General features: G+C 33.3%; 3 protein-coding genes and 1 long non-coding RNA gene across 8 annotated transcripts in view; 2 read left to right on the plus strand and 2 right to left on the minus strand.

The window, feature by feature from the left end:
• LOC148597907 (uncharacterized) overlaps positions 1–1,325 on the minus strand; it is a 1,762-nt gene extending 437 nt beyond the window's left edge. Inside the window, exons 1-2 of the long non-coding RNA XR_015918758.1 lie at positions 1,167–1,325; positions 456–622 (exon numbers count right to left, since the gene is read on the minus strand). This is a non-coding gene — a long non-coding RNA (uncharacterized LOC148597907). The remainder of the gene's footprint in view (positions 1–455; positions 623–1,166) is intronic.
• Positions 1,326–8,133: 6,808 nt separating this feature from the next.
• Positions 8,134–18,808, minus strand: LOC148597908 (uncharacterized). Its single transcript, XM_088562497.1, has 10 exons — positions 18,589–18,808; positions 16,043–16,646; positions 14,025–14,328; positions 13,430–13,540; positions 12,665–12,841; positions 11,817–12,083; positions 11,170–11,369; positions 10,381–10,511; positions 9,670–9,730; positions 8,134–8,536 (listed from the first exon to the last, which is right to left on the minus strand). The coding sequence occupies exons 2-10, from the start codon at positions 16,607–16,609 to the stop codon at positions 8,423–8,425; spliced, it is 1,932 nt and encodes a 643-aa protein (XP_088418623.1). The 5' UTR covers positions 16,610–16,646; positions 18,589–18,808; the 3' UTR covers positions 8,134–8,422.
• A 2,013-nt stretch (positions 18,809–20,821) lies between these two features.
• On the plus strand, positions 20,822–30,754 carry LOC148597909 (uncharacterized). 4 transcript variants are annotated; one of them, XM_088562500.1, is made up of 9 exons: positions 20,822–21,420; positions 22,796–22,900; positions 23,278–23,385; positions 24,723–24,830; positions 26,688–26,795; positions 27,247–27,354; positions 27,876–27,964; positions 28,519–28,612; positions 30,252–30,754. In XM_088562500.1, the coding sequence occupies exons 1-9, from the start codon at positions 21,126–21,128 to the stop codon at positions 30,458–30,460; spliced, it is 1,224 nt and encodes a 407-aa protein (XP_088418626.1). In that variant the 5' UTR covers positions 20,822–21,125; the 3' UTR covers positions 30,461–30,754. The 4 variants fall into 4 exon arrangements, with proteins under 4 accessions (XP_088418626.1, XP_088418627.1, XP_088418624.1 ...); XM_088562498.1 differs by having other exon boundaries at positions 20,834–21,420; positions 30,240–30,754; XM_088562501.1 differs by lacking the exon at positions 22,796–22,900 and having other exon boundaries at positions 20,828–21,420; positions 30,240–30,754.
• Positions 30,755–33,718: 2,964 nt separating this feature from the next.
• LOC148597910 (PHD finger protein 20-like protein 1) lies at positions 33,719–60,631 on the plus strand. Of its 2 annotated transcripts, none has more exons than XM_088560226.1 (17): positions 33,719–33,840; positions 36,214–36,572; positions 38,022–38,187; positions 38,964–39,048; positions 40,446–40,534; positions 42,232–42,298; positions 42,590–42,795; positions 44,444–44,630; positions 45,975–46,097; positions 47,183–47,398; positions 49,454–49,564; positions 50,407–50,576; positions 51,553–51,652; positions 53,165–53,363; positions 56,467–56,920; positions 57,611–57,740; positions 58,330–60,631. In XM_088560226.1, the coding sequence occupies exons 2-17, from the start codon at positions 36,217–36,219 to the stop codon at positions 58,458–58,460; spliced, it is 2,790 nt and encodes a 929-aa protein (XP_088416352.1). In that variant the 5' UTR covers positions 33,719–33,840; positions 36,214–36,216; the 3' UTR covers positions 58,461–60,631. The 2 variants fall into 2 exon arrangements, with proteins under 2 accessions (XP_088416352.1, XP_088416354.1); XM_088560228.1 differs by having other exon boundaries at positions 42,593–42,795.
• The last annotated feature ends 317 nt before the right edge of the window (positions 60,632–60,948 follow it).

A 60,948-nucleotide genomic window follows, 5' to 3' on the forward strand; every position in this document is an offset into this window, starting at 1 on the left:
TTCAAGTTTGATTTAGCCGTGTTTCATAAGAGAAATTATCATATATAAATATGTTGTGTGATGCTTCACGTGTACGATGTTCGTAAGATTATCATGTTTTTTTTAAAGATTATCATGTTTCACACAAACCATGGATTCGTATTCTATGAAATGTAACATTTCCATAGAAAAATGCTAATCTTTGTGAAATGCACAAAATTTAAATGTAGAAACTAACGAAAGTTTGACAAACCACGAAAATTCATTCATAAAAAACATTGGTAATGTCATAGTCATTTACATAAACAATAATTGAGTATCTACAAATCCTGTTTAAAACATGCAGGTAAACTTTATTCAAATATTTTTTTTTCACATATAATAAGATATGCCATTCCTTACCAGATTTGAGAACGCAACTCAACTAATACTGAAGAAGACAATGAAAATTGATAAATTATGTATTTCTTAAATACCTTGTTTCCTTAAATTTGCCTTAATGCAATGCATTATTGACAATCGGCTACAACCTCTTGGACGTCTACCATCCCGTCTTCCCTGACAACTTGTCTGACCAACAAACAAAGCCATAATAACAAGTATTAGAGTCTTGAAATACATGAACATCTTCATGTGTACTTCCCTTGAAATGTACAATAAAAAAAATGAAAAAAAAATCAATTTGACACAAATATTGTATATAGAACTCATAAGAAAACAAACTTGACTACTGAAATAACATCAACGTGTTTCTGTTTTGCTTTTGTGTAGAACCTCAAAAAAATAATGATATTGTCTTTTTCAGTTATGTTTGCACCTCCCTGAATATAAAGACCAAATTATGTTAAAACTGTTAAAATTAACTTTTATTTCAAGTAAAATAATAAGATGCTATGCTAAACAGATTGCCTAGAGAAACATTACTTTGAAAGGAAAGGTACGGACAGATTTTAAATTAACATGAGAGGGCCATAAAAAAGCATAAATAGTTATCTTCTCTAAACAATATTACAATTTAATGAAGCACAGCATAGCCATGAAAATATGAAATCGAAAATGAAAATGATGATAACAATTATAAAAAAAAAAAAAAACAACAAAAAAACAAAAAAATACGATTTTTACAAAAAGATATGGATGATTAACAATATACACAAATGACATTTTTGTATGTAAGTATAATTTACCTCATCAAAAATGTTTCTCTGATTGAAGTATAGGTTAAAATGAGGTTGCTGGCAAATGATTACTCTTTAAATGTCTGTTTGCTCTCATTACAGGTGGGTCATTGTCATGTCCTACTTTCATTTCGTATCATTTACATATATTATTTCTTGACATCCAATTTCCTTTCAAAAGCGTATGTATGTAATATTGTTATATTTCAAATAAGGGAAAAATATTAGATAAAGTTACAGAAATTAGTGAATGCACAAAGCAAGATTTACAAGTTACTATTCAATGTTAATACACTTTGCTTCTGTGTTTAAAAATCATTTTTCAATTCTTATTACCATTATTATAACTAAGCCAGAAAAATCTATGGAGTTTCATGCACAATTGCATAAATTTGAAATGCACGATATGTTGGGCAACAGTATTAGAATTCAAATGTTTTCTGGCGATGTTTGTCTTCATTTACACTGCTTATACAATATTCAAATGTTAATTGGTGTTAAAACATGTGTTGTATCATACATCTAAACAATTGGAGAATTATTTTTTACTTGCAATATATAAATGTATTTATTATCATTAAAATTACCTTAGCGTTTTACCAATACGCGTGTTGATAGATGATTATTCAATAAAATTATTTTATCTAAATTAAAATTTAGCCAATTCAATCGCAACTCACGCAACTCAATAATTAGCCACGTGGGTTCCATTCACCTTTGTTTAACATTCTTTATCTTTCTTGAACATCGTACATATGTAATTGGCCAGTTGTATTTATGTCCTAATCTTAATTTATTATCTACAATTTTTGTCTTCGTATCCCTTAAATTGTTCTTTCTTAACTTGAAAATTAACTTCTTGAAAAAATTGCTACTGTTGTGACCTGCGCTGTTTGCGGGACCTAGTAACCTATAGTGAATGTCACGTCAAAATCTGAATGATACAAAAATCCTATGTCACTTCGAAGGCTACACGCAACTGGAACATAATAACAAGGGTTAGGTGATACAATTAACAACCTTTTATGTTTGTGCCCTGGTGTGTGAAATGGAGACATACTAAATAACATATGTTAAAATCTGCATCAGATGCAGTATCGCCCACTGGTACTTGACGCAACAAGACAAACAAAAAATGAATAACATAAACAAAACGAACAATAAATATTGGTGTAAAGCATTGTACCAATATTAAGCACTAACGAACTAACAAAGTACTTTTCCAACTATAACAAAACGAACATAAGAAAACAAACAAACATATGAATGCATGGACCCAATAATACGTCTTTATATCTCTTAAATTGTCAATTCTAAACTGTGTGTTATATTAAAATTTACTTTTTGGAAACATGCTACTTTTGACCCCTGTCATGGTGACGTGACATGGTGACTTATAATTAATATCAAATATCTAAATATGTATCGGATAAAAATCATATATCGTTCCACCATCAACTAGAGCAGACCAACACAATAGGTCATGTAACACATTCAACAATCCGGTATGTACTGATATGCTTTCATGTAGTGACATGGAGACGAAAAAATATATATATACTGAAAATCAATGGATAAGATCTGTATCAAGGGCAGTATCACCCACCCCCGCCCCACAATAATTCTACAACCCTCAACTGGTGATTACATAGAAAATGGCTACAGGCAATAAACAATTACTGTTAGGCTAAGCTTAAGAAGGTAGGCACTGTCAGCAGGTAGTAAGAGGCACGCTGTAGAAAACGCGACTATCCACAACTGAATAGATTTTGCATTACTTGAAACAAGAGGTCCATAGCTTTCATGAATAATGATGATAACTTGCGTTACTAATTTCGTCATAGCTCATTTTGTTTACCATCTGTTATGTACAATGTAAACAAGATGAAAGACGTCCTGACCAGCCTGGATAAGCGCATATTTCTTCTAAAAAATGCCTATAACATATCCTTTAATCAATCCTTCATATTTGCAGTTGTTTTAACTAAGAATGCATTATTTCAAATTATCTCTGTTTGATCCTCCGAAAATTATATAACAAGTAAAAAAAATAAATGAATAACATAATATAAAAAAAAAAATTTACTTCCGCACTATGTCATTCCAACAAACAAACCGTTTTTGGCCGTTTATGTATGGTTCTGGACTCGAACTCGTACCGCTGTGATATCTATGGCAACACCGCCTACAAAAAAACTTGCTTAGAAAATTTGCATTGCAAGTTTGACATTTCTTACATTGTTTGGAATTTTTCAGACCCTTCTATGTTTACATTATCTTCTCTGTATCAATTATCAATTTGATCCCATGGAGCAGTGTAGTGAATAGAGTCGTCACATTCTTAGACGTATGTATTATATTGATTTGTTTTGACATGCATCGTTAATTTGATCGTCTATCCTACGTAACAACACTTAGATGAGCGGTCCCATATTACCATACATCGGGTAGTAAGTTACAACCCTAGATTTATCCTATGAGGAGGAATGATCCGGCCAGCGAAAGTGAAGATCTGATTAAACTGGCCATTTCAGTATATTCGATACCAAAAAATATCATATCTCAAGATGTAAATACTTCCATTGAATAGAACTAAATGAATGATTATTTTGTGATTATTGGAAATTTAACTATGTTATCGGGTGCTGTCATGGACTTCAGGGTAGTGAGTTAGCAAAATGTTTATATAGATGACGTGTTATCTTTAAACAATCCTAATTTCGGGGATTTGATACATCGCATCTACCCAAAAGAACTTGAGATAAAAGTCACTGTGAAGTCAGCCTCATATCTTGACCTACACTTACAAATCGATGGTAAAGGAAAACTATTGATCAAACTTTACCTCAAACGTGATGACTTTTCATTCAGAATTGTCAACTTTCCTTTCATCTGTGGCAACATCCCTTCGGCTCCTGCGTATGGAGTGTTCATATCACAACACATACGTTATGCCAGAGCTTGTCGAAACTACGCAGACTTTTTGTATCGCGTTAGAACTCTAACGAATAGGCTTCTGGAACAGGGTTATGTTGCTACAAGATTGAAGTCATCACTACAGAAGTTTTATGGTCGTCATCATGAACTCGTGGATCGTTATGATGTATCCATCAGCACCATGAAAACTGATTTATTCAACGGGTCATAGTTTTCCTTTCCTCGTTTGTCTACCCCGGACTTGACTTTTCATGAGCAACTCGGCAGGTGTTTCTAGAAAATCAGAGGACGCTTACCCTACCGGTGCACCTGGTCCATGCTCCCAGTTTTAGTGGAGTCCGAGTTGCTCATTTACTTTTTGTTACTTTGCATGTATGATTTTAGTTACTTTATGTTCTTTGTTGTGTATGTCTGTTTTCCATGTCTGGTCTTTGTCCCTGGATTACATTCTTTTGATTACCGCTATAACCTTGGTTCCCTTCAATAAATTCATTAAACAAAAATAATAGTTTCTTCTTTTCTCTTCTTTTGTTTGTTTTTATGTTGTGTGTTTGTGTATTTCAAAATAATATATAGTATAAAACAAATGAGTAGGTTACCATCCAGCATAAACATATTTTTTAAAGTTAACAAATAATATGAACTCAAGAGAAACAAAAAAAAATATGTCGGGCGTTTAAAAAACAATGAAAATATAAGAGATTAGACGTACGCCCCCAACGTAATGGAAGGAAGTACGGAACGGAAGGATAGAAGGACAGACCACCCATCTCTATACTTTGCAAGTTGGGATGTAAAAACAATCTATAAACACCTGACCATTTACTGATATTGTTTAACTTCCCTTGGCAGAAATAACGAGCACGACTTTATCAGTCGAACAGACCTACTCTGAACTATGTGACGCTGATGCAGTATTTATTATACTGTGTTTCTATACAGTATTCTTATCATATTACACCTATATTTTATTTCTAAATTTAAGGCGATCCTTTCAGGATTTTGGCACAATATTATAATCAAAGTACTCTTGTACTGAATCAATTTATATCGATCGTTTGAATTTTACACCTCAAATAATCGTCAAAGTGCCAAAATGTTGGATAAAAGCAAAGTACAGGAATCGAATCCAAACTAAACACGAGCCTATGTGGTAAATGGTTAGTATTGAACTCTTTGATATATTTTTAAATTCACAATTCTGATTACGAAGGACATTTAATAAACACACTAGAAAATTCGCAATGCATCGTAGCATAAAGTGCAACAATTTGCGAAATATTCAGGTTTGAAGATGGTTTACATGGAAAACCTAGATGAATTCATACAACACATTCAGCATACTGCACAATTGAACTACAAACTAATGGTTGGCTTTTCCAAGTTTATACGTTTTCAAGTATACGAAATTCAACAAAAAGATCTCTAGCCGAAAAATCATTCAAATTTTGACCACAATCATAAAAATAAAGCATGCCCTTAGATACATGTTTTTCTCAACTAGCTCTCAGATAAATGTACGCGCAAGGAAATGATATCTTAATCACGCTCATCGGCCGACCTACTCTTAGACCGATAAAGTGGAAGAAACGTGATGTCTTGGATAACGGCAATATTACGGGAATCATACTCTTCGGTATATATACAAGAATGCACTACATACAAATCCCAGCGCTCTAATTATTATGCATGTGAACGATACATGTGATGTATACGAATTCTACTAGTTGTTTCAAAGGCTGTGTTCCGCCACCAACATCCGTTGGGTATCTACTTACAGCCAGATATATCAACATAAAACTGGTAAGGGGTGGACGTGAGCCATGAGCGATCCAATAAGTTATTCATGACTAATAGGTTCTTACATTAGTATTTATGAAAGATCTTAGGTCGCTTCCGCGAGATTCAAATATGACATCCTTAATAGCGTTGAGAGAACAACTGTGATTAATTTTCGATTGACATACGCGACTTATAAGGCGTTGCTTTGGGTGTGGCTTGTGTGTTTGTAAATTACTGTCAAAATTAATTATGTAAACACACGTAAAATTCCGATTGTACATGTTATTGCTCTATATTCCTCGAAGTCTTTCATTAAAACGAAGACAGAAAAATGTATAAAAAAAACTTTCGATTTTGATAAAGTACATTTTAGTCACCAAGTTAATGTCAGAGTAGGTGTTTGTTTAATGTCGGTTTTAGATTCGTGCATTATATATTTGACGGAGTTGCTGTTAAAATAATATACCACTTTATAGATAAAAATATGAAGAAAACAAATCTTTGTCAATTCCCCCACTCCCCACCCAACCATCCATATTGTAATTAAAATTGTAGGTTATAAGGAGATGGGATTATTATGGGAATAATTACACTTCATTAAAACAGAACACCATCATCCATGCATTGCACGGAAAATAGTTTGAATTCCGAATGTTCTACATGTACATGCAACGGTGTTCTTTGTAACAGTGTGTTGGTATAAAATAAACTGGTTTCACATTTAATTGCAATTAGACATAAAATGCAGTTCGAACTCAAATATAGACCTAGATTGAGGAATTCTAGGCTGAACCACCTGACTGTTCCTGCAAAAACTTTCCATTTAAATATCGTCCTTCCGGTCATGTCGTAAGGGGAGATTTAACGATCATCGAAAACGAATCTCTGCTTAATATCCTGTCTAGAAGTCCTAAGTATAGTGAACCACGCTCCATAAATTGGAATTATAACTTTAAAATTCTTATGGATGCCATGGAGGACTACGCAAGAAAATGAATAAAACGAGAACATGAAGACATTGATTCTCTGTCATAGTGGTTAAAAGCCGTCCGGTCTTTAATTTTGAAACGAATGAAAGTTTTAAGTACATCAATGAGTGCCAATGCTACATCAATTTCAAAAAACGTTGTCTGCTATACATGACAAATATGTTGTCGTACCAGCAGACAAAGTCCAAAACAACATTGTTTTTGTCTGCAAAACGTTATAAATCCAATGTTTATTATCAGAGGTAGACGTAGAAAATAATAGCAGTGATAAGACCTATACTGCTACCACACTAACTAAAGAAGAGATTGTGGAAAACCATAAATCGGTGCTATCCTCTTTTGGTCTCTCTACCAAGGACGATGATTGTGATTTACCATCTATGTACTGGATTCCTTAACACCACAAGACTCTCTACAAACAACGATTCATAGCTAGATCTGCAAAATGTACCACAAAACTTCTTTCTAAACTTTTAACTTCTATACTCACAACTGTCATAGAGGGTCTGCAGTCCTATCACAACACTTTTTACTCCCGTAGTGGTATTAATTCAATGTGGATCCTACAAAATTCGAAAGATCTTTTGGAAACAATCAGTTCAAGAATATAATCAGAATATAATAGCATCAAAACGTAAGATTTTTCAACACCGTATTCCTCTATTCCCAATTATCAGTTACAATCGTTGTTTTTCAAAAAAAAAGGTACACCTAGATACAAATAAATAGTTTTTGGTAGAGATCCCTCGTACTTTACAAACAAGTAAGTCCAAATCATCTTCCAAATATACAGAAGATGTTTACAAAATGCTGAAATATTTATTCGACATATTTGTCCAGAGTTGTGGACGCATTTTTCAACAAACGGTCGGCCTTCCTATGGGAACAAATTGTGCTCCTATACTTGCTGACCTATTTCGTCACTCTTATGAGGCTGATTTTATACCTGATATGATCCGAAAGAAAGAATATCGTTTAGTCAGATCCTTTAATCTCATTTCCGCTATATAGATGGCGTATTATCTTTAAGCAATCCTGCTTTCGGAGATTTGATACATCGCATCAACCCCAAAGAACTTGAGATACAAAATACTACAGACACTGTGAGGTCAGCCTCAAATCTTGACCTACACTTAGAAATCGACCGCAAAGGAAAATATCGACCAAACTTGATGACTTTTCATTCAGAACTTTCTTTTCATCTGAGACAACATCCCTTCAGCACATGCGTATGGCAAATACAAACATAAAAGTCACCTATCAAATCATTGATGGTTTTATCAGCTTTATTACATGATTAATCATAGTATAACATGATTAATCATGGGAAGTATCCGTTTTATATCACATTATATAACAGTTTATGAATGATGATTTTTATAGCGAGACGACGCAAGGGAAACCACAGTTTAGTTGTTGGTCACACACATTATACTATAGTTGGTTTTCCTTCGAATGACACTAATACTTCTAGTGACTTTCTGTAATATTATGTCCATTTAAAAATACCCTTACATTTTCAAATGTTATCCAAAAATATCAATTATTTGGTGTTATTTACGACGAATGTTTGTTTACTATGTCATGAAGTGCAAATCGTATATTGGCAAGGCTTGCTATATCTTTTATATGCAGTTGTTTCCTAAGTATTCTGTAGAAGTTGTCTGGTGACTACAAATATAACAATAATATGTTAATAGTAGGTACATATCGGTTGAAAAATTACTGCTGCTATTTAAGGCGGTAGACCTAAAGTAAGGGACATTACTCTTCAAATTATGTGATTGATTGGTACTCAACTTCAACAATGCAGGTCAAGCATTTATTGCAACAAAATGAAATAATTCTGAGTTACTTAGATACATAATGCGATGTACGTTTAATGATTTACACAAATGTACCAATGATCAGTAAGAGTTATGTACCTAAATCTAAATCTACCTCCTTAAAATTAATTCTAATGGGTGTAAACAAAAGCCAGTTCACAGTTAAACAAGTACTACTACTTGCATTGTATTCATTTAACCATATATACAACAAAACACTAAACATGCCAATAACTTTGCATCCACAGTAAAAAAATCATTAAGTAATGACATCAAAAACATTTTAATTGTTTGAGATCTATTGCATTTGTGACTGAGATTTCGTTTTTTTAAAATACCTCTGATATTTAAAACTATCTCTTAGGTGTAAACTCAGTTATCCTCGTCAGTTTATTTTTATTTGAATAATCCATTTACCATTTAAAATTGTACCTCATATAATATGTCTATACACGATCAAGTTCAATACTTAATATTATACTTTATATATAAACACACAAATTTCTGTTAAACATAAACATTATTTGTCATTTTGATCTTTTCCTTTCTAACTCCACCCCCTTAAAATATTGATAGTTTCGATATGTCACCACGATACATCATCGTAATATATATCCCTACTGACAGCAAATGCCTTTCCTTTTCTTTTGTCTTTTGCTGTTGTTGATTTATTTAAATGTTACAATATGTGTATATTTCTTTCCAGTTTGACTACACAATATCTGAGGAACTGTAGCAATTATACCAGTGTTTAATTTCACACAAGTTTCTTTAAGGTTATGCACATGTACATAAAAGTGTAATGTATTGGTAGAATATTAAGTAAAATAAAACACATATTGCCTGCAGCAGAGGTTGATACACCGGGTAACACACTCAGATGATATATCTCCCTCGACCACGTCTCGGGTGATTTATCCACATGTGTTTCTGCGGCGTATCACCCACTACTGCAGGTAATATGTGTATAATACATACCTCTTGAAGAAGGAGGCAAAGGAAGGCAACATCTTTTCCGCGTAATATTCCAAACTTTTCCCTGCAAAAGGAAATTGCATCTTCATAAACGTATTGAAGTCTAATGTAAACTTAACACTGTGTTGGGTTGTATTATTCAGTAAAACGCTCTATTACACTTTTTTATTGTCTTTGTAAGAATCGTGCAAATTCTGTAATATGATGTACACCTTAAAAACGATGCATATTTTTATTTTTTTTATTAAGTTGCTTTGTGGGTTTAAATGATGAAATGAATAATTCTTCATTCCAGTCTGTCTGCTTCTAGAAGATATACTACATGAAAAATCCAATAGTTTCTTTTGTATTGTAGTGTTATTTGAAAAGTTATCTTCCTTAATTTTGAATCCTACAGTATATTCTATATGTTTTATCAAAAATTAGAATATGTAGGTTTTCCAACCTAAATCACATTTTGCTTGATTTTTATGGTTTCCAAAAACGTTACTATACATTTTTGTTTTGAATGAAAACAACACTATGAAGTAAAGCGGGGGGAGGGTCGGTTGGAAAGATTTGTGGTCTTCATTCCGTTCAGTAGTATCTTCAGTTAAAATGTGTATTTATACATGTATTTTATGCCAACCTTCGAAAAAGCGTTTGGAGTTAGATGGCAAAAGTAAAAGATATTTATGATATCGTCAACACTTTTCTTGTAAAAAATCTACAAACTTAGAGAGGTCGTGTTTGGTCAACCATTTTTCCACATCGGATTCCTTCCACTTCCGAATTTTTCCAATTCTGTCCAAATGGTGCTTGACTGGTGGACTTGTTGCGGCCACTGTAGAAGACTCGACTACAGGCTGAAATACGAGAACAGTGATAATTATATAAAAAAAATGTTTCATTTATATGTGAAATGATAGAAGGATTGTGTACTGACGATTCGAGGGTATTCGACAAACCATGAGTTTGACCATGAACTATTCATAATATAATATAATATAATATAATATAATATAATATAATATAATATAATATAACCTGCAATTTACCGTAGCACAAAATTTAAAACTACCAAAGCACTGAAGCTTCATTCCTTGCATCAAAGATGGGACTGCAATAAAGTGTTTTCTTTGATATAGTTTTGTTTTGATTGCTTTTGTATACAATCTACCTTTTGAAGTTCAAATAATGCTGGCGAGAGGTTGGCATTTTAATTTAATTCAGTTAAATAAGTTTGCGTTAATGTGATTTTACTATATTAATACAAAAGGCGACTTTAAAGTGTGTGCATCTGAGAAAATCCGCTTTCAGTTTCTTCAAGCAAGTTGTGTACCACTGCAATTTAAAGTCAGTCGCTAATTTCGAGATAATAACAAAAGATAACACATCGCAATAATTACCAAATTTACAGTACAGTCAAGTATTTTGGTCATTTTTGCACATTCATGGTGAAAAATGAACTCTTTATTAATATACAACTTCACGAGAAAGCTGCTAAAACTCAATATGTTTTACCATTTTATCTGAAGACTTTTTCTCTTTATTCGATACTTCTCGAATTAGCTCGGCTATTTTACTTTCGAATTGGTATTTTCCACTAAAGTCGAAGAATAATTTTGCGCCAATGATAAACCCTAACCATCCATCGGCTTTGTAACCTATTTCCATCTTCACGGGAACTATTTTCTTCTTCAATTGAAATGCGTATTCAGCTTCTAAGAAAACAAACAGATGTGTAATCAAAGCTTGTTTTGCTACATCAACAGGTTCTCGAAAAATTTTATTTTTATCTCTGTTTTCGTATTTATCTTTTTTTTGTTTTGTTTTGTTTTGTTTTTTTTTTGTTTTTTTTTTTTTTTTTGTTGTTTTTTTTTTTTTTTTTTTTTTTTTTGTGTATGTCAGTTTTGTATGTTTATTAAGTATTCGTTTTTGTTGTCTTTTGGTTTTTTTTTTTGTTCTTTATTTGTTTATTGTTTTGTCTTTGTTTTTTTTTTTTGTTCTTTATTTGTTTATTGTTTTGTCTTTGTTTTTCTCTTATGTTTTCTTAATGTTTTGTTTTATGTTTTTTTTTCTGAAAACAGACTTGTTACTTCTTTTACTCAGAAACAAAATTATAAAGAAAAAAAATTATATATTAAAATATAAATGACATTAGAGCTTACCAGCCCGACAATTATCACTATTTTTGTATTGATAAGAAAAGCAAATCAAAATAATAAAAGCCTGCTCGACAGCACTCGCCATTGCCTGTATGGTTGAACCATGCATGTTATCAACGTCCATCCAAATTTTATGACCAGCCTTTGTCAGGCGATCACGGATCTGCTTTGCTATACTTTGATGTCCCCAGTTGTAACTTATCATAATATGTTGTTCCGACTCTAGTGGTTTTGTACTTTTTTCATCAATAGACGTTTTGTCTTTAAAGGCTTAAATAGACGGAATATTGATAAAATTAAAGTATAAATATGTATAATAAATAAAATGCATGTGATTCATTTATGGACATTTGTTTATATCGTATCATTACATCATTTATTGATCGTTTTTAAAGTTTATGTTCCAATTTTGTATTTTACATACAATTGAATTCTTAGTCAAAAATAAGCAACTAGAATTAACCAATCGCAAATTAATGGACTGTACTTAATACCACATATGGTAGTGCTTTTGACACCCGCTTTTTTAATTGGCATTTCCTTTATCCTAGTTTGATTTTTTGTATGCAATGTTAGGAAACAAGGTTGATTTTTCATTCACATTAATACAGAAGCGGTGTTTCAACTTTTTTTCAAACAAGTGATCACTTCAATATGTACAGAGGAAAATCTTAACACGATCTGGTCTCGATTTCACAAAAAGTCGTAAGTGTAAAGTTGATCGTAAGTAATGACGTCATAAACTAAAATAGTATTGTGACGTCATGATTTACGATCAATTTCACACTTACGACTTTTTTGTGAAACCGACGTCTGAAATGGTATTGCATTATGAAAATATATAGTATTACATGTTTCTTTTTGGTCGTTGATTGTCCATAAAGCTTTATTGCTTATTCTTCTGACTCTTTGATCTTCTGATTGTGATAGTTTGGACAAAACATCGACAACTTTCCATTCTGTCTTCTGTAGCATCTCTTTTTTATTGTCTTGATCAAATGATAGCCTCCAAATTGCTTTTACAGCCTCTGAACAAAACATTTCATAGTTTTTGAAACATTGTAAAATATAGCCACAACCAGCACTTCATTTATCTACCGATGCGTAATAACAAGTACAAAAGGGGGGGTAATTGTGGTAAACTGACAAGGATAAGTTCACGTTTCATGTGTAAATCGACATTTCTTTCATTTAGTTAAATAAATATGTAAATATTGTAGTTAAGATAATATGTTTTGAAACATACAAGCATATTAAAGCGTATTTTTGGGGGCACAATAAAGTCTCAGAGGGGGTAATGTTGTTACACTGTTTACCATTATCGGTCTCTGAGACCAGATAAAACAAGAATATCGATTTTTGTATTCGATTAATTTAAGCATTTCAAATATAGATGGTTCTCTGTAAAAGTATTAATGTTGCGGCGTACTAATATCCTTGCAATGGTAAAATAAATGAAAAAAATAGTACCTGACAAATGGAATGCTTACATTATGTAACGTTGTTTTCCTTTCTAAAAACCGAAAAATGATACCCTCGAATACGTACTATGTTTAATTGCATTAATCCGCAAAAATAGATAGATTAACAGTATACTTGTATACTTGAATTCTTACCTGCTTGTTCTTCTGTGTTACTGCTTTCACAGATTTGAATAAGTAGTGGAATAGCTCTATGTTTAACTACTGTTCTTTTATTACTGTCATTTCTTGCCACTTGATGAATAACTGTAAGATAAATATACAGTGCGATGAGTCGAAAATCGTGAGTTTTGAAATTCAGTACATATTCATGTATTAAATTTCAAATGCATTTAATTTATTTTGAAATTATTTTTCAATACGACAAGAAATATGCAATTTTAACACTTCGCGCAACTCGGAGGGTGTTTCTAGACAAGCAGAGGGCGCTTACCCTACCGGTACACCTGGTCAATGCTTTTAGTGGAATCGAAATTTCCCATTTCCTTTTGTTGTTTCCTACGTTTTATTTTTGGTCATTCAATTTGTTCTCTGTTCTGTGTGTCTGTTTACTTCGTCCAGTTTTTGTCCCTAGATTACATTATTTTGATTTCCGCTAGAATCTTGGTTTTCTTGCATACTCTTTGATTTAGGATCACGATACTCCGCCTTTACCAACGGAACATTTTGATAAGACAGTTTTACGAATTTGTTTTCTATCAAAAGTTTAGTTCGATCAATAGAGATTTACTTCTTGTGAGTTCCACCAAAGACCATCCATCATGAGATCGACTGTCCATTTCTAAAGCGTTTGAAACTGTCATCATCAGGAACTCCATGACATCTCCTCCGCTCTGTATCATTTTGCTTTCAGATTCATTCACAAGGTCTGCGATTGTTGCTAGACTTAGAAGTCGAATTGTGTCATTGCTAAAGTCTAGGTATGGCTGAACAGCTGCGATGGTGTTAACTGATCTCATACGACTTAAATTGTCATCATACATAGAAACATTGTGTAGTAAAGTAATCAAGCTCTCAAGCCAATAAATATCCATCTGTAATAGCAAACAAGACATACCGTTAGAATAAAACATCTTTAAGACACCATAAGTTTTATTATCCTTAAGTTAAAGTATTTGTAAGAATCAGGCAAAATGAGGAAAATCAGAAACATGTCATGTCAAAACCTTACCGATCTGACAATAAAATATCACTCAAGGATACTTTCTCTATTTGGAATGACAATTATTTAATCACAGCATCACTGGCTTTGCTCAGAAATTTTTCACTAGAATGTTAGAAAAATTAGGTTTTCGACAGAGAAATCTGCCCTTGAAATATTCATTTTCAGTTCATTTCAATGAAATTGTAACTCAAAGGGCCGGCCAGCATGATATGTAAAATATTGTCTGTTTTCCTTGATTCTGATGGCGAAAATAATCAAATTACACTATCAAAATGGTGGGTTTTTCCATACCATGTTTCACCCACCGCTTGATTCTTACAGATACTGACACTTAATGATTGAAATTTGTTGATGAGAAGGGAAAATATTTTAAAGACTTTGTGCATGAGATTATTCCAAATCAAACTTGTGAAGGAGGTATCATAATTTTACCAAAGCCTATCAGGCTTTCATTTGACACAGAATAAAATCATTCCAAGTTGATTTGATGCATACATGTTGGTTGACGTAAAAAATACAAACGTACAAAAGTGATTTGTAAGAGTTGTGTCCTTTTCCTTAAGTATACCTAATTTAATCATGTTAATATCCACTGTCGGGCAACTAGTGATTTTTCAAGGTAAATGTGTACTGAATTTATCTTTATTGTTTTCATTATTTATCAACCGTTTAGTTTTTTGTATTTATTTACACTCCACCTCCCTTTACTTTTATGTGTCAGGCAGCACAGCGTTATCTTTCCTCGTTTCTACTCATAATACTGAGTCCTCTGGTCCTTAATTTACCTCTTTTTAAATTCGTTCTGCAGCAAATTACTTAGGCTTGGTATCAAATTGTTATCATTAAATTTGTTTAGATGTAAAATATCTGAGAAATTGTGTAATGATAACACAAAACTGTTCGTGATGTCAGCCTCTTATCTTGACCTACACTTAGAAATTGATGGTAAGGGAAAACTATTGACTAAACTTTACGATAAACGTGATAACTTTTCATTCAGAGTTGTTATTTTTCCTTTCATCAATGGCAACATCCCTTCACCACATGCGTATGTAGTGTTCATGTCACAACTCATACGTTATGCCAGGGCTCGCCGAAACTACGCAGACTTTTTATATCACGCTAAAATTATAAGAAGTTGGCTTCTGGAACAGGATTATGTTGCTACAAGATTAAAGTTATCACTAAAGAAGTATTATGGTTGTCATCATAAACTCATGGATCGTCATGGTGTATCCATCTACGCCATGAAAACTGATTTATTCAATGTTTCATAGTTTTCCTTTCCTCTTTCGTCTACCATGGACTTGCCTTTTTATTAGCAATTCGGTGGGAGTTTCTTAAAAAGCAGAGGACGCTTACCCTACTGGAGCACCTGGTCCATGCTCCCAGTTTTTAGCGGAGTCGGATCCGAGTTGTTCATTTGTTTTTGTTACCTCGTCTGTATCATTTTAGTTACTTTATGTTCGTTTGTTGTGTGTGTCTGTTTTCCATGTCTGGTCTTTGTCCATGGACTACATTCTTTTTTTACCGCTAGAACCTTGATTCCCTTGATTACTCTTCCACAAATATTTGTTACTTACTTCAATTTTTTTAAATGGAATATTCTTATGCCAATTCTGTAATGTGTCTGTGATTCCTTTGAGAAATTCATATTGTTGTGAAATAGTTTCACTTGCGTCCGAAAATTGGTCAGATAAAGCGATCAGGAAATTTAACATGATGTCTAATGACTTGATATGAGACGCTTCAATTCCTGTGTAAGATTCAGGTTTTACTTTTTTCAATATTAATTCACAACTTTTGCAAAAATACTGTAGAATCTTGTATTTTTTAATATGGCAAAGAAAGTTTTGCATGTTATCACGTCCACTTTTACCCGTCGTCTCGTCCATATCAGCCATTAAAGAATTACAAACTGAGCTTAAACTTGAGGCAGGTGTTCTGAACTCTTTCGAAACAATGTTTTCAATTGTCAACTCAATTCCCTTAATCTTGTTCATCGCCGTTTTTGCTATTCCCACTTTATCATCCTCTGGTTCATCGTTGTCAACTGCTTTTAGAATAGTTGTATCAGGTCCTGAAGAATTCTTTTGTTTTGTGACATCGCCTGACGGTAGGCTCTTTTTGGATCCTGGATTGAAGAACATTGTTGCTATCTTGAACTGAAGTATTGTCTAAACCGTTCTGAAAGTAGATGATTGTCAGACCACATAAAAAACCATGTATTCTATATACAAGGATATTGAAACTAATTACTTTATTATATTACATATGGTGTAATAGTCCTTATGTTCATTGGTTATTATGGTCACGTGATGCAAAAGATATTCCACGTACATGAAGCCTTGTTTCTATTTGAAAATATATCGACGCTATGTTTCTATTCATATGTATTTTGACGCTATACTAAGCCATACAAATTTATTTTACGTTCAATACGTTATATTTGGACCTGTTAGATTATTTTGACCACGGACTTCGTCCATAATTGATAAATATTTTGTTTACTTCAATAGTGTTAACATAGGATTAATATATATATACAAACGTCTCAGAATGTGACGACTCTATTCTCTACACTGCTCCATCGGATCAAATTGATACAGGGAAGATATATAAACGTATAGAAAGGTCTGAAAAATTCCCAACGATGTTTGAACTGTCAAATTTGCGATGCAAATTTTTGGTTGTTCCCTCCGCGGGACTCGAACTCGTACCGCTGTGACATCTATGACAACACCGCCTGCACTAAGTCCAGCGCCATAAACCATCTAACATCGTTGGGAATTTTTCAGACCTTTCTATACGTTTATATATCTTCCCTGTATCAATTTGATCCGATGGAGCAGTGTAGAGAATAGAGTCGTCACATTCTGAGACGTTTGTATAATATTGATTTGTTGTGACATGCATCATTAATTTGATCCTCTATCCTACATAATAACATCTAAAATGAACTGTCCCGTACTACCATGCATCGTGTACTAAGTTACAGCCCTAGATTAATCCTACGAGGAGGAATGACCCGGCCAGCGAAAGCTATATTTTTATATAGCCTAGCTGGCCGAGTGGTCTAGGGCGCTGGACTTAGTGCAGGCGGTGTTGTCATAGATGTCACAGCGGTACGAGTTCGAGTCCCGCGGAGGGAACAACCAAAAATTTGCATCGCAAATTTGACAGTTCTAACATCGTTGGGAATTTTTCAGACCTTTCTATACATATATATGTACCTAGATGAACTGCCCCGTAATACCATACACCGTGTGCTAAGTTTCAGTCCTGGATTAATCCTACGAGGAGGAATGATCCGGCCAGCGAAAGCTATATTTTTATATAGCCTAGCTGGCCGAGTGGTCTAGGGCGCTGGACTTAGTGCAGGCGGTGTTGCCATAGATGTCTCAGTGGTACGAGTTCGAGCCCCGCGGATGGAACGACCAAAAAATTTGCTTCGCAAATTTGACAGTTCTAACATCGTTGGGAATTTTTCAGACCTTTCTATATATATATATATATATTGATATACACCAGAACAGGTTTTGGTACTTTCGGTACTCTATCTTGTGCAGTGCAAGCGTATGCAACATTGAAAATGAAATGACCAGATTTTAATGAAAACTATGACCCTACCTGGTAGATACAATGCCTATGATTTACACAGGCAAATTTTTTGCACGAGAAATTCATATCAATCAAGCTTCTCGTGAAATTTATATTAATCAAGCTTTGCATGAAATTAACGTAATTTTCACATAAAATTCACTTAACACGAACTGCAAGTGAAATTGTTATGCCCGTGCATAACTAAATTCAATAATATTCTTTATTTATTGGCATATCATAGATTTCGGATCTCTTTTCAGACATTCTAAGTAAGGCTGTCTTCTGGCAAAACTCTGAAATGACGGCTTGAATTTAGACAATTGAATTGGTTGTATTGAGGAAACATACAATGAGATTCTTATGCATGGATAAACTTTGTCCTTAGTTCCTTATCATTTCATAATTATACAGCGCATTAAAAAGTGTAGACAAAAGTTACATTTGTCTCTTTGCGAACTCAAAGATTATAATAGATAATATTTTGTTGTTTTGACAACAGTACTACATTACTATTTATATTACTTACAGAGGTGATGATTGTTGTCTTGATAGTCTTACATGCTAATTATTGCAGAATATTGCATCATAATTTGTCACAATGTTGTCTGCGAGAAACATTTTGCTAACGAAAAACAGGTTTGCACTTGAAAATACGTATACCTATTTTCGATTTGTGATCTATGTTTGCATATGAACAGATAATAATAGCTTTTAACACACTCCATTGAAACTAGTCACCCAGAACGTCGACGTCATTTAATTCGCGTACAATCGATCGATTGCTGTAGTATGTTATTGATCTATATGTTTACACAGTTATCCGTTCTATTTAAAAATATTCATTGCAATCACTTTTAACGGACAAAGATCTTCTAAATCAAAATGAGATTATTGAATTTATAGTTTGAGGCACCATCAGTTTTATTATCCTTAGTAAAAGTATTTGTAAGAATCTGTAAGAATCAGGCAAAATGAGGAAAATCAGAAACCTGTCATACAGTGAAACCAGACTAAACCTAACCATGAATAATTTAAGACCCTTTCTAAAACAGACACTTTTAAATGTATTTTGAACCTTGGTAAACCAAACACTGTTCAAACTTCACAAATTTTTATGTCCTGAAGAGGTCAGTTTTAGGCATTTTTGGAAAATTTACCCGTCATTTTTTCGTAGAGTATTTCAACTAAATTGGACCTATCAATATCTAAAAAAGCAACACTTCGATGGTTATTCCTGGAGGTTATCGGGTATAAATACTTTCGCCTGATTCTTAGACGGAGAAGTATTTTTTTTAATAAGTTGAAGAATATATTTTATTTGCTAGTGTATTTTTTTTTTTTTTTTTTTTTTTTTTTTTGCTGTTGTTGTTTTTGGTTGTTTTGTTGAGTACGTGCTATAGTATTTTTGTCACAATCTGTGCATCCTTAAGCATATTTGTATAGGTACTGAAACAATGCATTATTCCAATCATTATTATTATAACTACATGTATTATAGTTATTATATTTGTTTCCGTAAACAATATTAAATCGGTTCAATGTGTCCAAAATTTAAAAGTGAACCAATGTTCAGTTTACATGTAGGACGACAATAAAAGCAAAGTTCAAGAGCACTTTAATCTAGTATGTATTTCACAACGTCACCACTTGACATTTGATATACCACCTTCCGCAATTGACAAACGTGCGTTACATTGCTGCAGACAATTGTTTTTCGAAATCGGTAAACAAATATGAAAATTGAATCCAAAACGTATTGTTGTTGTTGAACGGACTATCACAACAAATGAACAAATCCAAAAAGACAAAAGCAGTACACAATTCAAATGTATAATTGAAAATAAAAACTTTAACCAAGTAAGTTCAGAACCTTTAGACTAGAGTGACTAAATTTACAAACCATGTGTTGTTATGTCGGTATGAACTCTATTTAATAGTAAAAGAGTAATCAGACATAGAAAACAGACATACACAACGAAGAACATATAGTAACTAAAACCATACATACAGAGTAACAAAAGCAAATGAGCAGGTCGGACTCCACTAAAACCTGGGAGCCTCTGTGGTCCCATATAGTGTACTATAAAACAGAAGTTTACATCATGCATAAAATGAATTGGGTTAATACAGTATATATCCATAAAATCCTCGAATTCCCTCTTCTAAATGGTATGGTTAAGAAATGCAAAATATGTTTTAAGTACATGTATGTTCAATATTCAATAGCGGAAGTACGTTTCCTGTAAGTAAATGCTAAATTATCAAGTTTTCAACCAAAGATACTAGTTTTTACCGGCCCAAGTATATATATTTTTATAATTTGATTAATTTTATTATCTTAATTTATTTTTTTTTTTATTCATTGTTTTTATTTTTATTTTATTTTATTTTATTTTTTTTTTTTTTTTGGGGGGGGGGTGTTTTTTTAGAACATTTCTATATTGTTGATATATGGTGTTTTTGTAATTCAGTACGCATGAATGATTAGTATTAATCATGGCGCTTGTTTTGAAATTACTCTGACGTAGTTTCAATGCATCAAAAGGCCTTTGGTATTTGACCAAGTTTCGCAACTAATATTGAGAAATAAGATGTTGAATTAGCTTGACATCATTAAGGACCACCACTTACGTTTGGAGTGTCACCATTGCACAATATCAGACAATTGGCACAGGGATAAGTACCGCTTAAGTAACACTCTTTGTCAGAATCATGCAAATTTCATATTACGTGAAATCTCCCAGAACAGGCTACACATTTTAGTTTGTATTAAGTTGATTTGTGGGTCCAAATGATAAAATGCACACTTATTAATTCCGATATGTCTGGTCTTCGGAGATAATTCACGTCGATAATCCAATAGTGTTAAATAAAGTTCAATGTCCTTAAGACCTAAGATTATATAAACAATTTGACAAAATACCAATATTCCACGCACATTTTGCAAGATTCTTACTTTGAGTGCCACTGAAGATGATGATAAGAGTGGAAGTATAAGTATCACATCCAGAAAAAGACAACGACATTCGTGTTCAGTCCCTTCAAACGGTAAATTGTTTTAAGATGGAAAATTCAAAAATATACTATTCCGATTTCAAACAGCATGACGAACCAAACTTTAGTGGACAATTAGTGATAACAAATGAATGTGAAGATATTCACCAATCAAGTCAAAAAAACAAAACAGATAAACCAGAAGAGGGGTTTGGTTTTAAAGAGACAAAAGAGCTTCGTGACAGTAGGAGGTTATGGATGGTTGTTTCCGGTGTATTGGTGGCGATTTCGGTTTTATTTCTTAGTCTTACATTGTACTTTGCTTTTTCCGGGCAACACAACGTGCAGAAAACCAGTTCCAAAGGTATGCCTTTTATACTATAAAAACACAAGAAGTGCAGCAACTTGCAATTGCTTTGCTTACTTTATGTAAATAGTTCTAAAAATTATACAAAATATACATACCACTTAATATACCGTCATATTTGTCTTGTAGTAGAATGCTTCACCCAGATCTTAGAGTTCGTAATTTTGATCCTCTGCCGAGTCTTACAAAATACTTTAAGATTGTAAGTAAATGCTACTAACAAGAACACGACGTTTACGAGATAGAGTTACAACTAGTTAGCTCGGTGTGATAACAATGTCCTTAAGAAGGTAGACCTAGAGTAAGGGACACAACTCTTACAAATCATTGGAACGTTTGTATTCAGCATTTTACATCAATCTTGTGTAAGCATCAAAGTAACATTGATTGATTTCATTCTGATTCAAATGAAAGCTTGATAGGCTTTGGTGAAATTGAGTATGATACAAACGTATCACTGATTTAGTGCCTTTTACCCTAGGTCTATCTCCTTAAGTGAGGTGACATGCTTTCCTTCTCCTTTCATGAAGTATTATCGTTGCAAGTATTATACTATTTTGTAAGTTATTACAGTAGAGACTAGCACCACTGAACCCTGAATAAACCGAAAACCTGTCGAAACAGGACACTTTTTGAAGTCCATGTATATCAATTGATATGTATTTTATAATTTGGTCAACCGAACACCCGTCTTAATCGGGCATATTTTAAGCCAAAAGAAGTTTGTTTTAGGCAGATTTTATTTTGTTAGTAAATGTTGTAGGTAAACAGAACGCTGCTAATAAGGGTAGATTTGCTTATGTCTTCATAAATAACCCGTATAAGTTATCTGATATTTGGAAAGTTCTAATGAATGATATCAGGTACACAGGCTTATATGAAATTAACGTGAATTAGCATAACATGAAATGCATATGAACTTATCATTTAATTATTGTGATCTTCACGTTGAATTGTCGGAACATCAATTTAATGTCAAAATTAAGGTAACTAATGTCAAGGCACGATTTTTATGAATTCAAAGTGGACTATATCTCAAATTCTAACTGTTCTTGGTGATTACTGTGTGTAAAGTATGCGAAGGTATGCTGCCTTTGTGCAGGTTACGCAACAGATAGCATCAGATCAACGTTATAGAAACAGCGTGAAATATGATTAACAGTAAAACGTGTCTAAACTGAACCTATTTTAGTTCGGTAAACAGTTGTTTAGTTAGCGGAGGTCCCAAATTCGTTTTAATTTATATAAATGGACTTTTTAAGATGCCTGAATAAGACAGAATTTGTTTTATTCCAGCTCCGGTTTAGGCAGGTTTCAATGTATGTCGCTTTATTACCTCATACTTCATAAATCAAAGTGTCTTTATCAACAGATCCATGTGAAAGTAGACCTTGCATAAATGGTGGGACATGTTTCAAAACCGGTTGTAGTTACCATTGTTCATGCCTAGATGGATATTCTGGTCACCAATGTCAAAGTGCGTTTAGTATTTATATATATTTCAATTGCAAAATTATGTAAAAATATAAGTATTTCTTGTCGTTACAAAATCTGATAAACGGGACTGAAAAAAATGAAAAAAAAAACTTAAAGAGAAAAAGAAAGCTGTGATAAATGAAATGCCCTGCCTTGTAAGCCAGAATTCAAAGATATTACTTATTATCATTCATTCTTACATATACTGCTTATAAACCGATGGTGGATAATGTTGAAAGTAAAAAGTAAAAATTAATGTATCAATAAATTTCTTCAAAATTATGCAACGGTAGGTGTTACCACTAAAATAGAATTGTGGGAATTAAATGTTAAATGTTGCTCGATGTTTTATTTCATTATTGTTATTTACTTTTTAAGCCACACCTTGCTCTGTATCACCGTGTATGAACGGAGGTCGATGTCAAATACAAAACAGTTCATACAATTGTCAATGTGCTGAGGGGTATAGAGGCAAGGAATGTCAAGGTAACGGCAATGTTTTTCAATCTCTTCATAAGTTACAGTCAATATAAAATTCAGACACTGCCTATGGTAGAAGTGATTCATTTTGTAGGAAACCAAGCTTAATAAATGATGTTTTTTTCGGTCTACATTTGCTTTATTTTAGGGTAGTCCTTCCTGTATTCAATTTTTATTTTGTTTTAGAACACCTTACCTGTAGCAACTATACCACACTTAATCAACTGCATCAAACGAAATCAAGAACAGTAACTCTGCAAAGTGTCCATACACAATCTACATACTGTTTATCTCGAAAGTGAAACAACCAAATGAAAAACTATGACTGTTAATGTGATATGTTACTGTTTCAGAAAAAGAAATAGAGGTAAATTACAAGGGGTTTTGACGTGCATGAATCACGTCTTGTCGGAATTTATAAAGACTGCTAATCAAATCAAAATTTTATATATCACGTGGTTTTTAATCACTCTATAATTTCAACATTACGACATCGTTGGCATAGTAGTTTTTTTTTCAAAAGGGTCTATGTAAATGGTATAAACTTTTTGATGTGAAGAAAAAAATGAGGAATAAATCACACCACTAGCTTCCACCAGTGGTGATTTCCTACCGCCACAAACCTTAACAGCGTTAGCTAAAGTTCGTTAAAACCTTTCCCTTATCTTTTAAGAGCATGTCATTAATGGTGGAGAAGGATATTTACTGATTTAAAGTTGTTTTTTTTTAAGGAAGATTTATATTTATTCGGCATTATTGCAATTATGATATCTCGTTGGTTATCAAAAAAAAAAAACAGATTTATGTATCGCTTGACCTGGTACTGATTTAAACAGTCTAGTGAAAATGATATTGGACATTTGCATATTTGTCCTATAAAATATGCTTTCAGCTTCTTTCAGTAATTTTCCTTTAAATATATGTATATATATGTGTGTAGTTCGACCGTGCCTAAATTTCAAACTCTTACAAAATAGCTGTGACCAATACAAATTAATTTTTTTGTTCGATTACATCTAGAAGGGTCCAGTCAGGGAATGACATGTGGCTGGTACTGTAAATGTAAGAGTTTTATTTTCGGGGTGTACTAATTTTCGCTATTTTCGGGGTGTACTAATTTTCGCTATTTTCGTAGTGAACTGAAGCACGCGAAAGTTCTACACGCGAAATAATTTTTAACACAATGCAAAATTAATTATTATTTAAACCGCACAGATTGAGATTCGCATACATGTTCGCTTGACATAATTCTCAAAAATTGATATGTTAAGCGTTCTCTTAGTAATCAATAGAAAAATTATTATTTTGTGTTTGGTAATTATTTGATATTTCTAATATTTCAGTGACACCCTGCAGTGGCAACCCATGTTTATATAACGGGACATGTGACATTGTTGGAAGTTCTTACAGATGTTTCTGTATGTCTGGTTACAATGGAACAAGATGTGAATGTAAGATTTACCTCCCTTAGCCTCCTTTGTGTCTTTACTGTGCCAGTTTATGTAGTATTTAATATTTCTCTCATATTTGGGCTTATGAATAAGGTAATTTTGTTATTTCCCTATTTATTGCAGGAATTTCCGTCCTACCGTCCATTATGCAAAGGGATATCCATCTCTTATCTGTTTTTTTTTCTGCATATCCTGCTAAACAGAATTTAATTACACTTTCAAGGAATCGTTATTGCATATTCCAATTATGTACATCCTATTTTGGATGTTGATCCAGGTTAATTAGTGGGTTTCACACTGTACATCGTGGGCTTTGGCACATATGAATTTTTTGACACAAGGATACCTATCTTTAAATCCGTTACTACTGATACACCATTGAATGGAATTTAATGAAACTTTCAAGAATGTTTTTACATAATGTCATTGTGTACCATTTTTTCTATATATTTATCCCAAATCCATGAGGAGGTAAATAGGTGTATGTTAGCAATGGGGAGTGGGCATATCATTTTAGTGAATATTATTTACAGTTTTTTTTCAAGTTTTACATCCGGAAGGAGGATTATACACACAAAATATATCACCTTGCTTTTGTTTTGAGTTCGATATAGTGTAGAACACAGATTTTTTTTATTCTTGCAGTTTTCATTGATAAACCTGTTTTCAATTTAATAGGAAAGCCATAAGTTGAGTTTATTTTTAGTACGATATGTTTTGATTTGGTTATTTATCTTTTCCTTTTGTTTTCTCTTTACATGTACTAAATCCTTTGACTTAGATGCTTGTTCCTCAATAGTTAACCTGTGACCCCTATACGTCAGTAAATGTGTTATGTCTTGATTATTACGTAAACAGACAAATTACGGTTACACTCTATGACATGTTTCAAAAAAGAGACAGCATATTCACTACCTAAGGGTTACGATGCTGTCGCCCTCGTTGAGACAGGGGGGGACAGGACCGTCACCCATTGATATCGAATAGGAATAGATAAACGCTTGACAGACACCTGTTCATACTTTTAAAGCATTAGTCTATTTTCCGTTAGTATTGATTTAAGATATTAACAAATTAAACTTGTTTCTAACTACTAACATTTCTTTTTTGTATTCCCAAGTCCTGATAGATATTTTTCTAGATCGAAATATGGGGTTCACTAATATATTATATATTCGACAATTTGGAGTATACCGAGCATTTTTATTGTAATTATTTGAACCGTTCACTGGAATGTTTTTATAAAGTTCAATTCAACTTTAAGAACTTTATTCTAAAATATAATCAGTCTCAAAAATGCATTATCAAAGCTTTCTTTGTTTTGCTACTTTATTTGTTTTGTTTTGTTTTTTGTTTTGTTTTGTATTTTTTGTTTGTTTGTTTTGTTTTGTTTTGTTTTGTTGCTTTTGTTGTTGTTGTTGTATTGGTTTTGCTTTTTTATTATTATTGTTATTATTATTTTTGTTTTGTTAGTCCGTTTGTGAAATTCTCAAAAAGCAATTATTTTGAAGTTTTAATAAGATAACATGTGTTTGTATGTACATGGAAGAAATCGTTCTCCTTCATTCTATTATTAACTTAAACTGTTTCTTCACTCTCATTGTTAAATAAAAAGTCACAACTGAACAAGTTCACTAAAGCTCACAACAACAAAATCAGTATAAATGTGGACCCGTAGTCATCATTGTATTTTGTCTATATATACTTCTCTTTGTTTATCTCTTAGTGATTTTGTTCCCGAAAGATGGGTTTCGTAGAGAGAGAAACCGGTGTTTGTCAAGCCAGATATTTTGACATTAGATTCATGATAATACTGTTTTACAAATAAATAATGTACCTTTGTTCCCAATATTTCAGATACACCATGTGATAGTGTTACCTGTCTGAATCATGGGTCGTGCACACCTGTTGGCGAGACATACGAGTGTTCATGTACGGCTGGGTTTTCTGGTAGGAAGTGTGAAAGTAAGTTAGACATGTACGGCTGGGTTTTCTGGTAGGAAGTGTGGAAGTAAGTTAGACATGTAGGGCTGGGTTTTCTGGTAGGAAGTGTGGAAGTAAGTTAGACATGTACGGCTGGGTTTTCTGGCAGGAAGTGTGAAAGTAAGTTAGACATGTACGGCTGGGTTTTCTGGCAGGAAATGTGGAAGTAAGTTAGACATGTACGGCTGGGTTTTCTGGTAGGAAGTGTGGAAGTAAGTTAGACATGTAGGGCTGGGTTTTCTGGTAGGAAGTGTGGAAGTAAGTTAGACATGAAGAATATGTTATGCTTTTTATTTCATGGAGTTTCTCTTTAGCAATTCGAAGAAAAAATGTCTAGACTAGTTCTGATGACAAATTTGAATTTCATATTTGTTTTATCTGTGATTGGAGGAACTCTTTAATATTGTCATAGCACTTTTACTTTTGTTTAAAGGAACACCATGTTCGGATTTGCCTTGCAAGAACGGTGGAAGATGTGTTGTGTCAGAAGGGAAATTTAGATGCAGCTGTAAATCTGGGTTTCATGGTGCCCGATGTGAAAGTATGTGTTTTTGGTTTCGACAAGTGTACACGGGAAACAACATTTTCATGTGATTTTCGGATGATTTTTACATGAATTTCGAATGAAATTGAAAATGATTTTTATAAGGTTAAAAACAAACCAAAAACAAATGTTTTAAGTGAATACAATCTACGGATCAGTGTTACAAAGACATGTTAATGTAATTTTCGGTAGGTAACTCTTCTTTCGCACGTTATTGAATCATTCGGGGTTAACTTGTGTTATTCTGCATTTCACTTCCATTATGTCATGATTTGTATTTCGAAAGGTTTGTTTTTCACTTCGTTTTGTATATAATTGAGTTTTGGATTTAGATCTTCTTACATATTTGAATCTAGTGCTGCTATTGAGAGGTTACTCCTTGAAACATGCACAGCATATCGTAATTTGCAATAAAAATGATTGGTATTGTTTTATATTTGTCTGCAGATACTTAATTATTTCACATCACGTAAATCAGCTTTTTGCAGTGTAACCAACAATAAACATTTTTCTTGTAGGTTACCGATCATGTCCGAGTGGTTGGTCACAGCATGACGGGAAATGTTACTTCTTCAGTGGATTTAAACGAGAGTGGTCAAGCGCAAAGGTATATGTGGTATATAAACGATACAGAGGTGTGTTCAAGGGTAGGAATGAATAAGGCATATAACCGGTATGAATGTACCGTGAATTGCAGTGGTTTCCAACTTTCCGGTGTTTACCCTTGTTGGAAATTAAGTTTAAATTTGTGGTAGTGAGCTACATCTGATATTTCTTACCGTTTCTTTTCTCGTTCTCGAATTCCTCTTGCGTTATTGAAGAACTTAGCAGTAGTCTAGATGCTAAATAAATAGTGTTTCTTCATGTGACAATCAATCAATAAATGAACTTGGTGCCTAATCATACTTCTTATTCATATTGCAATTTGTTGTACGGACTTTCCTTTTGACTATTGCCTAGGTTTAATCAGTTCTGTAATTTTGTTAATACCCTTCATTTAGGATGTCACAATGCTTTTTTTTAAATGCGACTTGAGTTCATAACTTGCAGTCAATTTGACACTTGTGACTTTTTGTGAAATTGATTGCTAGTTCGCACCAAAGACGCGGCTAAGACAAAATGAATATTTACATGTTAGTGCATCAATCTTATTTTTTACAGGAATATTGTGCATCTGAGAAAAGTATCCTGGCAGAACCTAAAACAAGAGAAACCATTAACTATGTCAAGTCCGTGGCAAAGAGCAGGGGTCAAAGTAAGCATGCGCTTTCATAATATAATTCGTGGGTCAGAAGAATCACGTGATCATTTTGATTTTAAAACACTAACATAGACGCAAAAAAAACATACAGTAATATCAGTATAAGTAATGTCTTTGCGTGGGATTAAATATCCTTCTAAACTTGATATGTTGCGTGAATTCGAGTCTACTTTTAGATATCTTTATGATGTTTTGCCGTAAATAATTTCAACTTCGAAAACTATGTTCAAGTACTAAAAGTTGACCAAATCTTACAATACTTGTACGCCTTTTCTTGATTTAGATGTTTAACTTGAAAATGGCAGCCTTCATGCTACAAAGTATGACAAAGGGGATGGTTAGATATTTCTATTTTTGATTACCCTTTCCTGAATGGGGATGTTAATAAAAGATCAAATTTTAATGAATTTAATTGATCCATAACAGAACAGCTTTTGCACCAGGGGTATATATATAACAAACTTCACCATTACAAAGCGTTTAGGATTTTGTGGAGTCCGGGTTGCTCATTTACTTTTGTTTTGTTTTGTTTTTGTTTTTTTTTGTTTTGTTCTTGTTTTTTTTCTTTTTGTTTTTTGATCTGTATTTCTTTTGTTTTGTTTTTGTTTTTGTTTGTTTGTTTGTTTGTTTTTTTGTTTTGTGTGTGTGTGTGTGTGTGTTTATTTGGTTTTGTTTCTTTTGTGTGTTGTTTTTGTTTTTTTTCACGTTTTTTGTGTGTATATGTTTTCCCAATCGACAAACGACAAACAGCTTCTGACATTCAATATTTACAGTAGGTACTGCAGCAAGCCCTCTCAGTAACAGTAATATTCTTGCAAAGTCGGGGAAATTGAAAATTTTTACTTAACGTTATCTGATTGTCAAACGACGTATGATTTGAATAATGCCCGAAAAAGGCATATCTTATCTACCGCTGCTTGGTATCTTCCCTGTCTTGTCACTGTCCTTTGACTATATTATTTTTATTTCTTTTTCTGTCCTTTGTCTTTGGTAAAAAATATAACACTACTTTTTAATTGCTTTCTCTCATTATTTTTTTCCGAATTACATATAGTTCTAAACGCACGAAAACCGGTGGGTTTATCAACTGTCCTTATTTCATGTCTCCGTAAAATATGCGAATTCCAAATTTTTGTCTATTTTCAGAGATATTTGACTCCTAATTGCATCCTTCCGTGAAATCTAAGTCATTTTAGTATTGCATAACTGTAGTACCCCATTATTCCGAGTAAATTTTAAAGAACTGTGGTCGTTCTGCTATCGTGGGTTATTTTACTTGTGTTGTTGGAAGCTTCAGTGGAAACTTAAAAATGTGTTTACACATGTTGAAGTCTGTTTATATATCTCTGAAAGTATATACTATTTTGGATTTATTCGCTGGTGCATTTGTTTCGTTTTACCATATCCACTTTTTTTTCAATTTGCCAAATGCGTACCCTGAATCTAGTCTTTTCCGTCTATCCTAAAGAAAGTCTGTCTGAAATGGTTTATTTTTCGTTGATAGCGGGTTTACGTATAACTGTTCTTTTGATTTTTTTAATATTTTAACTAGCTGTGTTTTTGCTCGCTGTTATTGTTTACGGATAAATTACATGAAAATATACTTTTCTCATTGTATCAGCATATTGGATAGGTGGAACAGATAAGCAGCAGGAGTCCTTATGGATATGGGCATCTAGTAAAACACGAGTAACGGTAACGGATTGGCATACCAGAACAGTAGTAGAACCCAACAATCAGAACGGAAGGGAGCATTGCATGAATATTCACAGAAACCTTGACTATGAATGGAATGATGATTATTGCTTGAATCGTTACAGATTCATATGTGAGAAGCATTGAACGATCTTTTCTATTAAAATAACTTTTACAGAGTCAGTTACATGTATATGAATCAATAAACTGTCGAATGTGAGTGGAATCATACATATTTTGAGATATGAATACACCATAAAACATCGTCAAACACGAAATCATATGCACCGCCATTTTTTCTTTGTACACATTAACTTTTTTATGCATGAATCAAACGGGATCAATATTATGTTTGACACGTTTAGCCAGGTAGTATTTTGTAGAATATGTTTTTTTTTGTTGAACAATGTGAATAATAAAATCGTATATATAAATTTAAAAGCTTATATTTCTTCTTTTTTTTCCTTTTTTTCATATCATTTTACAATTTCAATATTATTAGCATAATTATGCATTTTTGCGTACACTATCATTAGTTGTCACCTTTTACGACCTTAATAGGCAATTACAGTTTTTACAACAGTGAAAATTCCATATACATGTCGTGAAAAACATGCCTATCATCGCTTCGACAAAGGACAGAGCGGTTTATAGACGTAAAACGGTTTGTTTGTTTGTTTGTTGGGGTTTAACGTCCGAGCAGCAAGACGTAAAACGGCATTATCTGCTTTATCTATTCATGTTCGGCATCGTCTATCAAAGAAAAAAACAATTTTAAAATTATATGGTTACATGTATCAGCAGCCTTATCCACATATTAACATCGAATATTCAAATTGACAACAATATCACGGTTTCAGTTCAATGCCGTCTTTGGCAATGTCAGCTTCGGTGTCATTTTACTGAATGAGAGTCAACAAGAAAAAACAAAAAAAAAACGACCACATTTTTTACAGTTTGGGAGTCGGAAATATAAAGATTAAACATCGTTATTTTTATTGCATTTGTTCCTTTCATCGTTTGTCTACCCGGGCCTTGACTTTTTTATGAGCAACTCGGCGGGTGTTTCTAGAAAAACAGAGGACGCTTACCCTACCGGTGCACCTGGTCCATGCTCCTAGTTTTTAGGGGGTCCGAATTGCTCATTTACTTTTGTTACTTTGTATGTATGATTTTAGTTACTCTATGTTCTTTGTTGTGTATGTCTGTTTCCATGTATGGTCTTTTTCCCTGGATTACATTCTTTTGATTACCGCTATAACTTTGGTTCCCTTGATTACTCTTTTATTCGTTTTGTGAGTGAATGATCTGATATTACACATCGATTAATTCCGGAAAACAGCGTTTAATCCTGTAGTTAATACACGTACTGTTAACATGTGTCACACTAAATTATTTGAATACAAAAAGACGTTTTTTTTTCAATATTGAAAATTGAGGCACTTTTTGACACCTGCCGGCAAAAAATAAGCTCTTCCTTCTTTAACCAACTTTATGGATATTCTCATTGAATTTCATTCCTTCTAAAAAACAAACGAGAATTCAAATAAATCCTACACACATCGGAAATACAATACCAAAGCGTAAACAGGACAAAGCAAATACTTACAAACTAAAGTACGTGAAAACAGGAAAATAAACTATCTACATACACAATGCAGTGAGCACAATAAAAAAAAATAATTGTGCAGAATACTGGTACATGTATAAACATGTGTACCAGTAATGTACTAGTATTGTGGTTCATTAAAATAAAATACATTTTATTTATATTTCTATAGTATTGTAGTAAGTATTGTCATGAGTATTGCGAAAATAGCAGAATAGAACCCATTGGAAGACATTTCTCAATATTGCGATCGATATTATCATTGTTATCTTGATTGTTGTATTCTGATATATTGATATAATGTTATAAATGGTAATAAATTAATACACAATGAACTTGTACTTTTTAGTACTAAAGAAGGGATATGGCAACTAGCATATAAATTGATGACACAATATCCCTAAAAGCAAAAGAAGTGTGCTTTCATTGCTGTTGTTAAATGCTGGAATTTTTAATCGACAACATATTTGTCCAGTGTGGTGGACGTGTTTTTCAACAAACGGTCGGCATTCCAATGGGAACAAATTGTGCTCCTTTACTTGCTGACCTATTTCTTCACTCTTATGAGGCTGACTTTATAGCTGATTTGATCAGAAAGAAAGAATATCGTTTGGCTAGATCCTTCAATCTCAGTTTCCGCTATATAGATGACGTATTATCTTTAAACAATCCTAATTTCGGGGATTTGATACATCGCATCTACCCAAAAGAATTTGAGATAAAGGATACTACAGACACTGTGAAGTCAGCCTCATATCTTGACCTACACTTGAAAATCGATGGTAAAGGAAAACTATTGACCAAACTTTACAACAAACGTGATGACTTTTCATTCAAAATTGTTAACTTTCCTTTCATCTGTGGCAACATCCCTTCGGCTTCTGCGTATGGAGTGTTCATATCACAACTCATACGTTATGCCAGAGCTTGACGAAACTACGCAGACGTTTTGCATCGCGCTAGAAGTCTAACAAGTAGGCTTCTGGAACAGGGTTATGTTGCTACAAGATTGAAGTCATCACTACAGAAGTTTTATGGTCGTCATCATGAACTCGTGGATCGTTATGGTGTATCCATCAGCACCATGAAAACTGATTTATTCAACGGGTCATAGTTTGCCTTTCCTCGTTTGTCTACCCCGGACTTGACTTTTTATGAGCAACTCGGCGGTTGTTTCTAGAAAGGCAGAGGACGCTTACCCTACCGGTGCACCCGGTCCATGCTCCAAGTTTTCAGTGGAGTCCGAGTTGCTCCTTTACTTTTGTTACTTTGTATGTATGATTTTAGTTACTTTATGTTCTTTGTTGTGTGTGTCTGTTTTACATGTCTGGTCTTTTTTCCCTGGATTACATTCTTTTGATTACCGCTATAACCTTGGTCCCCTTCATTACTCCTTCATCTCTTTTGCTTTTCAACAGTTGATGGCATGAACCAATCCAACCCAATACACTATAAAACTTATGCGATATCATACTTTCATGCGTTTTGATGCCTTTTACAGCTTGCTTTATTGAATGAGCTTTGCCCATCATTGAAGACCGCATGGTGACATGCAGACTTGAAGTTCCAATTGTTCGTTGCTTGAATTTTTGGTGGGTACCTGTCTCATTGTCAATCAATACATTTTCCACTGAAGTCTTCGGGTGTTGTATTTACAAAAATTTATGAATAGATAACAATTTTCAAGACTAACATATACGCTGTACTATTTCCTGAGATTACGCCAACATCTGTGTTGCCGAATGATTCAAGGCCGATGCGGTGCGTTATCGTTACCGTTTATTCCACGGTTTTTGTTGGATCATTGAATGAGGAGTTCCGAATGTTGTTTACAAATACAAAATGGAGAAAATTGCGTCAACTTAGATGTCACAAACATTTGATAAATTTGCAAACTTGTGAACAGTGATGAAGTGTTGTAGGTATCATGTTGCAAAACAAAATCCAACTTTACATTCATGATGAAGCTTCGTGGTCTTATTTGTTAGCATCCATCTACTACACATCGCGACCGGTCAGTCACGCCGTCATCATGGCGGGTTGAACATGTGCGCAATGTCATTGTTTGCAATTTATTAATTCATTTTTGCTGAATTATAAAATAATTTGATATTTGTGTAACGAAAGCTATTTGAACATTTTTTTTTTTTTTGAGAATTGAGTCCTTCTGGCTTCTGTTGATTAGAAGCGTATTGTCTATTGATCTCAATATTAAATAATTGGGAGACTAGGGCCAAGGGAGATAATCAACATATTTGAAAATATAAATACACAAAGGCTTGTTCTTCTTTAGTTATACAGCATAACTTCGTCCTGTCGAAAATTACTTGCTGTTGCATGTGTGGAGTAAGAATAAAAACATTAAAGTAACTATTTCAAAATGCAATTAGCAATTTACATCATCAAAAAGAATTTTTTTATATACAAGTTAAAACAATTTACAGTATAGACTTTTGTGTTTATATTATGTTGGAGAGAACAGCTGGAATGAGCTGTTCTCTGAAGGTGTCAACTGTAGTGCTGAAATAACTATTTGTGGTAGTAGGTTCCATCGCACTATTGTTCATGGAAAAAACGACAATTTGTAGGTGTCTTTTGACGCTGTTATATGCCTAAATGTTTGATTGTGGTTTTTTCTTGTCCTGGTATCTGATGGAATTAACACAGTCGATGGTATGGCTATTACCTGGTGTGAAATTTTATATAACATTATTGATAAGATTTTATGACCGCACTAGACTAGCAAAGGCCAACCAAGATTGTAAATCATGTTTGTGACACTACTAGTGTTGTGGTAGCTATTGCACAAATACCGGGCAGCTCGTCTCTGAAGCATTTCAATTGTATTTTTTTGTTCCGAAGTATGTGGATCCCGTATAGTGCAACTGTACTACTATTGATAGATATGCCCTTGATATAACATCTTTATTAGACAGTTCAAGGTTACATTTTAAAAAACCAAGTGATTTGTTTCCATTTGATACAATATTTTCATGATGTTGGTTCCATTTGAGGTCTGATCGTAGTGTTACACACTGGTATTAAGCTGATGTGACTGGTTCAAGTATGTGATCATGGAGAATGTAATTGTGTTTGATTGATACTTTTTTATGTGTTACTGACAAGACGGTACATTTGTCTAGATGGAAGGCCATAAGCCAATCAGCCTCCCATCTTGTAGCGGCATCAAGATCAGATTGTAGTTTAATGCAGTCGTCTTGGTTTTGATTTCTCTGTAAATAATGCTGTCGTCAGCAAAGAGTCTTAATTTGCTGTGTGTCAGGTATTCCAGGAAGTCATTAATGTAAACAAGAAACAGTATTGATCCTAGGACAGTGCCTTGGGGTATGCCAGATGTTACCGGTACTGAGTTAGACTGTATTCTGTCAATTACAACTGTTTGTGTTCTGTCTGTTAGAAGGCATTTACCCATTTTAATGTGCTGTTTTGAATGCCATGGTATTTAAATTTATAAATAAGGCGTTTGTGGGAGACCTTATCAAAGGCCTTCGCAAAATCCATAATAATTAAATCAGTTTGGATGTTTTTGTTGTTGTTCTGTGCTAGTTCTTGTATGAATTGGAGGAGCTGAGATTCACATGATTTGTTTTTTTTTCTAAAGCCATGTTGTAGGTCATAAAGTATATTGTTTGTTTCATGATGTTACTTGTGATGATATGTTCCATTAATTTGCATGATGTCCAGGTTAATGAGATTGGTCTATAATTTTCCGGTTCGTATTTTTCTCCTTTTTTATATACTGGGGCTATCTTTGCATGTTTCCAGTCTTTTGGTGTTACGCCTGTTGTTAGTGACTTGGAAAATGAGGATTAAGATTGGTGCTATTTCTGACTTCAATTCAATCAAGTATTGCTGCTTGTTTTATAAATCTTGTTTAGGTTGAAATATACATTATATGAACAGTAACTCCTTCAGTTTTGACTATTTTTTTTACTGAAAAGAGGAGAATATTTGAGCAAAAAAAAATGTTTTTTACAGTCATGAACAGAAAAAATTATGATTCAATATTTCCCCTATTACTCAACAATGTAGATTTTCAAATAAAAGTTTTTACTCCAACTGCTGCTCTGAAAAATAAATTGTTTTCTAACTCAAAATAAAACTCAGCCCCCAGTTCCTCAAGAAGGAAATGGTCTGTGCCATAATTTGGCTTAATAATGTGAAAACGATTGATATTGAGCTGCCCTATCTTTTTCAAAACAAGTAATAAAAGATTTTCCTTTATTGCAGATGTTTTTGAATTGTCATATTTTGTTGCTTGTTTATTTAGACAATGGAAGGAAATAATGAAAACCCAATTGAAATTAGTAGTTCACCCGTTACCTCACCAACAGCAACACCAGTCAAGATGTTGAGGGATACTGCAGAAGAGTCACCATTTCCTAGTCGTCCGCCTTCAGCTTGCAGCAGTGGAAAGAGCAGTACTGAGAAAACTCCACCTGTTAGGCACATCTCTGACAGGGGAATCGTTGGTACTGGTGAACTGTTCCATGATAATGCTAGTACATGTTCCAGTACGTCATCAACAACAACATCAGCACCTTCTGTGAATAAAAGATTCCCAAATAGATCTGGAATTGTTTGGAGGAAGGGGGAGAAAATTGAAGCTATGGATTTCATAGCAAAATGGTATTTAATGATGTGAAGTATTTTACACCAAATACACACTTAATGTAGGCCATTCAGAGTAAACTTGTCAGTTGATGGTTTTCAAGCAAATTGTGTCGTTCCCACAGGTTTTGCATGATACATATGTAACTCTGAAAGGCTTGCACCAAATCCAATTTAAACTTTCAGACAGTGCACAATGGTACAGTTTAATATACAATGGGAGGATCTTTTAAATTTTTGGTTTAAACTCCAATTTTTTTGGTTTTTGGGTTATTGAACTACAGATGTATGTGTAAGATGTACTCTCAGGTTTTCACACAATAACTCAACAACATTTCCACCATTTAAAAGAAAACTATGGAAAACTGTATATATCCACAGTGGTAAGCTCTTTGTACTGTTTTGAAAAATTCAATTTTTTTTTGTTTTGAAAAAATTTAAATGAAACATTTGATGATATTTGATCCAAAACACCATGGTGAAACAAATCTTTTTTAAATTATGAAAATAAGACTTTTGAATTATTTTTTTTATTACTAGGGATTCTTCTTTATGCACATGTATACTTGTACATTTTTTGGGAAGTGGTGGAAAGTCTACATAGCAAATGACAGTTTGGTGATAAGTTGTACATTTATTGTTTTGTCAGTAGATAAACATTTCTTGTAAGGGGGTATCATTTGTGTCTTCCAGACACAAAGGTGTTTCTAGGGTAGTCCTACTTTTAGCGTTTTGGCAAAACAGTTATGTCAGTGTTGAGGTTGAGTAGTTAAAGGCATCACTTTTTTGTCTAGTTATGTTTATAGCCTAAACAGATATTGTTTTTATTTTTTAGTTATAGTAATTAAAATGACTAAACTGATCCATTTTCTAAAGAAATGGGGAAGGGCTGAGATTATTAATTTATATTTTGTGTCGTGTTGAAATTACAAGAGACACACATTGATTTTTGTCAGAAAGACTAACGCAATAAAAATTAAATGAAAAAAGATAACAAAGTCGCATGTTAAACTTTTCTGATTTAGACCAGAGAAAAAGTATTTGTTTAAGGCTAAATATTTCAGCCTAAATGCCACTAAACTTACCATTGTATTAGTTGAGCACTATCAAAGTCCAGAAATCCTCCCTTACCTTACCTATCCTATGGAGCATAAGGCAAGTCACTGATCTCTCCACCGTGATTGGCCTTCCATAACAGGGATTAAATTAAGGAATACAAGCTGGTAACCCAGATCATATTTTTGTTTAATATTTTCTATATCTTCAACTGAAGTGTCAACAATGTTTGGTAGCCCAGCTCCTAATCTAGTAGCCCCATGGGCTATTGGGTGATTGCTAATTTTCATCCCCGCAAAAGTGTCTACAAAAAATGTATATTAAATAATTATGAAAAAAATAAATGATTTTACCTACCTACCCTATTATTTCATCCAATGTAACCTTATGCAAATAATACTTTATTTTTAGGTACCCTGCTAAGATAATGGAAATTGATGAAGATGACCTGGCTGTTCTTGTACACTTTGAAGGTTGGAATCAACGATATGACCAGTGGATGGATATGTCGAGTGAAAAAATTCGACCAAAAGCAAGGCACTCTGGGAGGAAGGAGAAGAAAAAATCATTAAATGCTGTAAGGATTCATAAAATTGAATGAAGAAATCCATTGATTACTTCATGTATTAGACCAAAAACATGTCATTTTATTTAATGAAAGTAAAAAGTAAATCTCAGTGCCACAACACAAAGGCATTATTCAGTGATAGTAAAAAGTAAATCTCAGTGCCACAACACAGAGGCATTATTCAGTGAAACTAAAAAGTAAATCTCGGTGCCACAACACAAAGGCATTATTCTGTGAAACTAAAAAGTAAATCTCGGTGCCACAACACAAGGGCATTATTCAGTGAAAGTAAAAAGTAAATCTCAGTGCCACAACACGGAGGCATTATTCAGTGAAAGTAAAAAGTAAATCTCGGTGCCACAACACAGAGGCATTATTCAGTGAAAGTAAAAAGTAAATCTCGGTGCCACAACACAGAGGCATTATTCAGTGAAAGTAAAAAGTAAATCTCGGTGCCACAACACAGAGGCATTATTCAGTGAAAGTAAAAAGTAAATCTCGGTGCCACAACACAGAGGCATTATTCAGTGATAGTAAAAAGTAAATCTCGGTGCCACAACACAAAGGCATTATTCAGTGAAACTAAAAAGTAAATCTCGGTGCCACAACACAAAGGCATTATTCAGTGAAACTAAAAAGTAAATCTCGGTGCCACAACACAAAGGCATTATTCAGTGAAAGTAAAAAGTAAATCTCGGTGCCACAACACAAAGGCCGATTTCATTAAATTAATTGACCAATTAGAAATGTTCTTTTATCCTCAAGTAAATTTCTTTTCTTTGCAGGAATATAAAGTGGGAGATCATGTGTATGCTAGATGGACTGATTGTAAGATGTACCCTGCAAGGATTTCTGCTCTTCACTCTGATGGTTTGTAACTATAAATAAAGAGCTGTTCACTCAAAAAGAATTTCAATTTTTGATCATGGTTTTCTATGGTTATTTCATTTTTACAGTTTTATACATGTATGTAGTGTAGTTATTACTAATTTTTTTTTGGTTTCTGTTTTTTTTTTTTTTTATTGGAATCACCTTGTCCATCTGTCATTATGTTAATTCCACATTTCTGTAACAGATGTCTCCCCTTCTATTGGCGAGAATGTCTTGATAGATGTATTTGGTATCTTGTTTCTGCATGAAGACTTGAACCTTGTTCTAGGATTTTTTGGTCAACTTGACTTACCATGGGTAAGTGACCCCCTAAAAATGGCTTACCCAGACTTCAAATGAACTTACCCAGATTGAAAGTAACATTTCAAAGACAAAATATGTGTCATATGATTTGGTAACAAGTGCAATACAAATAATTTCTAAGAAGCAGAGAATGTGATGTATTTTTACTGCCTGATTCTTATTAATGAATACATTTAGATAACAAGGCAATAACAACTTTGTTTCTTCATTAGAAGGGAGGGGGCTCTACCTATTTTGAGAACGTGAACCCAAAACTATGGAGATTCATTTTTATTTTGAATTTCCCACCATTCAAACATTTAGTATTGTATTTAAAAACATTGCTAGGCATAACTGTGATAAAAACTTGTATGGAAACTTTTACATTTTTACGGCTTTTTATCCTTTGGTCACCTTTTTCAGACTGAGGTGCCCCCTCTCTTCCCTCAATACATTTCATATTTATTTGCAAACAAATATATAATGATAAAAGAAACTATCCATCTTTTCAAAATTGCAAATTTTGAAATCCTGATTTTCTTATTTTACTGTTTAGGATCGTGAGGAATTAAAAAGCAAAACAAAACAATCATGTTTTCGAAAGAATATAACTTAAAATCTGATGAATTTAATTCGGAAATAATTGCCACAGGTCAGAAAAGTAAGGACTGGTTTTCAACATACCCTAACTCGAAAACTGACTTCCCCACAGGTAACTCAAGGCTCCAAAATGACTTTCCCGACCTGAAAACTCATTTACCACAGGTAATAGGAATCCTAGAACACTGCCTTGCCCCTTTTCAGATTATTTCACTTAATATCTGCTTTCCGACTGATCGGCAACTAACAATTTAGATCAAACAAATCGGTAACTGATCAATTTATTTATTTGTCAAGAAGAAGTCAAAATGTAGCACAAATTAGAAGGTGTGAATTTATCAGACATGATTTTCTTTCATTTTAAGCTGTTTTCCGCTATTTAAAATCAGGATTTTACCATTACAATTCTGTTTTTACTGTATATTTACCTCAGATTTTTTCCAATTTCTGCTTGTTTTTTGACCTCGTAAAATGATCTCTGATTTATGTTGTAGATTCCTTTGAAGTTATATTCTACGACGGCTATAAGAAGAATGTTCAAGGAATCAACATCAAACCAATGCCACCTGAGGTCAAACAACAGGTAGATACTTTAATACACAGGTTACCTGTGGTAAAAAAAACAAGTAGATACTTTAATGCACAGGTTACCTGAGGTCAAACAACAGGTAGATAGTAAAATACACAGGTTATCTGAGGTTAAATATCAGGTAGATACTGAAATATGTAGGTTTTCTGAGGTCAAACATCAGGTAGATACTGAAATACAAGGTTACCTGGTGTCCAACATCAGGTAGATTCTTCAATACAGAGTATTTTACTTGAGTTAGAATAACAGATAGATACCTGACTAGCAGTCTTTGTAAGAATCAGGCAAATTGCGTGATACACCTGATAAATAAGGTACACATTTTTATTTTTGTTATTAAGTTGCTTTTGAGTCTATGATGAAATGTATATTATTCATTCCAACTTGCCTGCTCTTAAGAGATGATCAACATTGAAAATCCAACAGTTTCTATTGTATTTTAGCATCATTTACAGAGTTATCTCCCTTAAATTTGAGTTATACAGTACATTCTATAGAACTTTTATCTCCTAAGGACACAGGTTATATGAAAGACAACATGTTAATTTCTGATAACTGTAACATTTTAAACAAAATGTCAAAATATGTAGGCTTTCCAACCAGGTGTCACATTTTGCATGATTCTTAGCTGTAGTGCTACTTTAAAATACAGAGTATGTTACCTGAGGTAAAGTAACAGAAAATTTCTTAATAAGTTCAGAGTTTGATAATTTGAATCATAACTTACCGAGGTCATTTAACAGTTAGTTACTTCAATACACATGCAAAAATTGTTCACTGGAACATCATTTTGTGGAGCTTTGAATAAAATTAACTTCACACATTTTTCACGTTGAAAATTCATGTGAATTTTGATGTGTTAGGTTAATTCACATAAATATCACATGATGTCTATCATGTGAAAATCATATAAAAATATTTTGTCTCCATTGTAACTACTATGCCAATTCCTATTCACTAACAGTGAAAGAATATAGCTGTAGACCTAAGGACCGAGTCAAGCATGTCTATGATGAATTGGACTCCAGTTGCTGTAAAATGTACAGTGCTGTCTATGTAAAATTATGATGGGTCTGTGTTGACAAAAAATTCAGTTTCTAACACTGCACTAAAAAATAACCCACATGTAGGACATATTGAAATCGGAGACGAAATCCATGGGCTGATCATCAGGTTCTGATCGATAAATCAAAGGAAGGCTGAGACTATCCTCTAAAGATTACTGCTTCACCTGATGTAAATTAATCCTTATGCATTCTTAGTAAAAAAATACAGTAAAACCTGTCAAAACCTTAATTGAAATGCTATTCGACTTTAAAATTTGTTTGCTTTACAAAGGTTCAAACCATATTTAAAGAGGTAGACCTAAAGTAAGGGACACAACTCTTAAAAATCATTAGAACGTTTATTATCAGGCTTTTTATATCAATCTCATGTAAGCATCAAAGTAACTTTGATTGATTTCATTCTGTTTCAAATAAGAACTTGAAAAGCTTTGTTGAAATTGATTTTATACTAACATATCACTGTTTCAAGAGTTATGTCCCTTACCCTAGGTCATATGAAGTGATTTAAAAATGTGTCTAGTTCAGGCATGTTTCACTGTATATGACATAATTTATACGGTTTGGTCCTAGAAATTAGTAATGATAGTAACTACTTGATGAGTTTTATGGATATTTTTTTTGCAGAAAATAGAGATAGTCCATGTGCTGCCAAAAGATACAAGAAAAAGACCCTCTACAGAAGGATTGGAAGGTAAGATAATTGACCTGAACGCACCAATAACATTATGTGTATTAGTTCTGTTTGATCTCATCTTATTGACTGACTTAACTTGATAAGATATAAACCAGTGGTTGGGATAAGGGGCCACTGTTCCATTTTTCACATTTCAGTAAAACATTTCCCTTTTAAATCAGAATTTTTAAGTTAACTAAAAATGGTTCATTCTCAAATTTTTAATCCAAATCTTTAATAAAAATGATTAAATATAGAGCTATCCTGAATGCAGCATAATGTGTAATATTTTGATAATTGTTGTTACAGCAGAGCCTGTGACTTCAGAAGTTACCGCAGCAAGTATCGTCCCTGAGAAAACAGAGGAGACAAAACCTAAGAAACCTAAAACAGAGAAAAATCCAGAATCAAGAAAGAAGGCTATGGCCAGAAAGAGGCAAAGGATGCTTATTGCTGGTTCCCTGTTTGTTAGTCACTCAAGGCCTAGGTCAAAGAAAAAGAAACCAGTAACAAAGGTAGTAATGGCAAAAACATGCAAGTTTTTATACCTCCTCATACCAAATTTTTGAGGGTCTGTCTGTGTCTGTCTGTTCATCTGTTCCATAATTTGTGAGGGCAACCCCTCTTAAACTGTGCAAGGGCTTATGATGAAATTCTGTCAGAGTATTGGGTAATATGTTTAATGTAAATTATAGAATGGACTACTTGTAAGAACAGCAGGTGTTGTTTTTTCTTAATTTACAAGTTTTTTGTTTGATGTTAGGTCTTTAAAATTTAGGAGGTAAACCTAGGGTAAGGAACATAACTTGAAATCAGTGATATGTTTGTATCATATTCAGTTTCACCAAAACTTATCAAACTTTGATTTGTAACAGTATGAAATCAGTTCAAGTTACTTTGATGCTTACATGAGATTGATGTAAAATGCTGAATACAAATGTTCCAGTGATTTGTAAGAGTTGTGTCCCTTACATGAGGTATACCTCCTTAAAGTCCTTTTTTGTATACCTTTTTTTTTAACCAGGCTGCCCTGGTAATACTTTCATTCCACAAGTTTCTCTCAAATATAACCCAGGGTTACCAGTGACGTCTTCTCTCTTTTGATTGGCTGAGCTGATATGACATTTATTATTCATTTTTATAAGTTCTAATATTCAGATTTAGAAAAGAAATGTAAAAATATTTCTTTCAAATTACTTATGATAGAAATGCACAGTGATAAAGTTAATTTAGATAATTTCTTCTTTGTTTTTATTTTATTTCATAAGCGGCAGTTTACTCATATATTGTGCATATCTATTAGGGGTGACCTGAGTCTATATTTTTAGCGACCCTAGGCTCACTTATGATATTGACAAGGGAACCAGTTAATCATGTTCATCACCTGGATATAGCTGAAATATTGCTGCTCGGGCGTTAAACCCCAATAATCAATTAATCAATCCAGATCCTGTTGGATTGTAAGTCTTGTTCTAGCTTCAGTTTCCTAACTGGAATTGGTGGTGTATAATGTATTGAAGTCCTAAGAACAATCTACATTTTATTGTTTACTTCCAAGATCACGAAATGCTGCTTTACAATGCAAAGTCTTCTATTTTATGCTTTTCTTAATATTTTTACCATGTTTTACCATATATTAGTCATTTTTATCAGTATTTTTACATGAAAAGATGATTTTCTTTTAATACTGAACTCAACGCTCTGTAAATTACAAATCTCATGGATGCATTTGAATGGTAGACGATGACCCATTCTCATGAAACCATAAAGTCATGTGACAGGATTTATGTACCCTATTACTCATCAAAGATGTTAAAAGCATTCTCAGTATTCTAGGATTCCTATTTCCCGTTACCTGGGGCAAGTGAAATTTGGGTCAGGGAAAGTTGGGTACTTAGTTACACTTTCCCATGGCAAGTTGAAAACTTCATATGCTTTAAGGATTTGTTTTGTTAGGAAAGCAGTCATTGACTGTGGGAAAGTTGATTATATATGGATTTTTCCCATAAAAATCCTAGAACACTGATTCTGTAACAGTAATGTTTAAGTTCAAAGTCCATAGGGAATAATGTATTTATTCTTTATTCCCTCAAACCAGCCTCTGTCAATAGACACAATCTTTGCAAAAATCCATGTATCTAACATTTTATTTTTTAATTGTAGGTTCCCTCAGACCAGCCTCTTTCACTAGACACACCAATATCCTCCCCAAGTATACCACAGATATCATCCACCCCGAGTATTCCAGTTGCATCTACTACTCAGAATGCTATACTTCCTGTCAGTGCTTCTGATTCAGCCAGTTTCCCATCCACACCGTTAATGGTCTCACCAGTCACATCTGTGTCAGGTCAGTATTTAGGACATTATTGCACATATAATATAGAGACGACATTGTTATTATGTTTGAGGGTTGTATGGCAATATATGGACTGGTTGGTTGCCCCAAAAAATTATATGGACTTAACTGTAACCACTTGACCCAAAGGAGCATGAACTATTTGCTATATTATACCTTCTATATATAGTTTATTCTAAATCATTCATGCGGAAAAAAATAAAAAACATACTCAACTTCTAAAGTCATGATGTCATATTCTTAATTTGAAAGTGAGGCGGTCCATATAATTTCCTACTGGTCCATATGCCATTATATCATGTATATGGACCGGCTGTTTTATTTTTGACAGTAAACAAGTATAAATCCTAAAAGTATAATATTTTGTAAATAGTTCATGATGCTGAGGGTCATATGGCAATATATGGACTGGTTGGTTGCCCCCAAAAATATATGGACTGAAGCGTAGTTGATGTCTGTTGAATTTTGGGGCGACCAACTGGTCTATATGTTGCAATTTGACCCGAAGTTAAAAATGAAATATTTGCTATATCATACTTTCTGTGGATCATTCGCGTGGAAGAAAAGACAAACATACACAACTTCTTAAATTATGACGTCACATTCTTAATTTGATATCGATGTGGTCCATTTAATTTCCTACCGGTCTATATGACATTATATGAACTGACAGTTATATCTAAGAAAGTAAGTAAATAAAAATCTGAAAAAGTATGATATTATATTATAATACATATATGAAGCAATAATTAAATTGAATACTAATTCAAGTAGCATCAATATCAGTGTTAGACACTAACAGTATTCTGGTAGTCTTGTGCCTATCTAATTATAGTGAGGACTACCATGACATTTTAATCGGTAGTCTTAGGGCTACCAGAATTAATTCTTAAAATAGTAGTAGAATATATGAGGATAGGAACACAAAATAATTTACAGGACTAGCTAATTTATGATCAGTAAAATCCTGCAGGTTACCTAGCGAGAAAAGTTGTGTCAAACCCTTTTAGACTTCTTACATTCTATATACTGATACTTGGTTTGCATTGTGTTTTCTTCTATATTGTTTTCTACTCCATTTCTTCTTTAATTTTTAGATTATTATTATGGCTAGGTGATGGGAAGGGGAAACAATCAAACTTTACAGTCTAACATTTTGCCATAAGAGGGTATTGCTAGGAGAGTTCACTTTAAAAGTCTGTTTATTTTCAACTACATGTACACGTTTATGTTAATCTTCCTAAAATTAAGTTTTCGATGGGTTGTAAACAATGAAACGCAACAATAGATTTTATGTAGTGACAAACTATTAAGCCAATTGTCAAATGATTATAGGTGAGAAGAGAAAGAAGAGATTAATGTCTCCTGCCATATCTGAGACCAGCAGTGAATCTCAATCTGAAGACCAGGCAGCTAGGATCCGACGGAGAAGTCGATCATCTGTTGTGGAAGATAGAGGTAAAATTCAAACTATGCCCCCCAAACCCAGTCCTTAAACATTAGAGACCAGTAAAAATAAACCAGAAAATAAGACTGCTAGGATCTAATAAAGATATCAAGTATCTGATGTGGAAGATAGATCCACAGATGACATGAGGTTCTTTTTAGTCCCCTATCAGAGACTTTAGCCAACAGGGACTATAGGTTTACACTCCATCCATTAAGTCATCTGTTTGTGCTGCTAATCAATTTTTTTAACCTTTGTGTGTCATGCTTGCATAGGGGTGTAATGATACATTTTTTTCCTCAAACGATACATATCGCTATATTGGATATGTTTGACGGTACATATCACTTTACATTTTAAGAGAGGTGTGTCCTTCATGGGTGCCACCAAAACAAAGCCGCTTATGCACGACAGGAAATAAAACATTTAAGCAATATTTTATTTTTTTTCTCTTGGTCATTTTAATAATGCTAGCTATAACACTGATACCAACAGATTTATTTAAAAATAGTATTGTATCGTTAGTATTGTAGACAGCCATGATGTACCGTGAACAGATTCTTGTAAGGTGTATATTAAATGTCAGTCTCTGTAAGAATCTGGCAGTGGGTGTAACACAGTTAAAAAAAACCTAAAAATTTAATTATTTACACCATCAGATTCAGGGAAAACTAAAATTTTCATACCGTTTTGTAAAATTAGTTATAATATTATTGAAATGCTCTGAAAAATGAACATTTCAAGCGCAGATAACTTTGTCAAAAATCTCATATTTGTAGCATTCTATCGGAAAATTTCTGAGCAAATCCTGTGATGCAGAGATCAAATAATGGTCTTTTCCAGTCAATAAAGCTTCTTTTTGTGAAATAATATTCTCAGATCTTAAGGGTTTTGACATGCATGTTTCTAATTTTTTTTTCCAGTTTGCCTGATTCTGACAAAAAACTTACACTTAAAAATACCAATTTATCCCAATGTTTTATCGGTGAGTGTATAGAAATATATGCTACTATGATAACATTAAAATTTTTAGAAAAAGCCTCATAACAACAATATCATTTAGGCCTTATGTAGTTGGTTTCTTATCTGTCTCTAGCTGCAGTTCAATATACCCCACCCACTCTAGGCCCACTACTACCACCGAAAGGATTTGTTGTTGAGAAGGACCATAACCACTTCAAGTGTATGTTTGAGGGTTGTAATAAAGCATTTCGTAAGGAAACTCTTCTTGAATCCCACATCAAGTATTATCACGTGGACAATGAGCGTGGACCAGGGATGGTTCGGAAAAGAAGGAAAACTTCCAGTATTTGTGAGTATTGCTTTTGAATAAAGATTGGAAAGGCTTTGTGTATTTTATTTTTCAAATGTGAGGTATCATTAGGGAATTCAGACATGATGAACCATTCTGAAAAAAGAATCATCATGTAGATCTGATCATTCAGTGTAATGATGAAAATAGGGTTTGTAAGTCTTGATTTAGTGTCAGTTTCCCTTCCGGAATTTTCGATGTAGAATATATTGAAATCCAAAGACCTATCTGCATTTTTTTGTTTACTCCTAGGAAATATGAAGCGTTGTATCACCATGCAAAATCTTCTATTTTTATAATTTTCTTGACCAACTTTTGTGAAATAAATAACTTAGTGCAGTTCATGCTTCATGAACAGTGGAGCAGTTCAAGAACAAGCGTAAACTGCCCCATAGTTAGATATGCAAGCATAACGTGGTCAAAAATTTAAAAGAATCCTTATAATTTAATTTCTTATTGATTTCAGTCAAAATTAAGATTTGTCCCTTCATCAAAACCTGATTTATACTCGACGTCACATACAACACATTTTTGAATTGAAGCCCTACTTTTTAAACCGTCGGGACTTACCGCTAGAGTTGTCTCTCTTTTATTTTATCTGAAGATAGATTGCATATATAATTCCATACTAATATCTGCCATGTTGGTTTGTACGGGACGATTTGTTTACAAACGAAGTTCGTAAGTTCCCGTCAAACTCCGGTGACAATTGTCTGCTTGATCAACTTCTCGGTTTTGTACGTTGTTCGCGTAAATTAAATCCAAGATATCTGAAATAACGCCGAAATGCATTCTGGGTTCTTCGGTTTTTGGACAAACCATTTAAACGTAAACAACATCTCCTAGCAACCCGATCACTGTAAACATGGCTTTTTACAATGTAAATATTGGCACTGAGAATTAAAATCCGACCGGAATTTAACGATTCAATGTTTAGGGAGAAGCCGTTTGGCTAAACAAATGAGCAAGTCATTTAAGACAATTTAAACGACGGTAGGTGTCAATTAAGTCGTAGAAAATATTTTTATTCAAATTTTAACAGTATCTTATTTATGTGACGCCGAGTATAGTTTGGAATTATTTGAATTGTGGACTGTGTACCAATCAACGTTAATGACGTCACAGTACCAAGTTAATTTATGGGAAATAACCTATCTCACCCAGGAGGACATAAACACTCAAATTAAGGAGATAGACTTGGGGTAAGGGACACAACTCTTCCAAATCATTGGAATGTTTGTATTCACCATTTTACATCAATCTGATATAAGCATCAAAATAATTTTGAATGATTTCACTCTGTTTCAAAGGAAAGCTTGAGAGGCTTTGGTGAAAGGAGTAGGTTCGGAAAGGCACTAATTTGGGCCCAGTATTCAACATTTTTGAAAGACTTGGTCTGGTCTGTACTAGTTTTTTTTGAAAGGATAATGGTTGTAGTAAATACATCTCAGCAGATTTTGGCGATATCATGAATGTTTTTGACCTAATAGTGGCCAAAATTAATACAATATTAATGAATTCTTCAATTTTGTTGCATTTTTGCAAATATTTTTCTTTGTATTTTGCCTAGAACAGAAGTGGCTGCATCTGTGTTAATCCAAACTATTGACATATATGTTGTATCTTACAGTACTACACAATATGTATAAAGATCAAGAATGAGCATGAATACAGCCACATTAAATTTTCACAAAAACCGTCAAAAATAAGCTGAAATATTGAGATTTTATTGATTTTTCATTTAGGTATTTTCTGTTGGTGCTACAGTGACAGACGCTTTTCTGTTTCAGCCTAAATCTTATCGAACTAGTTGGTGTAAACACATATGTATACAGAAATGATAAAAAATCTTTACTTTGAACAATTTCAAATTTTTAGGCCGAAATTGGCCATAACCGAACTGTCTCTTTTAAGATGATACAAACATAACACTAATTTGAAGAGTTATGTCCCTTTTCCTTAGGTCAACCTCCTGAAATTAATATTGAATATTTAAGATACTTTTTGTCTCCACATTCAGAATTGGTATTCATTCTAAATATATTGATACTTCAGGTTCTACTGATTCTGACGCTTCACAAGTCGACATAAAGAAACGTCACATGTCAGCTGATTCGGCTCTTCACTCGATGAATCAACAAGATAGCATGGAGCTAGATGTTGATGGTATGTCATGTTTACCTATAGTGGGTAACAGTACTGAGGATAATTTTTGTTGTGTGCTAATTTTGGCCTTTTTTTTTAGTGGTCTGTCTTAATATGTCAAAGTAATTTCTCTGAAATATTTACTCTGGGCTTAAATACTTTGTGCATCACTAAAATAGGAACATCTAAATTTTTTGTTGACCATTTTGCATAAAAGGAAGAAATTTTACACCTGTCAAAATTACCCACCATACAGCATTTGATTAATTTGATTTGTAACGAGTTTTTTGATTGGTTGATTTTCTAAGAGCAATTCAAGTTATTTTATATACCTTGCTTTGGTACTTTGACGACATTAACATCAAAGTAGATCTGCACTTTGTGATTAAACAAATCCCAACCAAGATAACATTCTGATGACGAACGAATTGTTAATACAGGGATTTTAATATCCATAAGAAACTAAATCATATGGAACATTTTTAATATTTTACAGGTTATATGGTTATATGAAAAAACAAGATTTGGCCCAGTTTACTCTTATTTCAAGACCTGGAACAGTAGTCGAGAACATTAAAAACCCCCTCAGTCAATCAGAGAACTCCTTTATATTTTTGACAGATTTCCTTGAACAAACTTGAGTAAACAGTTAGTAGCATTAAAAACTTGAATGAGAATGATTTTCACAGAAATCAGCCAAAGGGGATCTCTTTAGATGGGAGACTTAGTTAAAGTGTTGACTTAGACTTTCCTAGAAAGCACTTCCGTTTTATTGATGTATTTCCTTCAAATTTTGTGTGAATGGTTCAGAGCAAATAAACCTTAGGGTTTTCACATGAATACAGATCATTTTTTTTAAACAGAGGCTCCAAGACCAGAACCAAGAGACCTTTCAGCTGTTGAAGCAGAACAAACACAGGAAGTTGTTGAAACCATGGCAACGGAAGAGGAAGGTGAAGAGGAGGTCTTGTTAGTGGAGGAGGTTGTTAATTGTGTCTGTATGCTTAATGAAGAAAACGGTTTGATGATCCAGGTAATGAAATAGTTCTAAAAAAATGATGTGGGAAAGAATGCCCATAAACAAGAATCACAGTAGTGCCTATTAAAAATCATATCTGTTTCAACTTGATAATGACTCCTACCTGATTTTATATGTGTCCATCCTGCTGCTTGTTTTATTAGCTCAGAATGGGACGTTTTCCACAAGTAATAATGGCTACTCATTATAAATTTCTTAAATTGTTTCTGGTTTCAAAAATATATGGTATTCATAACTGAGTGTAGATTAAAAGCTAAAGTCAACTCACTTTTTTTAAATGAAGATCAATTTTGAAGGGCACCTTGTCTCTGTGGTAGGGTCCGGCAATAGTTTGTTTTCTCCTCCCGAAGGAGGGGGTAAAGCTGAAAATTTGGGCTCATTTTATTTAGTTTTTATGTTTTATTTATATTTTATTTGTATGTAGTTCCTTTTTACCTTTTAAATGTGGCTATATTTTGCTCATTCATTATTCTTATTTACATTTAATCTGAGTCATTTCACAACATGTATTATTCTTAAAAAAGCGAAAGCCTTGATTTAGTGAATTTACTTTGCTAAGTAGATATACATGTATAAAGGATACAATCATTTTTTTTTTCAAATGGACTTAACATAAGTTGATGTAATTGCACAGAATGATACATGTAACAGTAAAAATGTGATTTAAAATAAAAAATATCTTATTAAATAAAAACAAACAAAGATAATGGCTGTATATAATGACCAACACTTTTTCTTAACTCACCTATATATACACTGTGAAAGTATTATTGTTTGTGGGTTTGGTAAACCATGAAATTTGGTTCCTAACAAAAAAGAAATTTTCCATTCATTTGTATGATGACTCACAAATCCACGAAATCAAGAATCTTCCGAACTGGTCATTTTCCCCATAACCACGGAAATTTTTACCCACGAATAAAGGTACTTTCACAGTACTTTGTTATGACTTGATGTGTATACATTTCAGTGTGAGGTGTGTCTATGCTGGCAGCATGCCATATGTTTTGATTTGACAGGAGCGACACTTCCAAGGAAATACATCTGTTTTGTATGTTTAGATCCACCAGGTGAGCTTAAAACTGTAAATTATCATATCCCATTAAAGAAGTGGGTGGTATGTTTGAATGTCCGTCTGTCAAAATTTCATCACAATTATCTTTTCTCAGAATGGATGGCTTGATTTCAAACATGGTGTGTGGCTTTATAAAGATGAGGCTTATGCTGCTAGTGTTTATGGTTACTCTCAGATATCTTCCTGTACAAGGGGGTAGGCTCACCACATACAACAGCACATGCATCTTCATGTTTTAATCAGTAGCTTAAATATTTGCTCTTAAATTCTTCCTAGTTTCAATGACTTCTTTCAAAATTACTACTTTAGGTCAAACTATAAGTGTTACTTACAGTACAGAAGAGAAGTTTTCATCTTGCTTGGGCTGTGTTTGATTTTCGAAACAACTGAGACAGGCTTTGGAAGCTAGTATAACTTTAAATGGGATAGAAAAATTGATTTGGTAAACACTTGAACATGCTTTCTTATGGAACATCCAATGAAGTAGAAAATTGTTTTAAACAGAACCAATCCAGGATTTTTGAAACCCTGAAAATGCACTTGCTTCAGATTTTCTAGAAAACGTGGATCAATTGTTTTATTTATTGCACTTGACTTGTGTAGTATTTTATTTTCGAATCTGAAAACTATACTGTGGGTAGAATTCAAACAGATGACTGATTTGTAATATATATTCACCCTAATAACAACAGTATTACGATATTACAAACAAACAAAACAAAACAAAAATAAAAATAAAAATAAAAATAAAAAAATAAATTAAGAATAAATTTTAAAAAATTAAAAATAAAAATAAAAAACTAAAAAAAAAAACAAAACAAAACAAAACAAAACAAAAATAAACATAGAACAAAATGGTGGAAACAAGCAACACTGGCAAGCTATTCATTTTGCTGTATGTAAAATGCCATGTCATTGACAAAAATATACATTTATATCTGTGAAGTAATGGAGCAATACTTTTTGTTCAATACAATGTTTTCTTAAGAATGCTTTCTTTCAGCATGTTCCAGGGTATGATGTAAACATTATTTAACCTTGTACTATAGGGCAAGTTGATAAAAATTCTAAAAGCATGTTGAAAAATAAATAAAATTGTGTTGTCTCCTATGATTTATAGATAGCAGTGATTTACCAAATGTTCCTAGTGTAATTTTTTTCTCTCACGCTTTCTCCCACCAAAACGTCACAGCATGAATATCAATCTGCCGTTCACAAAATTTTAAACTTATGTGGAAAATATAAATGAAAAATGCAGGAAATCTATATAATAAATAGGATAATCAAAATATGATCACTTGTGCCAAGAATGCTTGAAGATTTAACTCTTGCGCTGAACAAGTTCTGCACGCTCGTTAATTCTAGGCATTCTTTGGCACTTGTGATCATATTTTAGTTATTCACTCTTTCCAATTAATTATCCTATTATTCACTTGTCCAAATGCTATTTTCACCTGTCCCTGGCAATAGAATAACCTTTAATATCATACCTGTGTTCCACTTTCAGCTGTTAGAGATAGTTGCCGATACATTTATGAACAAGACTGGTTGAAGACGGGAGAGCTTTACAACTTCAGTTTCTTACCTCACCAACAGAGGGATGAGAACAAAAATAGAACCTTCCTAGCGACAAACTGTTTGGTGTCAGACACTGCTAATGTTGATTCTGTTCTCCATGGACTCAAACGGAAGATAATTGCATTGGAGTGAGTACTTTAGGCCATAATAAAAAAAACAAATCCTAGATTCTCATCCAACTTTTGTGAAAAAAATGTGGCAGGGGAGAATTTTTTTTTTCCTTCAGTAACTGTCACTCTTGCTGAAAATCTAGCTTTGTTGTTATCATCATCTAGGAGTGCTTGGTGATTGATTTTACTTGCACAAGTCTCTACATCAGTTTGAAACCATTTTGTAAGAAATAGCAGCAATAAACTTTTTTTGTAAATGATTAACAAACCAGGCATCAATTTCACAAAAAGTTGTGAATGTAAAATTGATCCCAAGATGTAATTGATGTGACAGTGCTATTTTCTGTTACGACATCATTACTTTCGATCAACATTACACTTACGACTTTTTATGAAATTGACAACAGAAGTTACCAAACAACAATAATTATTAATCAGGTTGGGAAGATTTCTTAAATTTGAGTCAGGAATTATTTTTTTAAAAATGCATTTGAAAAAAAAATAAAATAAAAATAGGGTGGGCATGAAAAATCAGGTCAGGTTGGGATATTCAAGACTCTAAGAATTTTTTTATTATAGCCGAAGTAAGTCCCTACAGGGTTCGACGTTAACTTTTATACTCACTTGTCCAGTCGGGCAAGAGACATGTGATTCACTTGCCCGAAATATTGAAATACTTGCCCGGAACTTTGTGTCACTATATAGTGTTTAAACTAGAAACCCTTGTTTAATAAGACGTGGATAGCAAGAAACTGTTCAACTATAATGCAGATGACAGTGCAGATCATGCCATTTTCAGAATCAACAATGCCATCAAAATCTTTCAGCCATCCATCATTAAACCCACGTTTTCGTTTTAATTCATAGTCAGCTTTTGTATTTTTCTGTGGAATTTCGGGGACCCCAGTTACCCCAAAACAGTCAAGTGTCCCCTGCTTGGCCATGCTTACTCCCTCGAGTAAGCATGGGGAGAACTGATTAATTGCAAGCCAAATAAATCGAAAAGCCGTCATATTTTTTGCGGGAATAAGGGGTAAAACAAGAAGCAAAGAAATTACAAGTATTCATGTGAGGAGTTTTTATTTCACATCTTTAGTTTAACAAATGGACAACAATAACTATCTTCAATAGAATTTTATTTCTCTTTTTCTCTCATATTTTCGAAGTTTTCGATACAGATTTCTTACAGTTTTCCAAAGTAAGAAATTCCATAAATAAATCGCGATGTTCAATTGGATAACGAAAATAGATGTACAATTGGACGCATCCGATTGGTCGACATTAATATCATACGATCTATTTTTGGCAAAGGGAAAATCAGAAAACTATCCAATGATAATCTAGGTCAGCAAGGTCGGGAAGAACAGCGAACTATACAGAAGTAATTTTCGATGTTTTAGAGCTGCGATGATCAGAAATAATGTAATTTGGGCACATATTTTTTTCACTTGCCCACTCGGGCAACTTTGATGTCGTTTTTACTTGCCCAGACCGGCGATTTACTTGTCCCGGGCAATCGGGCAACCGTTAATGTCGAACCCTGCCCTATGAATATCAGATACATGCATTTCTAGAACTAAAACAAGTCATGTTTATTTTTAACTTAATTATAGTTACAGACTACATAAAATGTCCTTCAGTTGTTACACAAGTTATATAAACTAAATAGGGTATGTAAGTCTCATCATGTGACCCCACGATTTCACGAGAATGGGTCCTAGTGTACCATTCTAAGGCATGGAGACTTGTCATTTAGACAGCATTGAGGGCAAAACATCTTTTTGTATAAAAAATACCAATCAATAATTAAAAATATCTATTTCTACATGATAAAGGTATTATTAAAGAAAAAACATAAAATAGAAGATTTTGCATTGTTATACAGTGTTTCGAGTACGAAGTAATCAATAAAGTGCAGATCAGTTTTCGGTTTTCAATACGTTCTACGTTGTAAATTCCGGTAAAGAAAATTGAACTAGAACGAGACTCACATACCCTATTGTACTTGAGGTTGGCACTTTGCAAGAGTGAAAGTATTATTCATGTTATTGTTTGTGGGGTACCAATTTTCATGGTTTTCATGTGTAGGCCAAACCACGAAATTTGGTTCTCAACAAAAAGGAAATTTTCATTTATGTGTATACTGAAAACTTTAAAACCATGAATTCAAGAATCCTCAAACTGGTGTTCCTTCCTTAATCCACGAATTAAATAGTATTTTCTTTTTTTAATATTGATTTGTATACAGAAAGGATTATTGTGATGTAAAGATATGACATGTGTAGACCCAAAAAAAAAAGGTTTTGTTTATTTGGTTTATTTTTTTGCAGTCTGTATCAGGTTCATCGTAGGCGATTTCTTAATGTTAGTGTGGTATGCTCCCTGTTTTTCTTATTGTAGAAGGTATATTTATAGGTGTGCATCAGTTAAACATCATGCTCCAAACAATGACTGAACTGTCACCCATATTCCACTAATAAAACTATGCATTTTCCAGGTTTTAACTGCTTTTTACTGAAACATGTACATGTATCTTATCATTACCCTGCAAAGTAAGTTTGAAGGTATATAGGAATCACCCTGTCTGTCCACATTTCTTGTAGTGCAACACCTCCTACATTTGTCTTAAAGAGGTAGTCCTAGGGTAAGGGACATAAATCTTACGAATCATGAGAATGTTTGTATTCAGCATTTTACGTCAATCTTGTTTAAGCAGCAGAGTAACTTAGACTGATTTCATTCTGTTTCTTATGTAAGCTTGATAGGCTTTGGTGAAATTGAATATGATACAAAGATGTCACTGATTTCAAGAGTTATGTCCCTTACCCTAGGTCTACCTCCTTAAACCACTCTAAGGATTTAAAATAGAAACTTGACAGGAAATTGGGATGTTGGGCATCATATGTAGATGTTTTTTTGGTATGTTAGTTTAGTATTTAGGGGCAACACTTTCACTTTACCTGTGTATAATGATGTTTTGTGGCCAGCTGCAGCCTGCCCTGTGGTATGCGTGTTTCCTCATCGTTCATTGATGACCAATGGGTGGCCTTGGGGTGACATTTTCATCCTGGTGGGCTTCTTGTCTCTGACATATTCACCATACCTATTCTCATTTATTTAGTGATAAGAACCATCCTGAGTACAAACTTTGGAAGAAAAATTGGGACGAAGAACCTGAAGACATTCCTGATGACCACCATAGTGAGGAGGGTCATATGACTGGGGAAGGGAGCGAAAATCTTGATCTTCTTGAAAGTGCTGCAAAAATGAACTCTGAACTAAATAAAGCTTCGGGCAAAGGCGACACAGCAGTAGACGATGTTGAAATTTATAAAGCAGGAGTAGAGAAAAAGGAAGATGAAAATTTGATCCACGATTCTCTCGATCATGGCATCCAAAGTGAAGAGGATGCTGGGAAGGATAGTTCTGGAGAAAGTTCAGTGAATGCTGACAGCGAGTCTACTTTGTCTGCTCCAGAGGCCATTGCTCATCAGAACATGCAAGATCATGAAGCTTCCATGGCAGAGGAAGCTTTGAGAGGGGAGGTAATTGTGGAAGAGATTAAAAATGAAGAGGTTAGTATATTAAGTAGTAAGTAGCATAGAAAAACAATTTCACTATTCAGATGTAATACAATGCCATTGTATGAGACAAGACAATAGTGAATGTGCATAACTTTCAAAGTTTATCAAATGAAAAATATTACTGTGAAAGTACTTTAATATTGGTACACCAATTTTCATGGATTGTGAAAGAATAAGTTTGTGGATTATTGAATTCAAGGTTTTGAGGTTTTAAGTATACACATTAATGGAAATCTGCTTGCTGTTGGAAACCAAATTACATGATTTGGCCTACCACCAAAAAACCACAAAAATTGGTACCGCACAGTAACTAAAGTTAGAAAGTAGGACACAAACCCCACAGATTTAGTTGGCATCTGGGCTTGGTCCAAAGTTTATTTCCTTGATAAATATGTATCTTCTTGATATCTTGTACAGATTTAACCTGACTTGTCTTTTGTGGATTTCTTTTGTCCAGCAGATAATCTTTTATAAACTGAAACCCATTATTACTTTAATAACCATGTGATAGATCATTCAGACAATGCCACACAACTTGGAAAAAAACCTGAAGATGCATATATAACTTTCATTGTAACTCCAATTTTATGATGTCACAATCACTAAAGAATATTCTCTGACTTGAATGTTTTCAAGTTTTGTACAATCTGGGCCTGACACTCACTCAATATCTGTTTACAGATGGAAGATAATATAGATACAGAACAAGAAGATCCATATGTTAATTGTGAGAAGAACCTTCTACATCACATAATCAAGGTACAGTCCACCTTGGATGAACGACTTGACATGATAGAAGAACAAGTTGCAGGTATTTGTAATAACAACATCTTTAGATATATTAAGGAGGTAGACCTAAGGTAAGGGACACAACTCTTACAAATCATTGGAACATTTGTTTTCAGGTTCTTTATATCAATCTCATGTAAGCATCAAAGTAACATTGTTTGATTTCATTCTGTGTAAAATGAAAGCTTGAAAGGGTTTGGTGAAATTGAATATGATACAAACATATCACATGATTTCAAGAGTTATGTCCCTTACCCTAGGTCTACCTCCTTAATATACAGCGAAGCCTGTCGAAACTGAATCATTTTTTTTACAGTAGAATTTTGTTTGGTTTAGACAGGTGTTCTGGAAAATTGCATCATGTCCATCTGTCATACATCTTTCTTATGTTAAGGACTAAAATGTACATGTATATGCATTAGATTTACATGAAAATCATGGAAAATTTGTACAAAACCATGTTATAGAATTTCATACATTATCAACTCATTATTTTGATTTGATTTGGGAAAATATATTTTATACATGATCCTTTCTATTTTTTTATTTCTGCTTTCACTTCAAATAAGTTTTTATTTTTTAAACTTGTTTACTACTTCTTATTTTAATAGCACTGGAAGGAGCAGAAACAGATGATGAGCAGGCTAATATTCTGTCAGATATTCCCTCGATCAAGAAATCACTTCACATGTTACAGAATGATTTAATTAAAATCAGTAGGATGGCGGCATATCACAGATGACAATATAACTTGCCACAAAATGTTGATCAAATCTTAATTATAGGCCGCTTCAAAACCAATAACTGCACAGGTTGTTTGACAAGGTCAATAGAATGGTGGCATACTACTGGTGACAATTAAGTGTAAGTGTTTGTAAGAATCAGGCAAAATGGGAAAATCAGAAACATGCATGTCAAAACCCCACCTATTTGACAATGTAATGTCACTCAAGGATACTTTCTGTATTTGAAAAAGTCCATTATTTAATCTCTGCAATACTGGCTTTGAGAAGACAATTTTCAATAGATCTAGAAAAATTAGGTTTTTGACAGAGTTATCTGCCCTTGAAATGTTAATTTTCAGTGCATTTCAATGAAATTGTAACTCAATGTTTCAACATGATATAGAAAATATTGTCTTTTTTCCTTGATTCTGATGGTGCAAATAGTCTAATTACACTATCAAAATGATGGATTTTTTTTCATACCATGTTTCACCCATTGTCTGATTCTTACACAGACTGACACTTAAACTCTCCACAAAATGTTGGTTAAATCTCAAGTTTAGCTCACTATGCATGAGTTAACAATCTTACCAGTAGAAATAGCTAAGTGTAATAGGATAAGATGGCGAGCCTGCTAGTTATACATAACAAAATTGACACACTTTGTGTTAAGTTTTGTAAACATATGAAGCATGGCTGTCTCCCTTTTGAAAATTTTATGACAATTTATGTACATGTTCCATTGTTGACTGTAGTAAATGTAACCCTGGATAACTGTCAGTCTGTCTGAAAGAAAACATTATGAGATAACAGTTGGTTAATTTGGAAGAAAACATCCTGATATAACTGTCAGTCCATCTGGAAAAATGTATTCTGAGATACATGTAATTGTCAGACCATCTGGAAGAATGTCCTCTGAGATTCATGTAATTGTCAGTCCATCTGGAAGAATGTATTCTGAGATACATGTTATTGTCAGTCCATCTGGAAGAATGTCCTCTGAGATTCATGTAATTGTCAGTCCATCTGGAAGAATGTATTCTGAGATACATGTTATTGTCAGTCCATCTGGAAGAATGTCCTCTGAGATACATGTAGTTGTCAGTCCAACTGGAAGAATAATGTGAAATCACAATAATTGACAATAGTTTTATGTTAAATGTCTAACGTGCATGCAGTTGTATGACATGAAATAACAGCTTTGTAGCAGTTTGTCTTTTTATCTTACAAAATTTATACATCTGGTCTATGGATATACAGAAGTTGAATTGCAAATGTCAAATAACAAACAATTAAACTCCAGATTATGAAGAATTTTTGTGATATTGATGTATACTGTTGAATTTACAAATAAGATAGTGCTATTTTTTTTTTCTTTTTTTCTTATGTAAACCTCCCTTTTATATTTAAATCTTCTAAGATTTTTATATTGTGTGGTCTATGAATTCCTTGTATTATATTTGATTTAACATATGCCCTCTGTTATTAAAATTACGTACTGTATAACTGTGACATTTTGCACGGCAGTTTCATTTTCATCTCTCTTGATAAGACCTGTAGCATTAATATTAAACTTTCATAAAAGTCATCTTCAGTTTTTGATTATAATATGATTTAAGGAACAGTCACAAATTAAAACTGTGCAAAAGAAGAAACTCAGAAACTGTGAATAAAAAGATGGAGCAAAGATTTCCTTGAGTACTGTTAATAAAAGTCTACATGTGGATCTTTTGTGTGGCTTTAAAATCATGAAAATTTAAGTTAGATAATTACGAACTCTTGCTTAATAAAGCAAAGACATGATTTTTGTCTCTAGAATTCTAGTATCAAAACATACTTACTTTTTTGACAGTGAGAGAGCTTTAGCAAGTGAGCTAAATCTAAAATTTAGCTATCAAGAGTGGAGAAATTTGTAATCCCAGAGAAGAGTGAAGGAGAATCTGTTTCTCCCTGGAAATTTTTTGAAAATTCAGAAGCGTAAAATTGGGAAAAAACTCACGCAATCATTTACTGCCCAGTTGTTAAGAAATCATGTTTGAAAATAGACTGTTGTTACTTAATGACAGATAATCTATTCTCTCGTAGAAATTTATTGTATAAAATATTTCTTGTGTACCTAGTGTCATGTTTTAATGGCATGTTGTTATCGTTATTTTTTTGATAAACTAATAAATGCTCCAAGTCATAAGTTGTTTACAATGTACATTTTTTTTCAGTCCTAAATTCATTAATTACTATAACCTTGATGTATGTGATGATTATACCCCCACTCTGAAGGTGTAGTGATATACTGTTTAACCCTTGGCCATGTAAAGTTCGAAAAAAAAATCTTGCTATTTTTACTAATTTGAACAAAGCAGCACATTTCAATTGATAAATAAAATAAAAACCACGAATGATAACGGTTCATGACTTAAAGTTTAGAAAATTCAATATATACTATCAGATATCCAGAACAAAATATTAAAAGGCTTATATTGTCTCTTTTTAATTAAAAAAATGTTC

The sequence above is a fragment of the Perna viridis genome, chromosome 14 (assembly GCF_037379345.1).
Source record: "Perna viridis isolate PV_CMFRI_1.1 ecotype Kerala chromosome 14, ASM3737934v1, whole genome shotgun sequence".
Lineage (NCBI taxonomy): Eukaryota > Metazoa > Mollusca > Bivalvia > Mytilida > Mytilidae > Perna > Perna viridis.

Excerpts from the sequence above, each read along its gene's own strand:
- LOC148597908 (XM_088562497.1), bottom strand. The coding sequence starts at position 16,609 with ATGTTCTTCAATCCAGGATCCAAAAAGAGCCTACCGTCAGGCGATGTC. Across the intron at positions 14,329-16,042 it reads TTCCATTTAAAAAAATTGAA|ATGGATATTTATTGGCTTGA; the intron begins GTAAGTAACAAA and ends TTGCTATTACAG. Across the intron at positions 8,537-9,669 it reads TTTGCCTCCTTCTTCAAGAG|TCACCAGACAACTTCTACAG; the intron begins GTATGTATTATA and ends TTATATTTGTAG.
- LOC148597910 (XM_088560226.1), top strand. The coding sequence starts at position 36,217 with ATGGAAGGAAATAATGAAAACCCAATTGAAATTAGTAGTTCACCCGTT. Across the intron at positions 36,573-38,021 it reads ATGGATTTCATAGCAAAATG|GTACCCTGCTAAGATAATGG; the intron begins GTATTTAATGAT and ends CTTTATTTTTAG. Across the intron at positions 42,299-42,589 it reads CTCTACAGAAGGATTGGAAG|CAGAGCCTGTGACTTCAGAA; the intron begins GTAAGATAATTG and ends TTGTTGTTACAG.
- LOC148597909 (XM_088562498.1), top strand. The coding sequence starts at position 21,126 with ATGGAAAATTCAAAAATATACTATTCCGATTTCAAACAGCATGACGAA. Across the intron at positions 21,421-22,795 it reads GCAGAAAACCAGTTCCAAAG|ATCCATGTGAAAGTAGACCT; the intron begins GTATGCCTTTTA and ends CTTTATCAACAG. Across the intron at positions 23,386-24,722 it reads TAGAGGCAAGGAATGTCAAG|TGACACCCTGCAGTGGCAAC; the intron begins GTAACGGCAATG and ends CTAATATTTCAG.